At 41.1% G+C, this 72,089-nt stretch overlaps 1 protein-coding gene across 1 annotated transcript; it reads left to right on the top strand.

The window, feature by feature from the left end:
* The first annotated feature begins 15,283 nt into the window (after nt 1-15,283).
* On the top strand, nt 15,284-58,613 carry LOC119646972 (segmentation polarity homeobox protein engrailed). The gene is made up of 3 exons (XM_038047676.1): nt 15,284-16,845; nt 52,713-52,813; nt 57,341-58,613. Exons 1-3 carry the CDS (start codon nt 15,798-15,800, stop codon nt 57,584-57,586), a joined length of 1,395 nt encoding a protein of 464 aa, XP_037903604.1. The 5' UTR covers nt 15,284-15,797; the 3' UTR covers nt 57,587-58,613.
* Nucleotides 58,614-72,089: the final 13,476 nt, after the last annotated feature.

The following is a 72,089-nucleotide window of genomic DNA, read 5'->3' on the forward strand; positions in this document are numbered from 1 at the left end:
CGAACGAAAAACTTGGTCGGCGTTTCCGCCTTTTTTCCCGGCATTTTCCTTCTTATGTCAAAGTGTGGAGACGAATAGAGATTTTTTTCGACTTTATATTTCTAGTGCCATTTTTCGGGTGGAGGAGGAGTTTTTACGCCGGCCTCGGGCTTTTTCCCCAAGGATTCTGCATATATTAGGTGCAGGAAAAAGTTTTTATACGTTACATTAGGGTCAATTCATCAATAAATAGTGAAAATATTTCATAACAATCCATGAAGTGTTGACATGATATCCCGTAAAGAAGATGTAATTTTAGATTTTTTGAAAAAAACTCTTCCAGAGTTAGATTCTTTGACCAAACATTGACTTTTAACGCCGAAACCAAGGAGTCGGACAGGAAAGTATTTAGACCAGACCATTCGTAATATATAGAGGAGAAGGTCTAAATGTGGCCCCCCCTTTTGTTTTTCGAGCATGAAAAGAAAAATGAAGATCGGCATGTCAAGTTTCATGTGCTATGCATTTCAATATTCTCCTGGTCATTGATTCGTAAGGAAAAAACATGATAAAATTCCATATATTTTTAACAAAATCGTATATTTCGACGTATCCAAAATTTTGGTTTTGATGTAAAGTGTGGGTAATATGGCACCCAGGGGGCCATATTGGAAGTATGAAAAATTCTTTAAAAAATGTTCTCCAAAACTTAACAATTAAGTAAAAAATAAACAATAAATTATCTTCTTTTCTTAAAATTAAGTAAATCCATTAATAAAAAAATAATAATGAACATAATAAGAACGAAATCAAGATAAAATACATATAAAATAAAGTTATCGGCAAAAATCGCAAATATAATAATCTCCTTCGTTTCCCGCACAAACGCAATGAGCCCATAAATTGCATCCCTGGCATTGAATCCACTCCTCCCCTTGTTGGTCATTTGAATACCTTGCATCACAAAATAAGCATTCTGCATCTAAGCACGTTGGTATTTTATCATTTAAAGGTCCTTCGTCGAAGCTGTCGGATTGTGTGTCTAAATGATTTTCATCTGAGACAGTGGTTTTCCCTCCACGGCTACGACTTTGGATATTGTCAGGATTCTAATTTCCATCTGAAGCACTTGATGTACCTGCCAGGTGTGTTCTATATGCAGAAGAAGTGAGTACTTTTGGTGTGGTACGTTTTCGCCCTCGATTCGAAGTTTTATTTTTAGGTTTTGGTATTGGTTGAATAATTTCTGGTGAAACTATGATGTTTAACTGATGATGCAACAACTCATCTCTTTGCGATGCAGTCAAATTTTCCTGTGTGTTGCTCCCTGAGCGGTTTTCGGAAGTGTTTTCATCGTTATAAACTTGAACTTCTGCTAAAAAATCTGCGTCAGAAAAAATCTGCGGATTAAAGGGGTAGATTCCGGTGACGCGAAATCCATTTGCAGCGATTTCTCCTGTTGAGCTTCGTAGATAGGCTCGACCAAACAATTCGGCGATATCGTAGGGTTTAAGCAACCGATCGGAATGCAACAAGAAATTTCGGATTTCTTCACTACAATAGGTTTTTAGTGCCCCCATAAAGGTTTTATCCAGGGGCTGCAATTTATGCGTGGTGTGAGGTGGAAGAGTAACTATTGTTACATAGTTCTCATGAGCTAACTCCAGAAGTTCAATGTTACGAGTGTGGCTGTAATGCCCGTCGAGTATTAACAGTACAGGCGACTCCTTAGTTGGATTTATTTTAGAAAGAAAATGACGAAACCAATCGATGAATAAATTCGTTTGAATCCAGCCGGATGGGTGGACTTTGCCGATAGCACCATGCGGAGCTCCTTTCATAAGTATATCGGAATAATTTTTTCTGGGGAAAATCATCATGGGTGGTATAAAAAACCCGGAAACATTCATACAGCAAACCACGGTCATCAATGATCCTCGTTCCGCAGCAGTTAAAGCACCTATTTGTTTTTTGCCTTTCTTCCCAATTATTTGAGGAACTTTAGATTGAACGATTGTCAGCCCGGTCTCGTCAACGTTGAAAATGCGATCAGGAGGGTATCGAATTTTTTCCATTTCCGCCTTCAAAATCTCAAAAAATTCATTTACTGCCTCACGGTTAAAGCCTTGATCACGGGCAAAAGATGTTCCTAATGGTTTCCTTAAAGAAAGTTCGTGTTTGTGTCTTCGTAGAAAAAGGTCTAACCACGAACGCCCTGCTATTTCCTTTGTAAAATTGTTGGGTATGTTATTTTTCAAAGCTAACTGATAGGCCATTCGCCGAACATCTATTCGTGTTAGACCATAGTATTTCGCTTCCATTAGAAGAATATACTCCACGAGTTTCTTTTCTATATTAGGTGGAAGTACAGTTTTCCTGCCTAGCGGTTTTTCAACAATTTTTTCAGACTCTCCTAGATCGTGCACCAACCTTCTTAATGTAGTCCTCGGTACGCCAAACATTTTTACGGCTTTTTTGTAACCCATCGTCTTACTCCTGACTGCATCTATAGCTTTTTTCATTTGTTCCGGGTCCCATGTTTTCCTCTTTTTGGCTACGGTTAACATAGTGCTGTTCCGGGGCATCTATAGGAAACAATACAGCAATCTTTAATACTTTTGTGTTTCAAACATCGATTATGGCCCCCGGAGGCCATAATCGAAACCGAACGGGGGGCCATATTAGACTTATGCAATCACAGAAAAAAAAAGCAAAAAATAAAACGAAAAGTAAGCCGTGCTTCAGCATTACCTTGATATGTAATACTGCTGAACCTGTAAAAACTTTTTAGCACAAAACACCATTTAAACATGCCACATTTACAGGAATACCGACAACAAATATCTTCTTGGAAGAAAGTTAGAAGAACACAAAGAACAGAAACTAGAATTTGTCTCTACCATTTGTCATTTAAATGACATATGGATACATGAAACAAGTCGGGAAACCGGAAGCTAGACGCTTCAGGTATGAAAGGTTTTGTTTATTTCTTTTATAAAGAGATTTGGGTGTGAATTTGTTCCATTAGCATGTAGCACGTAAAATATGCATATATTATTTGAAAATAGCCACTTTCAAGTGATATTGACATTCATAGTCTCGAATTTGCAGAGAAGCGACAGCTTTGACTTAGTATTACTTTGTTAGTAATACTGCGATTTTCACCAAATTTGGCAGGATCATGCTCTATGCTGTAGCCTATATTGTTGCAAAATTTTGTGATTCTAGAGTGAACTTAAGGGGGGTTTTCCTGCCAATTACTAAAAATTATAGTAATGCACTATTATTAACTTTATTTGAACAGGTATCGGTATGGAGGGTATTTCGGAGCCTAGGCACCATATAGTGACAGCCCCCTGATTTTTTTCAGATTTTTCGGTTGAGTAGTTTCTGAGAATGGGTTCGTTAAAAAATGACCACTTTCAACCCCCCGCACCCCCCACCTTTTCAACAAATGTCAAAACTAAGACTAGCTTCGAAAAGTACTAATCGAGACCTTTAATTTGATATCCCACATGACTATATTTGATGAAAAAAAAATTTACACCCTCCCTTTGCATGTATGGGGACCCCCCCTTAAATTCGACGTAAAAGGATGTAACTCACTATATGCGTGAGCGTTCACAGTTCCCACCTTTCTACCAAATTTGGTGCCAATCGCTACAGCCGTCTCCGAGAAAAATGCGTGTGACGGACAGACAGACAGACAGACAGACAGACAGACAGACAGACGGACAGACAGACAGACAGTAAACCGATTTTAATAAGGTTTTGTTTTACAAACAAAACCTTAAAAACAGCTGTTTAGATTGTGGTTGTTGCACAGTGGCGTTTTTATCTGTGGCTGTTTTGTGTCGCGTAGAATCGTAGGGGGCCAGAATACCAGCAGGGGCCAAATTTAGACCTTCTCCTCTATCATTTTGATTATGAGAGCCATATATTCTTCTTCTTTTCAGTACTTTTAACTAACTATATTATTTATTATAATTATAAAATTCGTTTGCAATAGAATAAAATATTTAATAATTAAAATTTTTTAAAAAAACCAATTTTTATTGGAACATATTACTGTTTACCCTTAATTTTTTTTTTTTGTCAATTTCGTTGGAGAGAAATTTTTATAGTACTATAAATAAAAATTTTTGTTTATCATTTTCATACTTGTTGTTGATCGGTTTTAGTAATAATGATCGATTAAAGTCATCTGCGGCTGTTCAAAGTAATTGATAGTCTCATTGAACATCTATGATTAAGGGGAGTGAGCAGCAAAAATTGAAAAAAAAGGTCAAAAATTTTTTATTAACTTAAAAAATTCTTCACACTGTTCTGAATCTAATGATAAGTCTAAAAATTAAAACCGACAATTAGAAGTACTTGAAAAAAATGATTGAATTTAATTGATATGCCCTGTGAGCTAGCGGACCATGGAATTAGTCAGAACCAAACTATTTCATATTAAGAGATGACATGTGATGAAACAATATGATATCTATGATGATATATTACATTATATGAAGAGAGGTATAAAAAGAAACCAAAATTCATAGATCAATTTTTTTCAATTAATTCACAACTTTCGATACATCAGAATTTTTTCTTATAGGAAGTGCCACCTTCCTCTTCCAAATATGTTTCTTCCAATTTCCTTTTGGCATTTCTCGTTCTCTGCCTCGCGTTTTGTGACGTCTCCACATTCTTTCTTTCCGCCCTCTGAATTCCTTCGATGTCAGATTTCTTGAGAGCTTCACAACAGAACTTCCCTGGTTCAATACCAAGCTGATCGGGCTATATTTCCGTCATTGAAGATAGATATCGCATCATAAACCCCAAACTCAAGAGTTTCCCTTGTTACAAAGGTGGTCTTTGGAACGCAAGCCCAAATGACATTATTGAAACTTTCGTTCGGGTTTTGGGTTCGGCCATGCTAGACACACTGCAAGAATAAACTTAGATCATCTCATAGTGTCCGCTTAGTTACACTCAACAATTCCATAAGAAATTGTGTCAGGTGCGAGTTGCATGTTGTCACCAGGTTTCTTCCCGAAGGCGAAGGTGCTACAAGCGAATGGTGCAAAAAATGTGAAAATGATTGACATAAAATACGATAATTTTTCTACTCTGCATACCTTTCTCTTACACGAAAGTATTGAAGAAATGCTGATATCTCAGAAAACTGCGCATAAAAAAGGTTCCAAAACAGCTGACAGCACGGCCTTAACTTAATGAGGTTACTAGAACTCGTCAGTTATTTAAGAGATTTTAATTGGAAGCTGAGGATTTCCTAAGCACGATTCTAACTGGGGATGACACCTGGGTAGCTCATCCTACTTCCGTCAAAAAATCCAAAACTTCAATTTCGAGGAATCATAGCCATTAGGTTTTGGGACCAAAAAGTGAACATTTTGATCGAATTTCTGTCAAATCGTAAAAAATCCCAAAAGAACAATCGGAGTGGAATATTGATGAAGGCCCTCGTTACCAACGTCTCTATTCGGTTGAACTGGGAATAGAAAATAAAGTTTCAAAGGACAAAGAGGTGAAATCATGTTTAAACCAATTGATCTGAAATTGTGTTCCTTTTTCACATGGAAAAACTATCTAGTCCAAATATTTTTCGTTTTTTTTCTCTCAATGTATTATTGCGTTTAAAATGACATGTCTAACTTAAATTCTCACTTCAGTTGCACTGAGCACTGTAGGAACCGTCGATGTCATTATTGTGAGGGGGAGGGGAGCAGACATAGGGCGACAATATAGTAGGAACAAAATCAAGCACTCAACACGGAGGATCACAATCTAGCAATTCCCCAGACTTTAGAGTTTAGAAATTTAGAGATCGCTGGCCTATAAATGCCCATCCATTTAAGTTAGAACCAAACCAAAATTCCATTATGGAAAGTTGGACTATTCCTTTCTGCATTTATGAATTGATTATTGAAAGCAGCGGGTGATTTGTCTGCTAATTAGTATTAGACGATATTAAGGCGGTAGCGGGTTCGGTTTCGCTAGTCAAATAAATTATCTAAAATACATCTATCCATGCAACTTTAAAAGTATCTTAGCTGTTCAAGGTTAAGTGCTGCACTATTACCATTAATAATCGCAAAACATTGCCACTTAAACGTTTTTTTCATTTGCTTCCTTTGAAGTATTATGGGGGTACTCCAATTTTATAAAATGAATTAAGTAAAAGATAAGAGAGGGAGAAAGAGAGAGAGCAGATCGGTTATGCAAAAAAAAGATGATATTTCCATTACGATGCTTCGAATTTCATTTTCCCAGTTAAGCCAAGAAATAAACGAAAAATCATTTGATGCGTAGCTGTGAGCCTTCTTGGAGAGCAAATGTTTCCAACACCTGACAAGCTAAAAGAAAAGTCCGAAATATGGAATGAAAATGTCCTCATAAGAATTTCCACCGATTTTGTTTCAAAATAGTCTTAAATTTAAGATGAAGTTCTAATGTAACTAAACAGTTCTAGATAGTTTTCTTGTGTATGCTTCCCCATATTATGTATAACATAAATGACACTAATACCAGAATAAATACGCAAAATTTTTCACGCACAAGTGATTGAATAACGTCGAACATGTGCAATACTTTTCGCAAACCATACGAATTCAAGCAATGCGCCGGGACGTGAATTTCTTGTATTAATCGGTTTAAAAATAGTGATGTGATTTCCAACAACTCAAGATCTGTAAGAAATTTTATAAATACAACCAATGCTATCTCTGGTATAATTTAATATCTTGGCTTATTGAAGGTTAAGTGCATTATGGTGTTTGATGTTTGACAGTAGTAGGCACAATATAGAGTCCTACGGGAAACACGCGAAAACAATATACTCAATTATCTCCAGTAGGTGGACTAAAAATACGAGTACCAATCGTGCTAGAGATCTTCCGATATTTTTCGAATTGGCTGAATTTGATGCGTTTCTCGTATTCAGGCATGTTTAGCTTCTGAACGGTACAAAGGTTGAAAAGGAAGAGGTAGCCGTAAGGTTTTTAAGTGATCCAATCATAGTCCCTTATTTGAATCTCTTCAAATATTTCCATTACTTTGCTGCACAGCTAAAGATTTTTAACCTTAACCAGTTTTACCTACTTTAAGTCTATAAAGTTCATTATTCTTGCTCATCCATTGGCTCATCCAAAATTTTGAGGCTTAAAAGCTGCCTCTTTAGTTAAAATGTATGGAAAGTTTTGTGACAGCGATAAGTGGAGATAATCCTGTCATATCCAACTACGCGGGTCATTGTTAGCTCTTCCTCGAGTTTTTGCTGGTCACCACTAGGCAACGGAGTGCAGTCTTCGATAGCAAGTTGTCCAACCAAAATAGGACTTGGAGGGCTATATAAATTGTCCCCGTATGTGACCTTTATCTTAGTAGAAACATTAGTCTAGTCTATGACCCATACATTACTGCAAAGTTTCCAACACGGTTCACTTCGGGAGTCGTTCAAGTGCCCATTGTTCAGAGGGTTAACCCGAAGATAAAGATATCTTCGAATCACTTTCTATAATGTTATGAATAAATTTTGGAGAGGAAAAGAGAATTTCCTCCGTGATTCAAGCTCCCGGATATTCACCCAAGTAAAGTATACAAGTATAAACATTTCTGGTGGGAGTGGAAGTTTCAATAAATGAACATGGATTTTAGCTTTATCACGAAAAACCCATCAAACTCCACAAAAGAAATCTCAAATGTAATCCTTTTGATGTTAAGTAAGATGTACCTGAAGCAATGGCCCCTTCCACTGTGCCGCCATAAAAGTGAATCAATTAAAATAGGAAAAAATATAGACCTCTCCTACAACATAATTCAACTCCGTCTATGCGATATCAATTAAGACTACAACCGAGATCTTGGATAGCTTCTAAAAGTATCTATTTCATCGTCTACCTTCAAGTTTTTGCTCATCAACATTCCAGGCATATTGTTGCCTAGAACCTGTGAGTAGAACTCAATCTATTCGTGGCGCAATCGGTTTAGGTAATCGCCTTCTGGCTCAAACGAGTAAATTCCAAAACCTCACGAATTCGATAACATACTCGGTAGGAACAGCAACATTTCAGGTGAAGGCTTCGTACTAATGAACCAACCTAATTAACACAAAATAACTATCTGTAAATTCCATTTCAATCTAATCCCAGGCTTTGAGCTTTTCAGAGTATTAAAACGACGACGAGGAGACAATCATTTGTGAGCATCCATTTTCATCTCCGGCAGTCAGGTCTACACCTCTCCCTCAGAAATCTTTTATATAATGTGGTGAAGTGGCTTATATTTAGTTGGCATATAAGTGCAGGCATGGGCGTCCGGAAAATTTTCAGGAAAATGTATGGAATTATTGCACCAAAAGTAGAGGATGCTCTTGGGTATCTGGTTATTGTTGAATAGAGAGGTTTGAATCTCTCTTCTTGCCCGGGTGTATTTGGACTATCTGCAAACCTTTTATCGTTAGCTGAAGATAGTCTGCGTTAATTGTTAACTATTTCAAAGTGATAGAGGGCGGAATTATACCACAATCAGGATCGAATCAGTCATAAGCCGTGGAGAAACAGTCAGAGCTGTCATGGCCTCCGCAACAGGGAAACAAGGGACCTAGCTAAGCCAGTTAAAAGAGCAGATGATGTGCCGAATTTTGTGACTCCAGTGGAACTGACTCTTAGATTGAACCTGTGGAACTTAGTTGAAATGCATACTGTGCTGAGGTTGCCCTGGTATCATACCTAGGTGGTCTAATGCCTTCGTGGCCACGAACAGGAAGAACATGTGTATTTTACTCATTCATTATTGCTACCGTTAAAGGTTGATGGTTATGGTTCATAAAATATTTTACTCCTTAGGTCTAAGTAGGTTCCGAGTATACCTAAGAACTAACAGCAATTCGAACCAATTAATTACCCTACGAGAGTCCCGACGTTATACCTTCTACCAGGTTAGATATGTTAAAGTGTACCCAGAAATATAATCTGGAGCTGTCAAATTCTATCCTTTGCTCTATATGGTGACGGTTGAGTACAGTCAACTGGAGGTAAAAGAGGAACAGTGATAATGGATGCTATATTCCACGAGTAAAACTTCGTCGAACGAGTCCTTAAGGTTCGGGGTTGGTCGCTATTACGGAACCAGAAAAAAAGACTCGAACCGAAAGGATTTAACGGCATTGGAAAATGGTTATTTATTTGGAACTTCAGACGCTTGACTCTTGTATAAAGCCACCGCTATTAGATAACTTCTCAATAATGTTTGAGGATGAAGGTCCAAACGCAAAATCAGCAACATAAGTTTGCTCACTGTGCTCACGAGCAAATGATGGATTCAGAAGCGGAGAATTTTGGAAGCATTTAAACGGAGACTGGAACAGTCATTGGAAAGAAGTAGAGTAACTCTAAGAAGTAAAAAGAGGAACGCATAACCCGCAGTGCGCATAATAGGTTGTTCGACGGACCAATTTCTTGTGAAATAGCCGTTGAAATGGACCCACAGAAAAAAGAACAATGGTTGAACTGAATTTTTGCTCTAGAGGCGACTATATCTAGGGTAAGTGGTATACCTCCCTTACCACCGGTAATACCATTAAATTGCTAAATCCTTTTCTAGCGACAGTCTCATGGAAGTTTTGCGCAGTAGGTTGGCCTGAAGAGAGGGACAAACCAAAAATCGTTGCTTCTACTGTTTTGGTGTGGACAGTTGTTTTATAAATGCAACTCGATTCGATACGAAAATGTAGAATGAAGATGCTCCCGCATGCAGCCAATTAAGGATGTTTTTCGAATCTGTCCAGAAAAGAATTGCTCCGTTGAATATACTTAGATCGTCCATCAGCAAGCTTGGTCGCACAACGCTCTAATTGGGGCATAAGTCCTGAAGTGGCGAACAAGTGACCAATGTTTCCTAGTATAGTCCGAGAATGTAACCACAGCATATGAGCTAATTCCTACTTCAATTTCAAACCTCTTCAGGTCATTATATTGGAGGATGTCGCTTGTGCAATAAGAGCTTTTCGGGGTTAGTGAAGCAAAGGGAAGAATGCTTCACTAACCCTGAAAAGCTCTTATTGCACAAGCGACATCCTCCAATATAATGACCTGAAGAGGTCAGGCAGAGCGGGAACCTCAGAGGACGCGCCTCGCAAAACATCTGAAACAGGGGAAACAAAGATCGAGGATGTGATCCGTCGTGGATCCTCCTTTTCGATCGCGGCACTCGGGTCCGAAATTTTATGGCTCTACGCGCGCGGTCGAGCAGCTTTCCTTTTTGTATTTCGCGTCCAGATTTAGCTCGCGGTTTGTTCATTTCGATAGGTGTACGCGAATCCCCATGTTTGTGTATTTTTCAGGATCCGGAGCAGGCTCACGCACCGGAAAAGACAGGTGAATTTTTGTGAATACACGTGAGGGATCGAAGTATTCAAAGGACTCCCTACATTCCCGAGCCTGGTGTGCAAGCATATGTCGCCGGAGCACTTCGATTCCAAATTTGCGAGCGGGCCTTCACGGTCAATTTCACCATATTTTTCTTAGTCGTCTCCAGCCACTCAGGATGGTCTTTTGGCCATTCAATCATTACAAAGCTTGCGTCCTTAATAAGTTTTTTTTTAAAGTTGAAGAACGCATTTTGTTCCGATGTCCTTGGACGCTGTAAATGATTCAAGCTTTTACCGGAATGACACGATGACAAGCTTTTTGATAATTTGTTTAGCATATTTTCTTTCTTGCTGGGACAATGTGGAAGCGCCTCCTGGTTCGACCAGTAGTCGGCTAATTGAATATCCTTCGGCAGGCTTCAAGGGTTACTATCCATTTTTAGTGGTGATTATACTGAGATTATTTATGGCAACATAATACCGTCTAATTTTCTTGTGGAGGCTGTTCTTCACTTTGACGAGGGCAGTTCCCGTATGCCTGTTTAATGAACAAGGGGTAGCTTACTCCTTTATTAGTACAAAGCTTCCTAGTAGTAAGTCGCTTCCGAAATATATATTTAAATTTAAAACCAAAAATTGTAGTTTGTAGTTTGTCTATTAATTGTAGGCTAGACCACAAGTAGGAGACGAAAATCAAATCTCTGTTTAAAGGTCTCCGACGCGTTTTTTCCGATTTTAAAGCAAAACTTCACAGCGTAACGTTGCTCAAGGTTCCGCTCCATACTGGCGCGACGATACTACAAAAATTACATGTGACAAAAATCCACCTTGTGTCTCCAAGCGTGCCCGCAGGCGACTGAACTAAAGGGCGCGTAAGTAGTGGGGGATTCCTCTACCGAGTCGACCGGCCGGATCCACCGCTCCATTGATACTTATTGAATGGACTCTGCAGAATCTTTTATGAGCTTTCCTTATTCAGACGGATCTTCGGCAACCAGATGCGACCGACTGATCTTCTGGGAATCTCATCGCTTTACGGCCTCCCAGGCGTCGTTGATCTTAGCGACGCACGAATCGAGGAAGTCCCTGCAGGATTGGCCCTCGCAAGCTATAACGTGGAACACACGCACCACCTGGGAGGAATGAAAGCAGGGGGTCGGATAAATGACCATCTCTGACAGCCTAGTCCAACGCTGGCCCACACCTCCGGCGCTAGTTGACCGCTAGCGGAATTACCATCCACCAGCATTACACATAAGTGGTTCCTGAAGGGTCTCGCAGTTTGTGGCTCGTCGGATGGCTGTTGTTGCTTAACGTCGACCTCGTCTTGAAATCGAGCCTGGTGGGCTTCGCCTTCTATACGTCTGTCAGTCATTTGCTGTTATATTCCTTAACAACCGCCCGGTATTTAACGAGGTTCTTTTCATTCCGCTTGTTGACAATACCGGCTTCTTTATAATTAGCAATCTTGCTGAGAATATGCATGGCCTTTTGGAATTGTCTCTTGAGCAGGATTCCAGTGGACCTTCGCTTCTTGACAGATTTCCGGTGGCCGACGTACTTGTCGTCTTTGTCTTTGGGGGATGCCCCGGCGTCGCTGGTTTTGAGTTAGGAGTACTATGTCTGGTACTCGCTACGCGCAGCTTGACGGCAGTGTATTCCAAGCTGGAAACCATTAGTCCGTCTGGATGTCCGTAGCTCGTCCTCCGATGATGCGCCTGGCATCACCACCTCTCCCGGTATGGTTTGCCTACATGGGGTTCTATTCTCAGGTTCGGACCATAAATCATTATGAAGTCTTCTGGTAGTGATTCTCAGAATACTTCGCAGATTCAAGGGGCGTCCCAAAGCAGCGGCCACTTTGCGTCCCGCCGGAATTCCATGCTAGAGAGTCTGAAATGTGCTTTTACATACGACGGGACCAGTGAATTCTTCAAGCGTGTTGTCGTTTGTGGTAAGCATTTGGTTTACTGAGGAGAAAAACTAAAGGTGGCGTGAGATTGAGATGGATGGGACGCGGGGTAGTGCCGTTGATCGTGTCTTAGAATGCAAGAATCGATTTGACTTGTGTCTTCCCCTAATTCTGGTTCGGCTGTGCAGTGTCCCAATTCCGGGACAAAGTAAAGTTGTGCCGGCTGAAAAGGATTTTTCTTGGGTGCGAGGTGGCGTACGTGTGAACAGTTCTTCTTTGAAAAGTTAGGTACTCATTCACAGCTGAGTTGACTGGTATCCGACGTCAAATCACAATACAAATCCCACTGCCTCCAGTGAGATTTGAACCGCGACTTTCGGTACAACAGCCTTGTGCCCTAACTATTCAGCTATCCCGAATAGATTAAGAAGCCATAAAAGCCTCAAAACTAATATAATTAAATGAAATCCTTAAAAAAAAAAGAAAAAAGAAGGCCCAAATCATAAAGAAGACAAAAATATCAGGAACAATTAAATGCGATAGTACTTAAGTTTCCGCTTGCAAACAAGAATAAAGCATGAACAACGGGTTCAATTAAATTCAGAGGATGAGACCGTTTACCATTCATCACATTGAATTGGTACATATTATAATTTAACGACCCCCCCCCCCCAATCCGTTTGAAGCAGCAGGGGGTGGACGTTCTGGTTACAGTGGGCCTCCGCAGGGCCATAATGTCACCTGGTCCCTAATGAAGAGGAAAGGAAGATGGGGGCTGCCCGTCGCGTAGATGGAAGGGTCCACTGAGAGCTAATCTTTCTCCGTCCATCACGCGCGCATTAAATTTCTTTTTTATGATTGTGTCCCCATCCTTATTAGGCCGTTAGGCAGTGTAACTCCTTCTGAATTGAAATTTTCGGTGGTATCAATCCGCCTCGAGACTTCACGTCTTTGTTAGAGTAGTTTACCCCGGATGGGTTTAATTTTGTTGACCATTGAGTTAAGGCACATGATAAAATGTTTGTGTCTTGACAGGGAGGTAATATTTGAGAACTAAGAACCTCGGCAGTCATCTCGCCGAACTGCTAGCATTCGGATTAGCTCTAGCACGTGCCGGTTCCTCATATTATCTCGCACAGTCGGTGTTCATGACTGGCTAGCTAACCTGTTAGGGGAGGCTGGTTGGTTGATTGGTTGCCTTGGTCACCATGTTGGTACCGAGGTGATACAACGCTATATTCTCATCGTAGCAGTCACCAGGGTAAAGAAGGCACGAAGGTGCCCAAGGAATTCATCGTTCGCATACTAATAATCCAGCTACCTATTGGCCATGCAGCCCTCCACTTCCACTTCGGCTTGGAGTCCTGTGAGTACCTTTTCCAGTGTAGGGAGAAAGATCCCCGGGCTGTCTCTTTGGCTTATCCCCCCGCCAGATGCACTTGCCCCTAACACATGACCAGCAGGCAAACAGAAACCCGTCAGGTGGATGAGTCTACCCCCAGCCCGGCCCTACAAACTCTTGGCCCGTCCAAATACGGTTTCTAACGCGAGAAGGTAGTGTGAGGACTTGCCGAATTATGTAACTTTAACCTGAAACATAATCAGACCAGACCGGCGCATATTCCGATATTTCGGGAACCACTTGTTCTCTTCATTGGTTTTAGACGTCAAGACGTATAGCACTAATGAAGGTAGAAGTGCTTCCCGAAATATCGATATTTGCGAATAAAATAAATAATAATAGCGAAAAAGCAAAAAATATCGAATTATTTCAAATAAAATTCTAAACTTAGAATCAGTTATTTCACTTTCAGAGCAGCATACATATGTAAATGAATTGTTTGCTCTAATTTCCAAGTTTTCTAATTTCTGAAAGTTCTAGCTTTCGAGCGACTACTGTATATGGATTCCAGTAGATTCAAAAACAAATTATCAAATCAATCTAATTAGTTTAGCGTTATCTTTTTATGTGAGTTGTATTAAAATTACTCGAACAAGGTAGGTTAAGATATAGAGAAAATATATATTATCCATTTTTTGACAATCCCCCGGTCTCCAGGAATCTAAAAAAACGTTTTCTTTCTCTCCCAGAATCATATTATTTATTCAAAATGTTGAAACTATTGGGAGCACATATTGTACGCTCCGTACTAATCCTTTCAAATTTTCTAATTGTGCAAACCATAACATAAATTTCATATTTTTCCGTTAAAGATAAAAGTATCTACCATAATTAGATACAACTTATCTTAACCCCTTCACCTGGACGCCCGTGACTCCTACCCAAAGCTTAAGCTTGCAATCTTCAAAGAAATAAAGTTGTCGTGAGTGAGACTCTGATTCCCATAACGAGCTGCCGTCACCTCAGATAAACGAAGAACGCTTCACTTTGCCCGGTTTCTGGTCGATTTCCAGCTCCATTCGTTTTCATCCAGTGCCTCAAATCGTAGCTCCACAAACGCATCTTTACATAACGCACACACATACACCCTACCCACCCACACTTTCACTGCGTGGAGGGCTCGGCTCGGCCGACGGGAACTGAACAAAACAATCCGAGATAGAGGCAAACAAACAAGATACAAGTCAATAGAACTCAAGAATAAATCTGAGCGGGAAAAGATTCGCTCTGATTCCTCCGAGCGGGAGAGAGATGGGTGCCTGGAATTAATCTAAAACCAGTTCCTAAACAAACATTCCACCAGCCCTCCGCCTCCCAGCCGGTTTTAATTGAGTTGTGTATCTTACTCCCTAATCCAGAGCGTGTACGAGGCGTTCCCGACCCAAGCCACGCCCCCGCACTACATTGTGTGGGTGCTGCCCCGTGCACCGGTTCTCTATGTATAGCTTAATCTCGGTATGACTACGCCTGGAAGTAGGGCTAATAGAGATACAACGGATACGGTGTCAGGTTGGTTGAGTACGCGGCCGACCGCCTGCAAGAGATTGGGTCGCCATCCGGTTTAGGACTGGGAGGTGCGTGCCGACATGTGTGGCCTGGGCCTGGGCATGATCTGGGCCGACCCATCGTCCACGTCGGATTGCTCAAATCCAGTCGTTCTCGTCGAGTTCTCACTCAAACGTCTGTCAGATTTCAGATGACATCTGACTGTGTCACACAGTGTAGATAGATAAGTGCGGTTTTTTCTTGAGACGGGATTAGATTTCCTCCAAGACGAGGAATTGAGATTTAAATTTAGTCATTTCGGATTATTGAGGTGTCAGTGCCACACGTCTGGTGTCGTCCGTCCAGCTCTTGTCTTAATTATAAATTGTCCACTGCTATGAGATGGAGTGAAGTGTTGGAAAGTGGTGAAAAGCTGTCCTGAAAGATAGATTAATAAGAAAACTCTAAAATCGACCTCTATCTCTCTCTGGAGTGATTGCTAAGGATATTTTTCGAATTTTAACGAGTCAAACCGAACACAGTGGATTCGAATGTGACTTTGTTCAAGACAGTGTCCTGTTGTGAAAATAAAGGAACGGTTGAGACAGAGTGGGTCACGTGTTGATAGTGCGCTTCGAATTATGGCTCTTGAAGATCGTGTTAGTCCACAAAGTGCCCCAAGTCCTCCAGGAGTCCCGCATTCCCCGCAAAGCACAGCATCACCTTCGATCCTCGATATGAGCCTTCATTCGCAATGTTTGCATAGTCCTCATCATATGGCGCACACCATATCAGAGGGTCATACTCATCTGATTCCCGCCTTCAGTCAAAAGATGTCGCCTCCAGTGCATAGTGAAGATCGTTTCTCGCCAGATAACAACGATGATGAAGATGAAGAAATTGTGATCAAAGAAGAGGAGGAGAATGACTCAGTGATAATGGACGAACAGGATCAACAAGAACAAATATCCGCGGGGATACAACCTCCACAGCTTCCTTGTATAAGTTTTTCGATTACGAATATTTTGAGTGATCGGTTTGGAAAGAGAAAAATCTGTGTTCCTGAGAAGAAGACAAATGGCACAATATTTCGTCCTTTTGAGATTTCAAGGCGAAGTCCTTCACCGCAACCTATTGTCGAGAAGTCAGCTTTCACACGACTTATTCCTGAAGTGATCGACTACAGTCGTCCTCCTCCTCCATCAGCTGTCCTTCCCAATCCTTTGATGATTGAGCGTGCCAACTTCCTAAATTGCTTTAATCCTGCCACATATCCGCGTATCCACGAGGAGATATTGAACAGTCGTCGCAATGGATGTCGCCCGAATGATATTAAAATGCCACCTTTGGGGAGTCTATGCAAAACGGTGTCACAAATCGGCCAAACTCCTTCGCTTCCACAACAATCCCACTGCCTTGCTAGTCCACCACCGTCTTCGTCGATCTCGTCGTCATCTGTATCCTCGACTTCCGCTTCTCCTGCTTCAGGATGTCGGGTTTCATCCGCGAATTCTGCTTTGAGTCCGCAACCTATGTCAGGAGGAACCCAATCGCTGAATGGACGCGATTCTGGTATGGAATCTTCAGATGATACTAGATCGGAGTCGGGAAGCACCAAAGATGATAATGGACAACAGTTGTGGCCTGCATGGGTGTATTGTACACGATATAGTGATCGGCCGAGTTCAGGTTAGTAAACTTGAAAATTTTTAGATTTTAGTTTGGAGTTTTTGGTAGTTCTACCAGAGAAGTAAACTGGGATTAGGTTTTGGTCAAGCGCCAATAAGTTGACGACAATTTTCTTCCTTGCTGGACAGATGTTGATTTTTTTGGTAGCTGAATATGTGTTAGGACGATTTTTAGTTTTAAGATCAGTTGAATGAAAGAGAGAGTTGTTTTGACAGTAGGGAATCCAAAATTTATGAGTGGAAACGAGGAAGTTTAGGAACGTTTTCGGGATAAAAATGAACCTTATGATTTCACGTCTAGAAAGGCAAGACTTCATACTCAGTTGGTTTTAAGGGCATGGACTGGGACGTGTACCAAATTGGGGAATTGAAATATCCCCGAGATAAGTGGCTGAAGTAACCGCTTTAGGCGTTTTCAAAAATTGAACTTAAAAAACGTTTACCATTTTTGGATTGATTTGGCAGCTAATATTAAAAGCAGAAAAAATACGGTTCCTCCCTTTTTGGTTATAATTTAGTTCATTTGAACAAATACCGTGTTTCGGGAATCAGTTGCTCCGTTCTTTGTTGCTTAGGCAGAAGTAAATACGAAGAGAAAACCAACTGATTCTCTAGACACAGCATTTGGATAAACTAAAGTGTAGTGAAAAATGGAAGAACCTACTTTTTAGAAGGACATGAACACAAAAGAATGGAAAATCTGTCTTTTTATAAGGAGAAAGATACCGAAGAAGGGAACAACTGATTCCCGAAATACCCTACGAGTTTGAATAAATTAAATTGTTGCCAAGAAAGGAAGAACCGCAGTTTTCACTTGGTTGTAGTATTTGCATAAACTAAAGTGTAGTGGAAAATGGAAGACCCTTCTTTTTTAGAACACAGAATCTTCTTTTAGAACAACAACAACCACCTTCTTTTGAGAACACAGAACAAGGGAAAATCTGTCTTTTTATAAAGAAAAAGATACCGAAGAAGGGAACAACTGATTCCCGAAATGCGCTACTTGTTTGAATCAATCAAATAGTGGCTAAAAAAGGAAGAACCACCCTTTTCACCAGGTTGTACCTCTGTTGACGACATGTTAAATTATTTTCCTTTTTACAATTTGAATATTACATTTTTGTAACGAAAAGATCCGAGAAATTGGCGAAAGATGGCTTGGACCCTAACACAAATTGCGCCTTTGTTATTTATATCTCATAAAATCAATGTCACAGTTTTTCTAAAAAGTTAAAAAAAAGTGTTCAATATGGCGAAGGCCATTTTTCGTGTTAGGGATGATCCGTTCTGAAATAATTTATAGGAATCTCTTCTTTTCCTCGATGTCATTTTTCCTTGTATTTGCCTGGCATTCACAGGAGATTGCGTTGATTTAACTTTTGAAACTTTGCTCACTACACGCTGTCTCATCTTTGCCCTGGAGATATTTCTTGTGTAAGATACAAGGATGCCTCGATTTAGGTCACTATATAATTAGTTCCTTAAAAACAAGGCCAACCGGCCCGAATTAAATGGTGGTTTTTCGGGCGCTATTTATCCTATTTGGGCTAGATATCTATATACAGTCATCCACATTCGTATAAGCGCAATTTAGTTTTTTTTTCGATAAAAGTTAAAATGAAATTTTTTTAGATGAAACAATTTTTTATTTTGAATTGTATCTTTTATGTACATAATCCAATTTAATTTTTGTATTTTTTATAATATATTTTTTTTTTAAATAAAGGCTCTAACGTCAAAAGTACATACATTTCATACACACTTTTTTTAAAGCTAACGTTTAGTGTGGCTTTCTCGATTTTCTATAACAGAAAAAATTGGGTCAGGCATTGAATTTACCATATTTTTTGGCAAATTTGTTTCGATGTTTGCTCACTGCACCTCTATGGCGTTTCTGAGGTCACTCACCGAGCCAAACTAATGACCTTCGTCAAGAACCTTGCTTGCAAGTATTCTCCACAAAATTTTCGGTAGTTTCGGTGTTTATCCTAAACCAATCTATGGTCGGTACCTTTGAGGTGTCAATTAAGGCATTGTCTTGTTGAAAAATATACTTTTTGCCACAATTTTCATTTAAAAATGGAATGAGATTTTCCTTCAAAAGTCGCACGTATTTCAAGCGAGTTTACTTTTGTTGAAATCACTGCGAGCTATAGAGTATCCTCATAAGAGAATCAACCTCAGACGATGACACTACCGACTCCCAAGTTTCGCTTGGATCATACCATGCTATGTTGACTTAAATCGTACCAGTAACAATCAGGACTATCAAAGTTGAACTTTTTTTCGTCTGAGAATATGACATCGCGATATGACATTAGCGAAGTTCAGTCGTGCCTGTTTGCGTTGCCCAGTTTATTGGGGTTTAGTTTTGGTTTCGGCCCACTTTATGTTCAACGAAGCATTCAGTACTCTGGCAACATGGCGTACAGACTCTGACAGATCCAATTTTTCTTTAATTTGCCTAAAACTAAGCTTGTTTTTGGTTGCTTCGTAACGAATTTGGCCTTTCTGGCACACCGACAGTTTGGTGTTATCCCTAGTGGGAGTCTTAATATCATACTAATCGCCTTTCCGTAACTGGTTCCTTCTGAACCACTCACCTCGGTTGATGTTCGCAGCGAATAGCCCTCTTCTTTAAACAAATCCTCTTTAGGCTGCTCGTCCCTTTGGTATTTCTAAAAAATCCTGTTTTTATATAATAATTTTAAGCAATACCAAGTGCTTTTTTTTTTTATTCAAAAATTTTGAAACGAACCTTTTTTAACAAAACTCACTTAATTTCCAATATTTCTATGAAATGGATAGAACAGTCGCCAAATTGCCTATTTCTGCGGAAAATGTACCGTTATTAATCGTCAAATGCACTTCACCCAGCATAAAAGGTCCTAAGGCTACCAGCTATATACGAAATTCTACGCTTTTGATGAAAACAAAAGAGGCATAATGCGCTTATATGAATGTCTATGACTGTATTAATTTAAATTAAAAAAAATCACCGAAAAATAAACAATAATTGTCAACTTGTCAAAAAATTTTGGAAACTTTTGGTTGTCAATCACCTAATTCTTAGCGAATTTTGACATGTGACGCTGAAGAACGAACCGTGTGTGTCCGGTGATAACCTAAGTTCTGCTGGACGAGCGCAGAGCACTATTGGGTGTGTAGGTTACGTCTGGTATTTCTTTGTGGAGAGGGGATGAGAGGCGTCAGCGCTTGATGGTAGATCCGCTGAAGACGCTCCCTGTCCAATCTAATGTCGATCGGCCATGTGCCCTATGGAAATGTTGGGCACAGCTCCGGTCGGCTCCGACTCCACCTCCTCATCTTCTTCCGCCTGTAGGCATGCAGAGACTTCTTAAAAGCTATGACGAAATAGGATAATTTGATTTCGAGATAAGGAATACAACGAAAAAATTAACTGTAACAGTTTGCGGTGTTCATGCTCCTTCCCGACACCCAGGAAACATCAGTCCACATAAAAAGATTCTCCCATGAAGAAGAAAGCCGACGGCCACCCGCCGATCAAGTAGACCAATCAACCCAAAACTCTGCATTTTGTGAGGAATCTGATCGGAATCGCAGACCTAAATCCCTTTCAGACTAAGGATGTGGGTGACGGCACGGTCATCCTCCCAACTTCAACTAGTCTGGTTGAAGTTCAAAGCCACGATCCAAACTAGATACCCAAAAAGTCAACAAAACGCGACAATGATGAGTCAATGATTTGAGCTAACTCCTCGGCAAACGTTCAAAAGTTGGCTTCCGTTGGACAAGCGAATGGAAAACGTCCATTCTACTTCTTTCTACATCCTCCTCTCCTGCACTTTGAATATAATTTCAGCCGACTATGTAGAGGAATCCGCTGAAGAGCAGTGCTTTGAGCGTCAAATTCGAACTGACAAGAGGGTCCTCCCAAATTCGTTTGGGCATCAGAGTATTCGCAGGCGAAGGAAGCTCTGATTCTAATACTTACAAGCTCGGCGGGTGTAAACCCCAAAAGATAGAGGAAATTTCACGTCTTGGGACCCACGTTGGGCGCTAGCTTTGTTACCTATGCAACAATTATGGCCCCACGTGGGGTTGCTTCATTATTTCTAATTGGTCCATGGGATTTTTTCTGGGTCCAACTAAACCAAGAATATATCTTATTCTATCAGTTCCAAACAGATTAAATTTTCTTTCGTGGCTTCATCGAATAGGGCCCTCATTAACCAATTTTAATGGCTTTCTCTAAATTTTAAACTACCCTTTTACATTTTTTTACGAAAATTCAAGATTTTCTGAGGGTTTTCATCGATTTTACTATTTTTATTAAAATTTATTTTATCTTATCAGGCAATATTACCAAAAAATCAATAGCTTTATTACCGTGAAAGGGCGCTTAGCAGTCGATGTTGCTATTTGGTCTTTGTAAAATTCTGTAGCGGCTCTTTGAAATTCAGCACTATATTTCCAGGGTTTCTCGCACAGTGCTTAACAAGGATTTGTGCATTATTTTTGTTAATTTTGATGGACGTTGATGGCCTTCCTATTGGATGGTCTACTGCACCCTATCCTTCAATTTTTTATGAAATCTCATCTAAAGGAGTTTCTTTTGAATTAATTTTGAGAAACTTTACAATTTCTTGAGAAAATTACAATAATACCTCGACTTAGGATAATATAATAATTGCTTCTATGAAAACGCATCTTAAGTGGAAAGGGTCGTAAACTGGAGCATATCAAATACAATAATGGTCAAAACTTTCAAAACTACTATGCAAAGTAAGTAAAATGCTTGTTTTTTATTTCGGTGGCTTCTTTTATCCCGTTTTAAAGAGATAATTTCGATTAAAAAAAAAACAACTTTTCAATATTAAATTGTCAACTTTTTGACCCGTCAAAAAAATGTCAACTTTTAACCCGTCAAAAAAATGTAAACCTTTTGACGCGTCAAAAAAATTGTTATCTTTTTGACCGGTCAAAAAAATTGGATACTTTTTACATCTATTGAAATTACTAATCGTTCTTTTTGGAGAGTTTTGTTGTTTTGGCAAAATTTTGGAATCGATTTTTTGGGTCTAATTCTTCCCAAATATGTTCAATGTGATGATAAAGTTGGGATTTTGAGATGGCGATGCTATTTTTATAGCTTGGTTGCAAGTCAATCAATTCTGAGTTTTGATTTTGACATGTGTTTAGGGTCTTTATTCCGTTGTAAAATGCAGCCTTTTGACACATTTTTTAAGTACGCGAAAAGATGTGCTTTTCCAAAATATCACATTACATTTAAGATTTTGTAACACTTTTGACTTGGATCAATGGACCGAGACTACCACAAGATGAACATTGTATAATGAAATCCCGTTAGTTTTAAAAAAAAAGTATCATCATCATCAGTACTATATTTCCAGGGTTTCCTCTTACAATGTTAACCGACCATCTGCAGATTAATTTTGAGAAATTTGGTGAGGGGTTCATCTCCTTTTAACCTTCTTTATCGATTTTTTTTTTGAATTTTGGATACTGCAGAATTTTTGGCATCAAAAAGCGTTTCGACTAGAACAAAGGTGCTACCATCGTTGACGGCGGTCACCATTAGTTCTTTTATATCTTTTGAAACTGCTGTAGTTCGAGGCATTTCTTTAAAAAGCTGAAATATTCCACGTTTAGAAAAAAGACCGCCAAATTTTGACGAGTTGACAACTTTAGGAATGTATTTTTTCTTAATTTTGTTTTGGCAATTTTTTGGCTTAAAACTGAAAAAGTCCCAAATATACGAAAAAATAAAAATTTTAGAAGCATTTCATTCTCTTCCCTTTTTACCACTACTGCATGTATAGAATATGAAGGAACAGGATTCTTGGTTAATTGTACAAACAATATTATTTAAGAGACCTCACATATGAGCTCGTGCCCTGGGTTCGAATCCGGGCCACGGTCATGAACGATGGTGATCGTCTAAAGGGTATATAATTAATATCATGAAATCAAAGTGCCCAAAGTCCAGGTATGCTTGCAATGGAATTGATTCACTTTAACTAGTCTGATTAGAATATTCATCTGGACCATCTTTTCACAAAACTTCGGTAAGGAATTAGCATGACCAAAGCCCATTCATAAGGAAACCAAAAAGGTTTATTCATCACAACTTTGTAGTATCAATCGCCTTTAAAATGCGGTTTTCAACCTATGAAAATATTAAAATAAAATCGTCTTCAATTTACGTAGTAATCACCTCTTTTTACTTCATCAGATACCTTATTCACATGCCAAATCAGCATAGTTTTGAAAGCTCTAATCCGCAACTAACGGATAATATCCGCTTTTTGATGAGAAAATCATAGTCGAACGTAAGCAATTCAACGTTGAATGAATAAAAACAAAAAACAAAAATTATGCAAAAAGTTGATTAAGACCCCAAGTCAATAACTTAAACGATTGGGAATGAGAGATTCATTTGAGTTATCTATTTTTCAAGTTATCTACAAATGTTGGTTTAGATAACAAATCATTTTTTTTGTTAAATGTAAAGATGAGCATGAAAGTTGAATTTTCCAATATTAATGCTTTTCCGTTCCTAAAATACATGTGTTAAAATCTGTATTTTTTCCAGTAATTATATTCCCCAAAAATTTTTATTTTAATTATTCAGTGGAATTTTTTATAAACGGACACCGGGATAACATTTTTGTCCGGTTAAGAGAAGTATTCTTTTAATAGAGAAGATATGAATCACAACAATCAAAGAACCGATAAGGGAACAACAAGATTTACCTGTTTAAATATTTAGAATATTTAATATTAAAAAGATTAATTAATTAATTAATTTAATTTAAAAAAAAAAAATCTGTAATTTTTGTTGAAGTTTTGAAAGTGACTTTTGCAGCTTCCTATAAAAAGTAGTAGCGCATTAGCAAATTATGTGCATATGGGAGCACATACTCTTCATTTCACTTCTTCCTTGTATTTGCCTGTCTAATCTGTTGTATCTGAAGCGTCGTACCTTCTTCTGTAACTAAACTGTTGTCAATGGTCAGATAAACTTTTCAGCAATTTCGATCACTGCACAGCTAGGAGAGCCATAGCTTCATCGCTGATATCGTCGGCACATTGGATTCAAGATCTATTTTTCAAACACGATTCCTTACTGTTTCTCCTTTTATCTTTTTATTTGTTGTTTTTGTTCATTGAATGACATCTAATGCCGATATCTACTTTGGCAGATCGCTGGCTGACCTTTCGTTTTCAATATTGGCAAGAGGGTGTCTTAACATGTGTGAAACAGCATCCGAATCTTCCACTTTACTGGTCAAATAATCGACAACGTTCGTGTCTATAGGAGTTCCTTCTCTACTTCTGCCTTTGTATTTTAGATAACGTCTTAGCCAAAACTTATCTAGCCAATTAGCAGATGCTTTAAAATTAGTTTGGCCTTTCCAAATTAATGGTCCAAGAATAAGGATCTGGACGCCTGTTCACAATAAAACGACTCATAAGTTCAAGTGTCTATTTCAAGTCACTCTGGCTTCAAAATTGCCTTTCTCGAACTTTAATTTCCGTCATTGGTCAATATATCCAGCTACGTGTTTTTTTTTGTTTTTAAATATTACACTGCAAAACTGTTCGCCTAATAAACCCTTTTAGAAATGATATTCTGTGAACCTGTAAAATCTTCAAAAAAAATTGCATGGACTAAACTTTTAATAGTCCTTGATCCACTCTCTTTTTCTTTTTGTTGAATTCCACCCCTTTCCCATTCAACAGCAGCTCATTAACGGCCTGTCATTTTTTTTTTCTGGACGAGCAAGGGTTTGACATTAATCAAGCGTTTTTGTATTTTCTGTTCCTTTGAAACGGCTATGTTGGTTGATAGTTTAGTTGGACGTCCAACTCATCGATGTTCTGGTTGTTCAACAGTTCATCAAAATACTCAATCCATCGCTCCAATATGCACACTCTGTCGGAAATTAGATATCCCTCTTTGTCCCGGCAGGATGGGCTGCCTGCTGATCCTGCTGACTTGTTGGTGAAACTTCCGTCCCTGTTGTGGTTGCTCCGTGTACTTTTCGAGTTGACAGACCTGTTGGTTCTACGATTAGTACCTTGTCAAATTTTGACATTTGCTTTGTAGTAGGACAGTAACAGGTCAACGAATATCAGCTTGAAATATACTCCCGTCATGCATAAATTTCCATAGACAGAATTTTTGCTTAAGAGTTCAATCCTTTTCAATTAACTTATTTTCTTACACGCTCAACAGTACCAAAAAGGTGTTTTAATTGCAAATTAAAGTTTCAATTCTAGTATTCTTTCTGAAAATCATTCTCTTACCTCCAAAACTCTTTGTAGTTTGCTCGAAATACAGCAAACTGTCCGAATCAAGTGGTCCTAGCTGGGTACTCTCAGAAAATGACACTTATTTTTTCGGATGCAACCGTCCGACGATCACCATATGACAAGTTTGAGTCATGTAGGCAACTAGGTAGGCAGAAAAAAATATACTGCGGAATTTAGTGTTGTCAGCCAAGCTACCAGTGTCACAAACACTTTTCTGCAGAATTTCAAAGTTATCAATTGTGATCTTCTTCAAACTCTGCCAATCTTTAAACTTCAATGAACTCATCAAAATAGCAAAAAAAAAAAAATTAGCAATTGACCCGCACTACAATTGCCAAATAGTCAGTCATTTTAACGACGAATAAAGTCAAGGAATCGAACCATCGGTTGCACGGCTGGAAATTCACGTCCCATAAGTTTTCAATCAGCCATTCACCTTATAACTCTGCAACTTCATCATTCATTCATCTTATAACTGTCTCTCTCTCTCTCTACTTTAACGTATTATATATTGACAACACCATAAAATACAAGCTCAAAACTTTTCACAATTAAAAAAATATTTACCTTCTCAACTATAAACTAATAGCTTTGGAATAATCACATATTGCCTTTTTGGCATTGGATTGAAAATTTCGGCTCACACAAGGCGCTGCACTTTTGAATGCAAGTAGTGCAATTTCTCCAATGCATAAACAGAATCACTTGACCGTTATGCACTTAATTGTGTTCTAACACGGGCATGTACGTAGTATTGTACTACTTTTGAATATAAAGAATGAATATATCGAAAACATTAATATTCAAAATTGTTGAGTTGGGTTGGAATACAAGCAATTTGAAAGTAGATGATGAATGTAATAAAAGGTTTCGAAATGGAAAGAATCTTCCTTTCCGTAAATCAATAAAAATGCAATGATGATTCGTAATTCGTAAAATCATGGGATACTACTGCCTGTTGTAAAATCTTAATCAAAGTGTATTACCATATTTTCTAAATTTCTTGAAAATACTCTTAGGAGTACAAAGTTCTATAGCAATGTAATGTCTTGACAGTTTGGTGCAAACCTTACTATAAATAACAAAGTTACAGAATTCAGGTGCAAATTTGTGCTTTCATCGAATGTAGTCTGTAAGGTATCAAACGGAAGGTATCGTTTAGTACTTCCCGAATCTGATATCAGTCTTAACATGAATTGTAAAGTGCGTGAGTAAGGAGTTCAAATGAACATTCCTAAAAAAAGACCGGACTCATTTTCGAAGACTACCCAATCCAAAAGTCCGAGAAAGTGCGCTTATATAAAAACCTAGGCCTCAAAATGTGTCCCATTCCTATATCTGCTCAAATTAAATTACTAATAGTATATTACCAGCTTTTAGAAATTGACCGAACCCCCCCTTAAGTTCATCCTAGGAATACCAAATTTGCATAGAGCGAAAATATGCATGCCAAGCAGTTCAAACTTATCAATTTTACGTAAATTTACTGCATCATAAGTCATGCAAATAAGATGCTGACATCATAGTTAACGAGAATAATTGACATTCGAGTGAAATATTAAAAATCTATTCTATCTATCATATCTATCTATTCTATTTCAAATACTTTATAAAAAATTCAAATTAATGGTGATTTTATTTTTTATTAAATCAGTATCTAAGCTATTGATTCTATCTATTTTCGTAATCCATTTGGTTTATTTTACTTCAATGTTGATCTTAAAACTAAAGCTTCCAATCCAGTAAACATTATAAAAGTCCTAAGCGCTCCAAAATTATCAAAAGATACTTTCAATTTCATTTCAAAATTATCAAAAGATACTTTTAATTATTAAAAGATACTTTCAATTTTAAGTAAAAAAAAAATCTTTAATTTTTCTAATTTCCTTTCACCAAGATCCAACAATTACAATTTATGAGGGTGCCGAAAACTCAACCTATTGAATTTCAATAAATCGATCGTCGTATTCTTAAAAAGCCATAAAGGGTTTTAAATTGGGACCATCGGTTTTTTTTAAATACGAGGGAGACCAAAAAAAAAAATCTTATCTAAAATGTGGGCTTCCGAGATGCTTGTCTATTTGGTAAATTCAAAATGTGAACGTTAAAAATAGATGCTCGGTTGGTAACATGTGTGTCAGGCACAATTAGTTCTTTTATAGGGTGATAGTGGTTATCCTGGTGAGTTTTATGGCGCTCCGATGAAAGATGAGACACTTAAGTGAAAGCGCCGATAGAAGAGAAGTTTGTTTCTGTTTTGTTTAGATATCAATAACAACGGGTTTTATACAAGATTTTGAGCGCAGATGATGATTATGTTGATGTGGGGGTTTGCAGGGTGGATTTTGGAAATGATTTATGTTTTGATGGAAATTTTGTTTATTTGATGGAATTTTTAGTAGATTAAAGGGAAATCTGCAGAAAGGTGATCAACTTTCTCGATTATTTGTTCAGATCCTAGATAGGTCCTAAAATAAAAGTTTAATGTGATTTTTGGAGGAGAGTGGTCAAACATTTCAAACCGTAATTCGTCGATTTTCGTCATGTCAACCACAGGGGTGTCAGAGGGCGCATTATATTGGTGAAACAGAATTTTTTTTCTTCAAATGTGGCCGTTTTTCCGCAATTTCTGCCTTTAGCTTGGCGAATAATAATACGAAGTATGCTTCTGCAATGGTTTTTCCTGTCCCAAAAAATAGTTGCCTTCACTCTCCCAGCTGAACAAACAGTTTTTGCTTTTTTGGGAGCCGACTCCCCCTTCACAGTCCACTGTTTTGACTGTGTTTTTGTTTCGTGGGTATAATGGTGTATCCAAGTTTCATCCATAGTAATTAATCTTCACCAAAACTCTGATTTATTGCGCCTAAATTTCGCTTCGTGTTCGCTCTAACCTGAGCAAACGTGACACCCATTGTGCGGACAACTTTCTCATGCCCAAATTTGTGGCAAACACGTCATTTTGACATATCCATAGCCTCTTCTATCTTTCTCACTTTAATTCGACGGTCATTTAGCACCATTTGGTGAACTTTAGCGATGTTATCGTCGATGGTTGCAGTTTTAGGACGTCCCGAACGTTCATCATCTCCTAAGCTTGTACGGCCACGTTTTTTTTCCGGAAGTGGAAATCTTCCAAAGACACTGGTACACATGTTCCAGCGTGTGGGATTTATTTACCCACTAAAATCAACCCCTAGCTCCTGTCATCTTCAACGCAGAACCGCCGCAAAGTATTATATTTCGTTGCGAAGTGGACCTGGCTCTAGCCTCTCGCTTTGTCCGTCGATTGCATTCGCAACCGTGCCTTCCTCGCCCACTCTGTCTCTCTCAACCTGCACTGGGTCCGCCCTACCATGTCGTCCACTGCATTCCAGCTCTCCTGGCGTGCAAGCCTTTTCCCAATTATATTTTCCAGTGCTGCTGTTCCTCCCAATGTTTCTTCTAGACTCTTCTTTTCCTCTGCGAATCTAGGACAGTCGAAGAAAACATGCTCCGGGTCCTCCGGAATTCCGTCACAGCTGGTTAAGCTGGGTGAACTCTAATGTTTAAACCAATAGAGGTATTTAGCATAACCGTCATGCCCTGTGAGAAACTGCGTGAGATCATAGTTTATCTCCCCATGCGTTGTCTGCGTCCACACTGGGAATCAATCTGTGGGTCCATCGACCCTTTCTCGCCCGTTTCAAACGTTGCTGCCACCTGGTTAACGACTCTTCTTTTTCCTCGTTTCTCATTTGCTGATCAGAGGAAGAATCGGGTCCATCATAGATACGTGTTATCTTATCGGCCAAAATGTCGCATGGTATCACTCCGGCTACTTCATAGGCGCTTCGTCCGATATGGTTCTATAACCATAGCACACTCTTAGGGAGGTATTTCTATACACCGCGCTCATCTTTTGAGCATTGCCTGCGGTATGCAATGCAGTCGTCCAAATTGGCGCTGCATAAAGCTGTATAGAGCTCACCACTCTAGCTATAAGCAGTCTATGAGTGCATCGCGGACCCCCAATATTTGGCATCATCCTTGCCAGCGCCATGCTAATATTCGACGCTTCGGTAGGTGCTGCTTGAAATTCAGCCTCGCATCTATCATCACTCCAAGGAATTTAATTGCTGGCTTTGAAGTGAGATGATATGCTTCCCTATTCTGATAAAAGCAATGGTTTCCTTCTGCCGCTTCATAATAAGCACCGCCTCTGTTTTATCCTCTGTGAGTGCAGACAGATGTCAGCCACTTCTTTATAACAGTGATTCCTTCGGATGAATATTATTCCACATCCGCCACATCTTCTGCAGTAACAACTATCGCTATGTCATCTGCGTAACCCACTATTGTGGCTTCGATAGCAACTGCGTCGTTACATGATATTCTATAGCGGTCCCATCACAGAGCCCTGTAGAACACCTGCGGAGACAATGAATTCTTTGGTGTTATTGCCTGTGTCGTACCAGAACCTTCTATCTGTTAGGTAGCTCTCGACTAGTGCAGTTAAGTAACCGGGTACACCAACCGCCGCTAATGACCTCCTAATAAGGTTCCAACTGACAGAGTTGAACGCACTTTGCACGTCAAGGGTAAACACAGCACAATACTTGCTAGTGCCACCGCTTCCGTGCATCGTATGAAACCAGGTTGATGGCGTCGACCGTTGATCTGGCCATACATAAGCCGAATTGTCGGTCTGATAAGTCTCTCAGACTTTCTACAGCGGGAGGCAATCTGTTATAGATTATTCGCTCCAAAATTTTCCCTGTAGTGTCCAATAGACATATAGACCTGTAGGAAGATGGTTCACCAGGAGGCTCACCAGGTTTAGACAACAACACTAACATTTGTTTTTTCCATGTCTTAGGAAAGATCCTATCCGCCAAGTTTCAAACAACTCTAAGGATATGTGTAGCCTCGACCTAACAGCCAGCTTAAGGGCTTTGTTTGGTATGTCGTGCTCTAATAAGGGAACAAACCCTGAACAATTTTCAGGAGGAGATCGGGACATGTAATTTTCGGAGCTGCCTGACCTCTAAATCTCCCCATCATAAGCCTGTAGTCGCTTGTAGCAGTCTTCTTGCTTCGGTGTATAGCCAGCTTCAGATTTCATCGAGCTTCCTTGAATGCTCGCTGTTTCACCACCTGGTCAATCCTACCCATTGCTCTCTAAACCACTCGTCTGGTCCGATGGCATACCGACCGAAGATCTGACAATTTACTACTCCACCAGCAGTTGGGCCTTCTACTTGAGAAAGCGTGATGTCTCGGCATCGATAAGTCGCATGCCTCCGCGATAGATTCCGTGATATGGAGGGCTCTTTTCTTCCTTGTATATTGTCTTTGTTCGACAACATATCTATGAATGTTTGCTCGTCAATTGCCAATATGATATTTAACTGCGCGAAAGCCTCCAAGACATCAGGCTTGGAGGAGCATGGTAGCTGTAGACGTATATGCCGTCTATTTTTGCCCATACGAACCCACTTGTTGACTGCCTCATGCATTGCTATGTGGCTTGGTCCAAGGCTACCCATACATTATTTTTAGGGTTTCTATAGGGTTCCTTTATTATATTTCTTTCACCTCTGATTTGGATCATCCTTATTTTCTCGCAGCATTTAACGTCTTTTCGAACTCGGGACACTTGCTGCTTACGGCAGTATGCCCGCTGTCCAGGCCCTCGTTTTTGTCACACAACATGCATTTGACATGTTTCACCACAACGTCTGCATCAGTCAGACTGATCAACCTCATTTGTGCACACTTTCGCTGGATGTCCCAACGAGAGACACTTGAAGTACCCCTTCAATGAGATTATCTCTCTAAGGCAACGAACTACCGATTCAATACGGATCTTCCCGACATCCAGCAGTTTGCGCCCTGCTTCTGCTGGCAGCCAAAACGTCGTCGTCTGTGTACCTCTATACGCCTTTCTGCGGCTTACAATGATGCCTTCTGCAAGTCGGGCAGCTTGAACTGCTCCGCTAAGGAAATTCAGATTTCCACCTTAAAAGTGACCTCATCTAGGTCCTTGTAATGTATAGCGATCTCAGGGTTTTGAGCACGTACGGCAGCATTATCCCCAAGCAAATTTTTGACTTGACTGCGGAAGCTTTCGGTTAGTTCTCTTCGGACCTTTCCAGTTCCAGTATGAGATTCCCTTTTGATTCCTCTGGATCCTGCTTACACCCCCTCCCCCCCTTTCCCCAGTCTTCGAGATCAAGGTCGGCTTTCACTCTTCTTAGTATGTCTGCACCCTTGCTTGAAGTGATGATCATCTCGGGACGGATCCTTATTCTCTTCTTCTTCTTTTTTGGTTTCTTTGATCCAATCTTAGTCCAACCGTCGTATACCTTTTGAAACATGAGTCTTAGTGTTTTAGGTACTATTTTCCTTCCTACCGAGATTTTGGTTCCCTTCTTCAAAGCGGATGATAAGCTGTTTTGCTTTTTAGGAACTTGCTGATTTCCTGGATGCTTGTCTTCCTTTTCCCGAACCCTCTTTTTCCTCTGCCCATCCGCGAATATACGGTTGGGCGTCACCTGGGTTGACTGCGTCACCGTTGAAGGAGAAATTTTAGGGCTCTCCTTGAAATCTTTCTAATTTTCCCGTGGTTGCTCTCACCATATCCTTGATTAAGTGTTGCACATTGTGTTTGTCTCTGGTGAATTGCGACAACTCAACAATTTTCGCCCCAACCAAAATGAAGGATGACTTTTCTAGGTCGGACTTTTGTTCCAAAGCCTCTATTCTTCTTTCCGCACATTTTCTGACGTTAACAGGATGCCTGTGGCCCAGGTCCTTTTTCGGTTTGGATATTGGAGGAGATATCATAATCATTGAGCTTCTCCTAAAAGGATCTGGCTGTCGATACTGATGAGCCTCCCATAATTTTTTTACATTCAGATGTCGTTTGTGTCACTGTGGCTTTTAACGTCCTTGTCTGAGCTGCTTGTAGCGTTAGAGGCCACGGTGGCCAAGCTGTCCGCCACCGAAGCACTGGAGTCGGTAGATATCGATGACCGGGAGCCTGTTTGCCACTCCCAAAAGCTGCAAGTACTGGGATTCTGAGACCCTGCACCATAAGTACATATTCCTACGTATCCGTCGAGTTTTCCCTTATCAGCACGAAGGGACGCCCTTGATGGGAGATTTGGCAACTCCTCACAGGTCCGTCCGTCTGTCTGTCTGTCACACGCATTTTTTTCGAAGACGGTTGTAGCGATGTACACCGAATTTTGTGGAAAGGTGGGAACTGTGAACGCTCACGCATAAAATGAATTACATCATGCTTCGTCGAATTTAAAGGAGACAAAGGGGAGGGGGTGTAAATTTTTTTTCGACCGAATATAGTCATATGGGGTATCAAATGAAAGGTCTCGGTTAGTAGTTTTCGAAGCCGTTTTGACATTTTTTGGAAGGTGGGGAGTGTTTAATAGTCAAAAGTTTTTTCACAGAAATCACACCATAATTAGCTAACGATAACCCAAAATCTCCTCAAGTCCTCAAGAATCAATAAAACTTCAATTGAAGCCAATTGAGTTCCACCACCTTCGCGTAGATGTCCCGCAAACCCCTGAACTTCCACCTTATGAGCTTAGTGCATTAAATCCTGGAGACGCATAGCAAGGAAACCTTCTGGAAGACCAGGAAATTACCACAGCACGCAATTTTTTTGCACGCCAACATCATGTATAATTGAGTAATATTAGGGTGGAATTTTCGTATTCTCATTTTCCTTTTCCTTTAGATCCGGATTTTCTACGGCCTGAACTTCAAAACAGGAATGAAAAGCCAATTCAGCCTTATTACTCGTTATGCCTAGCCACCCCCTGCGCCCTAAACATCCTTAACGCTGTGGCCCTTTTAACCCCGAGCCCGGGGTGGTCGCATGAACTACCCCCGCGCCATTGCCATCCCAATGCAATTGCTAGTCTGTAATTATTATTAGCTTGCGGATAGTTGAGGTGAGTCCTGGTGAGAACCAAAGCATAAATATAATTAAATATTGAAAGTAATAATCGGTCGGTGGTGGCCGTTACATGTTCGTTACGTTGCAGAATGTTGGGTATTCGTTCGGCGGTAAAGAAAACGTTAACGTTCTGTGGCAATTGAGTAATTTATGGCCATGATGTGGAACTCTATTTGGCCCATACAACTTGTAGTTAGTTTACTTACTTAATGCCTTATGCTTTTCGTTGTTATAGATACAACTGTGTATGCATTGTCGGCGTTATGTGGTCGCTCAATTAGTCTCGTTCGATATTATTTCAGATTCAATTGAAAATTATCGGCAATTTTTACTATTCACAGTTTGAATTGTTTTCAATTGTGAATCAATTTTAAAAAATTTAATATGCGAGAGGGTATTTTACTCTTATTCCAATCTATTTCTTCCATGATGTATCTGAAACCAATTTGGATGGTTCAGGGCTGAATGCCTATCTTTTTTTTTGCGAATCGGAAATTCTTGGAATTCGCGAAAATATGTTCAATGCATTGTTAGCAATTAGCTTCGTTTGATTTCAAGATATTGCAACGGTCAAGATACATTCGATATACTACCATTGTTGAAGCTTCCTTACAACTGTAAGTTTTGCATAATCCATGAATATGGAAAGAAGCGTAAGACGAGCCGTTAATATTCCTATTTTGAATCTGGCTCGAAGCAATCGTTCCACTTCATTGCAACTTTTACACATTCCTCGTTCACTTTGCGCTAATTGAAGCATTAACAAACGTGTATCTCATTAAGTATGTCCTTCTGTGGCACTTTAGATATTTTTTTCAATCGAATCGATAATGACTATTGCCTAATAAGTAGCACGACTTCTTAATTTGTCTGTATCTGAATTATTGACTTACAGAATTAGTATTGAGTAGTTAACCCCTATCCATATTGGGGTCGAATGGAAAACTGTTTCTTCAGTTTCAACTTTTTCACCTTTAATAATTTTAATTTCATTCTGATATAGTTTGCTAATTATGTAAAATTAGTAGACCCTATTTTGCCATTGGTATTTTCAAAAGAAAATGAAGAAATTCCTTTGACTTCTAACTGACACTAATTTGCTTTATTAGAATACACATTTATTCGGAGCAGGGGACAGGAGATGGGTAGAGTATTCCGGAGCCTGTCTGGGGGGCTTTCTTATATTCACTGATATGGAAATCTCGTTATACCAGTCGTCAAATTGAAGTCAACTTAAAAGAATTTCCTTTCTGGAAGTAGTCGATAATTGTTGGGTTCCAACTAAAACAGGTATTCTGCATGTTGATGCAATTTCAAGTCTAATTTGCTTGAAAAGATACATCCAAGATGGACGGAGGGAATTCAATTTAGCATAAACTTGTTGAAACATACAAGTCTAATTTTTTGAATAAAAGTTCCATGAATCCCTAATGTAATTTACACTGTTAAATGGCCACTTATAGTTTCCTAATTTGGCAATTGCATTTTTAGTGAATTTTGCGAGGTAGCCTTTGAGCCAGCTTAAGAGTAAATGCTTCATAATATTTCATTATTACCTTAACTAGTGACTCATTTTAATATGCCAACCTTCTTTTAAGTTAGTGGCCGGTATTTCCCAGGAAAACCCCTAGCCGTGCATGAGAAATTGAATAGATATCCTCAGCGAAGTTGGAGCTTCAGAAATGTTGAGAAATGCCCACCAGATCCCTGGTCAGTTTTTAAATTCTACCGAAACTTGTACCAGTGATGAACTTAACCGAAGATAACTCAGAATCCGTGGTCAAGATCTAAGAAGAGTTGATCCACAGCTTCAGGACAAACTCGGGTTTGTAGCAAGAAGACCGTATACTGGAGGACCAAATCCAGCGGCAAAGGAGCACAGACTGTCATTTTATATCTTTCGGGTACGTGGTCCATGTGGTCAACGTATTAGTATGTTGATGTCGCCTAGAAGATTTTCTTGTGTGTGACCCATGTGACAAGCCACAAACAGTTGTGCCACGTGGGCGCACATCAATGCGTTGCGTCCCATACACAGCACCAGATTTTATGCGCGGAATGATCCCGCAATTACCGTCGATGGTCGAAGATGTGCAATGATTTTTCTTCACCATAAAATTTCGAAGAATTCACTGAGAGTTGAGTCTTTTGCATATAGTTTTCTTGCTTTGCAGTATGCCATCCGAAGAGTCTTCACGGATAGTACTAGTAAAATCAACCCAGCTAGTTGTCTGTGCTCAATATCCGAAGCGAAAGCAATTTTTTTCTAGATCAGAGTTTACAGTAAAAGAAGTTGGATTAAGAGTCAATGAGACCAAAGCAAAATTTATAACCCAAATAAGGAAAACATGACATAACAAAAGCGGGAATTCAATCTCGAAAGTATTGTCTGTTTCATATATCTTGAAGGGCACCTGAGAAAAAAGGCCAAGGAAGACGACAAAATTCAGAGGCAAAAGAGCCTAGGTTTTTACTTGGTTCTCCAAATTCCATATATATACTGGAACATATTCAGACCTCTGTTATTTTACCTGTGAAACTTTAACTGTGGTAAAAGCATCTGAAAATGCGGTTAAGATCCTTGAGCTCCGAATCCTTAGACATATACTTGGTTCGATATTGGAGGGATCAGACTCAAGAATCAATTACAATTTGGTGTTCTTCGAAATCTTTGACGAGCCAATTATGTTCATTCTAGCCAAATTCGGTGAGTTGCAGTTGGAAGTGTGTATGGAATGTACGGACGATGGAAGAATTCCCAAACGCACTCTGAATGGTGAAACTCGAGAAACAAGATCAAAAATTGAACCAAGAAAAAGGTGGGAGTACACCATATACGATTACAGCAGGTCGTTGTTAGGATTTGGTAATTGTAGATTTTTAGAGCCAATGAATTTTGGAGGTCCAAGGCGAATTTGGGCTGTTACGGCATGAACACTGCTGAAGTCTGAAATCACCTAGACACGGATCCTTTTTTTTGTGGAATTTGATTCAATTGTTGGGTCACCTGTCCTTCACTAGATCCTCGTTTCTCATTCAGTAAAGGTTACTCAACAGTTGAGCCAAACTGTTGAGTCGCCTTCACTTAATGGGTTAATGACGAGTAGGTAACTAGATGAAACTTCTCTTCTGAGTATTTGTAGGTTTTCCTGTTTTTTAATGATTTGGTCACTCCTTTCTACCACCCTTCCGGTCTAGTTAGAATCATAAATTCCTCGTTGTATGGAAGGGGAAATGATAGATTTAGTGAAAGTGTTACAGTGTTTTCGAATAGTTCAGTTTAGTGGGAAGATCATCCTGTAGGTGGACCAATATTGAAGAAAGAGGTCCTCCTTGAATTCGCAAAAAGCTTATATTATTCTGCCTTCAGAGTCTACGACAGTTAGCCACAACTGCTTCAGCAACAGACATCGGATCCATGAAAAAATGATATCTGGGTAAAGTGTAGAAATTCAGAAGCGGTGCGTTGCTGGCTTAAAGGACTTTCTTTAATAATGTTCTATAATTCGATTGCTGAGTCTCATTTAAAATTGCTTACCAAGCGGCACTTTATTGCTAAAAGGAAATAAAGGCTTCAACAGAAAGTAGAACCGAAAATAATTGTTAATTAAAGCGCCAGGGAAAAGTCGAAATTGATGCTCAGAGTCGCCGAGAGAAAATTTGGGTTAGGGGTATAAATTGCGCCAGTACTGGCTCGTTTCATGAATCTTGAACTCAACCCAATCATAGGAATCGTGCCTTCATTTCGGAAAATTTAATACAAAATGGTTTTCCAAATTCAACTCCACTTTTAAAATTGTCAAAAAATACTTTCACTGTTGAGTTATGATGCTAAAATTTGGACGGAATGTCGGCAATAGGTGTCACACAGTAGTGATTCCGTGAGCTCTGTGTCACTATATATCAATCTCCTTTTGCAGTCGAAAAGAGATTAGAGGGATTGCTACTGAAAGGAACTGCCCAATTTTGCATAAAAAACCACCTCAGTTCACATGCAAGAGAGTGATTGCCGTCTCCTGTTTACTAGGTCAAACTGAATTTATGTGTTTCGTGGTAGGTGCTTTTATTCGGTGATCCAGTTCAGTTACTAGGCTGGTTTGTGAACATATCAACAGAATCCGTATCAACCATGGTTGCACTTAAGTCCAGGGATCATCATCTGCTAGTATAAGAGGCGCCAAAGAAGCCCAAATCGAAACCAATTCGTCCACCAATACTCGCGATGGTTAATGCCGTTATCAGTGACTTCGAAATAGGGGAAGGCTCATTACTTTGAAAATATTTGGGTTCGAGTTACAACGACAAGAAAGAAAGTGGTGCGAACCCTGAATCAGCTAAATCCTCTAAACCACCGCTAAAACACCGGGGAGAAGAAAGCGACCAAGCCTGACATGACTGTAAGGGAGACAGTCAGTTGCCGAAGCTACAAAGAAGGTTGGAAGTGCAGAGCCGGAGGTACTAACGAAAAACTAGGAAGGCTCGAAAACACGAAAGCACAGGCCTGATGTTACTGCACATCGTCCCCTAAGGGCGAAGAGTTAATCCGTCTGTACACGAACTAATCGCATATCTTCAGATCCAGGAGTTTAGGGGAAGGCTCCCTCAAACTTGATATGTGGACAATGTGCAAAAATTCACTGCTGGAATGTTTCCATTTACCCTGGATGGTGAATACATACGACACAGAAAATCGTGTATAAGGTGTCGGATGTCTTTCCGATGTATTTAGCCAAAATTGAACCCCCGCAATTCTAGGGCTCCAGCTGGCTAAACAACCATAAAGGTCAGATTGTTTCATTCGCCATTTCAGTGGTATATAATCTGTCATTACTTTGAACTTCGTAACATTGGCATACGTCCGAAATTTCTCTGCTGTCTTCACCACTTCTTCTTCATTTTCTAATCCCTTATCGTCACCCATGGCCCCTTCTTCCACGCCTTATACTTTAACTCTTTTATTTATCTGGAACGATGATCCTCCTAACAACAAACCGAACTTTTCATTTACTGGTTAACAAACACCTCAAAGTAATTCCGGATTCCAATCCTTCAGAGGTTACTTGAAGTTAGTTTTTACTAAGGAAGTTGTCACAAAAATAATTGTGAATTTTTTCCTAATGGTCTTCCCGACTATATATTGGAAAGGGCTGACAGTTGCCGAAATTAGGGTATTTTTATAGAGAATACATGTAGGGATTAACAAGACTGGCTGAAACAATGATATTTGCTACCAAGTCGTAGTCGAGCACGAAATCCTGAATCCAAGCGCTTGTACTCAGACTTTCGAAAAAAAGAAGAAAAACTGTCTCGACTGGAATTGTATTTAGGAATTAGTCAGGACCTAAATTTTTCATGAAGTTTACTACGAGATTGAAGTGCGGCGTTCAACCAATACGACCTCTGCATATGATCGCCATTATCTTCTAAACAGGGCATAATGCCTCAACCACAACTACACGGCATCATTGTTGATTCATGGAAATGTGGTTAAGTTTCTTCCGGGTTCTTCGGAAAAAAGCTTATACTTCTCTTTTACCGTTCTGCATTGAAAATAAAAACCATACAAATTTGCCAATTTACTAAATTTTCTAGCTTAACGTTGCCTAGGCCTCACTAGCTCAGCTTTTCAAAATAATGCTCTTACTGGCAAAGTGATCAATGCGCAAAAATTCTTGAGACCCTAAGATATACCTACATTTGTATTACGGGACACGACCATGTGCTAGCCTGAATTTTGTAAAAAGGATCAATATCTGTCGATGAACTAATACGCTTGATGATGATTTAAGAAACTTTGGCTCAATTCGAATTAAACGTACAACTGAGGGAAGTGGTGCACCCGTATCAGACGTGCCGACTTCGTTACCCAATGGATCAAAGCTGAAGGGAATGACTCCCGGTACCCCTAAAACTCAGTGAACGTCAATAATAGGAGTGGTTTCGAAAGGTATTTTGGATTAGATTTCTGTATATTACCCTACGTAGATCGTGAAGAGTGCAGGGCATCCATTTATTGTGCCTTTTTCTCCTATCTGATTTCCAATAAGACCATCCTACATTTTCATTACACGCGGTGCAAGTGATAAGCCTGCATCACCAAGCTGCGTTTAGGGGTTGAGAAATTCCCCATATCCTTAATATCGGACGGGACCAAATGAAAACCAACTTACTCCCATTTTTTTTAGGTTCACGGACTCCTTTTTCTTCGGCTTAACATCTAAGAAGACGGCTTATGGTTTCGTACCAGAGCAGGGGCAACTCATAATACGTTGTCTAAACAAAAATTGTCAATTCCGGCCAAGCTTTGGTCTGAAGTGTGGGCGGATTTAAGTTCGATATAATTCGTACCCATGTTGTTTTTTGCCCTGCGGTCACGCTGATCCCAGGGCAGAGGTTAGGTAGCATCTGATGAGTTGTATTGCGTCGAATAGTTTCCAAACAATCGTGAGATCTCATGACGACTGCATAGTGTCTGGTTCACAGACAGTTTTACAAACAAACTTTAAATTGACATTTGTACAGTTTTATGCAATAAAATATTCGAATGTGTAAATGGAAACGCTTCGAATGCAAGAATCTGATATTCAAGCTTGTATGCATCAAGTCACCCCATTTATCCGCCGAGGGCGATGGAATACCATCAGAGACAATTGCGTTAACCGCACTACTGCATCTTGAGGTACAATTTAATTTGCCGCTCGTGAATTAATTAACAACTATGACCCGACCAATTAAGATGACAACGATGCAGACGCGATGATTGGTGAGCGGCAGGTACAGGCGAGAACACCTGGTGGCTACCTTCTTGCCTACCCTCTCCATAGTTTGTGCTTCATCAACGATCATGGTTGACGCAATGACGCACATGGCTTTCATTTGTGCTCATTACCCCGAACGAGCCTACTATGCAACTACTGACCATCCGTTCTACAATCTGCCTTCCCGTCTGGTCATGAGCTCCGTCCGTACGCATATTTTGTCACGATTTCTTCATTGGATTTGACAACTTTCTCAGCTCTTTCTTGAGAATTCACGGAGCTAGAATTAATTATGGGATGAGTTTTATTGCTTGTTGGTACATGGGACGAGTGCTATGAGTAGAAGTGAGTAAAGGTCAGTCGACAGGTGAAAATAAGATAGAATTCCAGACATTCCAGCTATTTTCATGTTGTGGCCGGCGAACCTTAATTAACTCTCTTTACAGATGCAAATGGGTCATCCACAGGTCCCAAAAGATGCAAATGAATTGTTCAGATAAAAAAATTGAGACTGCGTTGAAGATTCCTGGTTTTTTCTATTTCCGGGAATTGAAAAATGAACATGTAAGGTAAAAGCGAATTCTAAGGCTCCAGGTGTCATACCCCCTCTCAAAAATATAAAATCTTTTTGCTTATCCCATAGTAATAGAACAGATCTGAAATCTATCTGAGCTGTTTCAACTTCATTAAAATCAATACCAAAAGATGTTTTTCGAATGTAGAATGGAAAGTTTTTGTTATCAGTCAAAAGCTAATTTATCGATGGCTTAAGAATACAGGCAGTGACATAACTAACAATTTACCCCGATTCTTCTCAAACCATCTCACATTGGATGCTGCAATATTTGGTACAGTTTTAGATATGACTCAAATTTCGTTTCAATCCATTTCATCTCAATAAACAGACCGAAAAATTAAAAACGATAAAATATCGCCAGAAGATACTATCCATATGGTAAGCATCTTTTTTTCAGTTCACAGATATCTTTTTTGCTTTCTCGATTCGTATTTCTCTCTCCTTGGGATATTCTTGCCTTTGGCTTGGATTTTTTTTCTCCAATAACAATCTCAAAAGTTATTGACATTATCCTGTCATGTTGTTTATTAATCGAATAATCATTTTCGCCACTTTAAAAGATTGGCCGTTAAAGTTGTCCATAAACGACGTAATTTACAACCTGATCGATACTGGTTGGTCGTTGATGCTGGACCGGCAAACGTCCGGGGCCACACACAGAAATCGCGGATCAACAAGTAAATCTGCAGCTACCGGGTTCGCGGCTAACCGAGGGCAAAAAACAGCATCCAAACTTGCCTCAGTTAGGAGATCATAGAGCTCCTCCGACGGCGTCTCAGAAGACATTAGAATTTCCAATTTTCAATTTAAATATTTCCACAATACAAATTTATCTGAATTCCCAGTCTATAAAAATCCACTTGCTCTAGTTAATCACATGCAAATGACATTCTGAAATTTTTCTTGAGATTTTCAAAATCTTTGCTGAAGATCATCTCATAACTCCTTGAGATTTTCAATCTTCAATCAAAAGCGTGACGTTCGCTACGTTGGTGGTCTAATGTTTTTAGAATTTTTTCGATGGCATATTTTGACGAGCCAAATACGGTACGGAACCGTGTGGATGGCCGGCGTCACGATAGATTGGATAGAGTAACTTAGCCATTGGGAGAGAATAAGATGGTAAAGGTGTTAAGTGCCTGTCCAAGAACTTTATTAATGGGCTAGCGGGGTTACCGATCAGATAGTTTTAGGGAGTGATATTTTGGCTTAAGCACTTTTTCCTTGCGGAGAAATCAAGGTTTCGAAGGGGATGGTTTTCAGTAATATAAGATTTTTCAGCTTATTTGTTAGTTTAAAGGACACAAAATATGTGCGTTCCAGTGTTAATCGATTGGAGACCACCTAGTCCTAAACTCAACTTTTTGACTGGGCGTAGAATTTCCCACCAATTATCTGACTCATTTTCAGCATTACTTCGAGCGTTCAACTACCATTGATTGACGGATTCTTATCTTACTAAATTTGGTTCATTTTTCTGCAATGAAAATGGAAGGTAAATGCCAAAAACGTCCACTAATATTTTGCGGATTAAGCCCCTCATTAATGACCGGAAGATATTGAGAATTCGAGTGCTTTCCAGAGTTTATAGCCACTTGTAACACGGGACACATCGAAAAAATCAAAAATTTGACTGACGGTTTCGTCCAGGGCAGAGGCAACTCATCAGACGCTGCCTCACCTCTGCCCTGGGAGCACACACTACAACGACTGGCGTTTTAAGTCAAATATAACTCGCAACCCTGTCGTGTTTTTGCGATGATAAAAAGGAGCGTCTTTCCACCTGTTGGCACTTTCGGTCACGCTGCTCCTAGGGCAGAGGTGAGGCAGCGTCTGATGAGTTGCCTCTGCCCTGGACGAAACCGTCAGTCAAATTTTTGATTTTTTCGATTCTTAATGCTTGGGGTGCTACGCTCCAAACTAGGGCTCCATGGACTAAAAAACGAGGGAGTAAGTTGCTCCTCATTTAGTCCGGTCCACCATTAAGTGGATGGGGACTTAGGATCCAGCAGATCCTAAACAACAACGGGACACATCCTTGCTATAAATTGCTTCGCTAAGAGGTGTGATAGCACCTGATGAGTATACGTGTGACGCCGAAAGAAATGACTGTGTGAGGCATTTTCTTCATTTCAATCCTTTTGAAAGGATAAATGATAAAGGAATATCCCCAGTACAGAACAACACGGTTTGCCCTAATTCAAACAACCTTTCCTGAACGGCCTGAACATTGTCAAATCTTGGACTGTGCAAATAATACTCCAACGGTCTCAACACTTGGGAACAAATCCAGTAGAGAGGAAGGATGATTAAACTGTTCTTATACCATATTATACAGCTTGGTTTATTCATAATACTTGCCACTATTCACTGTTTGTCCAAAATAGTTAATGTGTCTAAAGACTGGCCCATACTAGCGTATGCTATAGATAATCTGGCCAAGAAGTTCGATCTGGTCTTTGCCCGAATAGTAGCCGTTGATTGTTCCGGTGTAATTTGGCAGGGACACGTATTTTTTGACAGCTGTAACGACATCATTCAAAAACCTGTGGCGTCAAGTGGTCAATTTGCACTTTGTTTCCTAGAATTTCCAAGATACTGCAGGAAAATCGCTGAACAATGTGCTACTTTGGATCAAAATGAGCCGCTTCAATCGTAGTCGCCAAATTTGTTAAGCCAATGAACACAGTTTTCTCTGGCCTACTTTTACCGAATTCCATTTGTGTACCCCATGATATTCTTAAAAAATTCAAAATTTGGCTCAGCCCTTCTAGAGAAACCACCATAAACTAAAACAAATAAGATAAATACGATCAATGTTGCGTCAAACAATTCATAGAAACAAAAAGTTTCCCATTTTTGAATTTAGTTTATAATCTTGGTTTACAATCTAATGTTCCTCATCCATCTAACCCCTTCAGTCAGTCAGGTTTCGTTCCTAAAATAGAATCTTCTCCCACCATTGTCCCAGCCAGGCCGTAACTAGATTCACCTAGGCGTTCCTAGAAAAATTTAGCCAAGTAGGTCATGGGCCGTTTTACACATTCTACGCTGGTACTAACTAATCATCAGTTTCGCGCCGAGGTCCACCAATTCGATATCCCCAAAAGCTGTCTGGCGTCCTAGCCTACTAGTACTAACTAATGACGAGCTTAAACGTGTTAAACTTAGCTGGGCGAGGGCATCAATTTTAGCTGTAGCTATTCAACGGAGCTTGTGCCTGCAAAAATCCCAAGAAAATGAGCATCCTTAAGATGAAGCTAGGTCACTCAGCAGAGCGAAAAAGAGCATACACGCAATAGAGAAACTAAAAAAAATAGATTCCTAACTATGTAATCAACAAATCTAACGAACGCTTCAGTCAGGAGCAGCTACCTCTACTCAACAAAAGGCTACACTATACCATAAAATACCCCAATTTTCCTACAGGAGAGGATTTTGCGCTGAGGTCCACCAATTTCTAGGATAGTAATTTCGAAATCAATGATCAAAACGTCTGTTATCTACTTTGGGTCAAAATTAATCGGAATAGTTAAATACAGTTTTATCAAATAGTCTTCCTTAGCTTTGGGTTGGCACCGTATTACCAAAGTCAGGTTGTGCATCGCGTGACGTTCATAAAGAACCAAATTTTCAGCAATAACTTTTAAAACCGACCGACATAAAAATATGGTATTCCAGAAAACACTATCGAGGTCGACAGTGCCGCTATAGAAGTAATTATGGACCAAGCTAACAGACTTCATCTAGGATATTCTAGAGAACCGCAATAAAGAGTCAATTCCAGTCAGGAAGGTGCTAACGCAATCTAAACTTTCCTATATTATGACAGATCTAACAAAAGTCACGATAGGACCAAGCTAGCTAGCTAGGGTAGGTATCAGTGACCGCACTGAGGACTCCACACTTTCGCAAATAATATTCTGGTCAAAATTGAGTTGAGACGATCGAATTTATGTCTTTATCAGCAACTGATACCCACTCCATATAGTGAACCATACCATAAACCCATACCCATGGCCCCATAGCGTTTTGAAGTAATAATAAGCGACTGTCATCACATCCTTACATCTCTTCTTCTTCGCCATCTTTATAACATTTTATTTCTTTTTAAAGCGGAATCGACTCCTCTGAATCGTGTTCCCCACTTCCGCCGGTCATAAATTTCATCAGGGCGAAGTCGAAAGGTTTTGAAACCACAAGCTAACATATAAGGCCATTCCTGCTCCAAAAATCTTTAGGAGTAACATCATCGCTGGTATCACTAAGTAGAATTCCCATTATTGGTCTCTAGATTCAAAGCAAATTCTCCAAAGGTTGTCAAACCAATAATTTATATGTTGACCCCATCCCTTTAAATATCCCTGATTTGACTGTGTTCTCCTATCAGCTAAACAGGGTCTATTCCGAAAGCAATAGGACTGTGCGGTTTTTTTCCGGGGGAAAGGACAGACGAGTGGCGATCCGCCCGCCAGGATCGGTGGAGGAGTATATTAGGAACCCTGGGAAAAATCAGCAGTTTACAGATCGCTTGTACTGTAAACCCCTGTCGAAATATATGTCGAAGATGCGATAAAATTTCGTATAGGGTTTGGTAGAACGGGAAAAGAGACCCACGAGAAGAGGAGCCGTACTGAGGTGCTGTTATGGATAAATTGGGTGTTTTTGGTGGCACAAGATGTTCCAAGAGGATAGAGAAAGAGTGGAAGACGACGACCCCTCCGAAAGCCCTTCGAGCAAAACCGACAAAAATGAGCCGCAAGTGAAAAATTTGCTGAACAGTGATCGTAGGATATATCAGAATGACTGCTGCTGACATGAACATCCTTAAAATCCAAGCTTTTAAGATTGTGGCAGAAAATTTTGAAATCAGGAAAGTATGCGGAAAATTGGTGACTCAAGTATTATCAGAGGAACAAAAGGCCATTCGAAAAGCAATCTGCCAGCATTTTCTTAATCATGCGACGGAGGACTCCGACTTTTTGGAAGCATCACGGCTTGCTGGAAGCAATGTCAAAGGGGCTAAATAGTATTCCGGGCTTGGCGTTCTTTTAGCCGTTTATTGAAGCATGCACATGCCTAAGGGTGCTACTTTGAAAAATTCATTGCCATCGAAAAAGTTGGCTCCTTAAGCGTGCGAAGTGGCTCAAAATAGGTCGCGCTAGGATATTTCTCCGCGTTTGTGTTCTTAATCTTATTATCATTGCCCTCCTCTTTTGCCCAGCGCATTTATTCATGGAGTATCTTTATAAGTTACCTCAAAGTTCAGGTCGTAATATCTGGTTTACCAGCATATTTGACTATTACTGATCCATTACTATCCATAGATGCAGATTTTTTGGCCCCGTATACTAGTGTCAAATTAAAGACTGGAGGAAGTGGCAAGAGTATTGTCTTGCTTTAATCCTACTTCCCAATTGACAATAGCTTTAAATAGGATTTTGATTACTCGTTGTGACATTGACCGACCCAGTTTTAGTGGAACTCTCAATTCCAGCGATAGCTTATAAAACATAGAGCATTATGATGGCCGACTGGATCAACCCCGTTGATTTTCCTCTCCTTCTTTTTAGTCGAGGAGTCCTCTTCTGGTCCAGGATAACTTTTAAAAACGAAAGAAGTTCCAGTTTTGTTTAGGCCACTGCTTGTTCAGGGGGCCATTGACCAAAATCACTGGGAATTTTTCTATCAAATTGGTCCGGTCTGCCATGAAGTAGAATGCGGAGTCAGGACTCCTGTCATGGATGAATTCAAAGGAGTTAAACTAATACAAATATTAATTTTCAATGACTGAAACTACAACAATTTCCAGGAGTTTTCCAACCGACAACACTACTCATAATATCGATCACTCCATCACCAGATCGGTAGGAGTAGCTGTCGAAGTAGTTCATCACGATGCTTTCCAGAACGCTGACGTTCTGAATTCAGTCCAATTCGATCTGCATAATACGATCTGCAAAATGATAGGAAAACATGTCCGAATTAAGTTCTTATCGTAATTGACGGCCCAGACCACCCACGTTGTCCAACTATCTATCTATTTTATATGGTCATCTTGCGGATTTTCGGTTCACATATCGCGATCGTCATTAGCTCAAATATATACACGAGCCTCCATTTGAATGCATAAATATTGATCTGACAAGAGGCTAACATATCATATGAGTTAGGCACCGGTCGTTGATATATTGACTAGCGGTTTGAAGAACTCAATTAATCAAGTGGAGTGGCTTTAATACAGTTTTACATCATGTTTTTGGACACGGCTTGACTCAAAAAATCGACGGTCGAACTTGACGAAAGGAGGTGAACCAGGCCGGGGTGAAGTATTAGAAGACAACACTTAACTTTCCCATTTGCATAAGTCCAATGATCTTATTAAGCGCCTACATGAATTCAAAAGAATTACTTGGCTGGGTCTTATTAATTAGAGCTGGTTGAAGTGACGTTAAATATTTGCAAAATGTTGGAAGCAATAGGGACGACAGCGGGCTGAAACGAAGAGCCGGGGAAGACAATTAGTAACACAAATTAAGGATATTGTTGAACATAAAATAATAGAGTGGAATATTTGATGGAGTGGTTGAAAATGTTACTAATCAGGCGAGTCTTTCGAATTCCAGCATGACTTGCAATAGATGAAATAAAATTTTTAAGAATTCAGCTGGGTCAAATTCAGGTTTAATCTTCAACAAAAAAAAAACATAAGAAAACCTAAAAAAAAAACAAAAATATTTCAATAATTAATACTCATCATCAAGAAACTTATTCTTATAACTCTATTAATGACATTTGTCAAATGTAAGGATTTCTAAAATGATGTATGCATGTTTGGTCTTAGTCCGACCCTGGTCCTCTTCTGCTGAAGGTGCAGTTGACCTTCATAAACATGATACACATATCGCGCCCTGACTTTGAGAAAGTGGTGAAAACTAGGTGACTTACGGTTCCGTCTGGGGCAAAAGTAACTCATAAGACGCTAAGTCCAGTGAAGCAGAATTAAGTCCCTTTTTACGATTGAGAAGGTCCTTAGATTGCCATTTTATGGCGGAAATTAATTAAGAGAAATTATCTTGTAGGAAAAAGTCCAATTACTCCAACCTAAATTTAATAGAGGTGGAGGAGTGGCTTTCTCCAAAGTACAATTTTTTATTTTTCACGTATATATATATATATATACCACGTATATATATATATACCTGGCGTACCAGGTTTATCCTCACCTGAGTTGCAAACGCAGAGCTGCATGCGACCAGGCGGGTGTCATGGGTTGCGGATAATGACATGACCCACCGGGTCAGCTACGAATATCGCAAGTTAATCTTGTAAATAAGTAGCCGCGGACAAGCAGAACGTTTCCCTTTGTGTTCGTCCTCCCTTACCGATTCTTCCCGTTCAGGGGGAGTAAACCTCCTTAACAAATCCGTAATCCGGGGTGAAGGGATCGACGCGCCTATCGGATGAATTGCAGTGACGTTACACTGTATTTCAGCGGATCCCCTCCAAATACCTTCTCTACCTTTGGAGGTAACCATGGGGCATTGCAACATTGGGGCTCTGTTGCAGGGCTGACTGGTTCCCCATTACTCGTGGGAATAAAATTGGGGACTTTTGTTTAAATTCTTTAAATGGGACCCCAGGGATACGAAGACAGTACCCAACACGGTTAAGGGTCGTTCACCAACATCAGAGCGGCTCTTCGCCCTTGGATGTTATGGCGGTTATGCCGTCAACCACCAGGGACGGGAGACCTAGGCGTCGTATGGTTTGGACGAACCAACTTAACGAATTTATCGTCCGCGCCTATTACCGTGTCACGAATTTGGAACGGAATCCATCAGGGTACAGACATCGACTACATGACGCGTTCATAACCCGATTTCCGGAGCTAAGTCATGTTCCGGAACAGAACGTCGTCAACCAGTACTGGGTGATAGTGAATAACAACCGAGTTGCCTTACCAACTAGGCAACAAATATTCTAAGAGGTTTCACTTGAGCTCGGGCTGGAGTCATCAAATTAGCGGACTAGTCAAAGGAGTAACCCAAGTACTCCATCTGTAAGGCACTCCATGAATCCAGTAGTCAGGAGAAGCTTAGTAACTGGGAATGTCGACCCAATTTATAATGAGGCTTTGACCGCATTCCAGGTCGCATTCACAGAATATGCTGAGATTCTCCCAGACGCTAGGCCAAAGATCCCAAAACTGATGTTTACTTCGGCAACTACTAACATCATTGCTGCCGTTGACAGAATTTTGGCTGATCGTTTGGCTAGCGAGATTACTGCTACAGAGGTTCACAGCCTGATCTACGTTGCAGCTGCCACGGTTATTCGTCTCCATAATCAACATCTTAGAGCGAATAACAGAGGTATGCGCAGAAGGACTTTACCGTTCTGGGTGTTTCGACTCTACAAAAGAGTCGAAAAATTGAGAAAGGAGATTGGTCGTGTGACGCAAGCACTCCTTGGAAATCCATCACCAAGAGTGCACAGATGCGTTGCGAACATCATTGGAAACTACCATCTGTCCAATGATATGCCAATCGAAGAAATCATCGAGGTGCTGAAGCAGAAGCTTGCGGTATGCTCCAATCACAACCGTAGGTATCAAAAAAGCTTTCAGCGAAGGACAGACAACACCTTGTTCTTCCAGAACCAACGGGGATTCTACAAAAATCTCACCAACTCAAGTCGGGAAAGCAACCTCGATCTGGATCAGGCAGAAGACTTCTGGACAAGTGTTTGGAGCGAATCCAGCCGCTGCAATTTAGAAGCAGCGTGGTTCCCACACCTTATGCATTTATGCGAGGCTCTCCCCGAAATGACCATGCCTGACGTAACTGAAGTCGACAAAGGCAGGTAACTGGAAGGCGCCAGGAGTTGACAAGATTCACAACTTATGGCTGAAGCGGTTCAAGAGCCCTCACAGGATATTGGCAAATCAATTTAATCAGATGATTGCCGATCCTGATTTAGTTCCACCATTTTTCACCAAGGGGATAACTTTCCTCATCCCCAAGGAACAGGGTGTCTCTTGCCCTTCGAAATGTCGACCAATTACCGTTCGTTCTTCTCCTGAGAGCAGTAATGAAGAATTGGAGCACGAAGCTATCGGTATCTTCGCAAACATCAGGAGAGATACCAATCAGACGTGGCATTTTCCAAGGCGACTCTCTAAGCCCACTGTGGTTTTGTTTGGCTTTGAATCCGTTATCCCATCTTTTGCATGAAAGCAAATACACGTTTCAAGTCAAGCATGGCATATTGTCGAAATGTACATTAAGCCATTTGATGTACATTGACAACATCAAATTGTATGCCAAAGACGAGAACCAACTTCGCTCCTTGCTGGACATCACCATCCAGTTCAGCAGGGATATCGGCAGCAGGAGAAATGTCGCATAAAAACAATTGTTCGGGGAAAATACACCGACAACGAAGGATACAGCCAAAATCACATCCGAATTGAGGGTATGGATTCGGACGACGTCTACAAATACCTCGGCATATTGCAAGCAACAACACCTGCTGTGGCAATAATCAAATCTAAGTTGCTGGGGGAATTTGAACGGCGTCTGGATCTTGTCCTTAAAACTGAGCTGTTCGGGAAAAATAAGATCATGGCAGTCAACACCTTCGCCATTCCCGTCCTTCTATACACTTTCGGTGTGATACAGTGGAGTAATACTTATTTAGAATCTGTCAATAGACGGGTAAGGGTAGTTCTTGCAAACAACAACATGCACAATAGAGCTGCCGAAAAATTGAGGATCACTATCACTAGGAAGGGGGGTACTTGATTTAAAAACGTTGCACTACAATCAAGTGCATTCTCTTCGTGAGTTTTTCTATGAGAAACAATCTTCTAGCCAAATACATCAGGCTACCGTCATGGCAGATAATAAATTATCTCCTTTGAACTTGAGAAGCAGAGAATGGGATCCCATGTCGAATGTTGCTTCAGTCCAACGGAAGATCGACATGTGGAAGGCCAAACCCATTCACGGAGGTCATATCAAAAATTTGTTGTTGTCAGGCATTGACATCGAAGCCTCCAACAAATGGTTGACTAATGGTGTACTGTTCTATGAGACCGAAGCATTTCTAACTTCAATTCAGGATGCTTCGCTCCCAACAAAAAATTATAAACGGTACATTCTTCACGACTCCTCAATCACCAACTCCAGTTGTAGGTTATGCAACTGTGAAGAGGAGACCATCCAGCATATAACATCTGCGTGCATAATGTTGAGCAGTACCGAGCACACCAATCGTCATAACTCCGTCTGCAACATTCTCCATCAAAACCTTGCGTTGAAGTATAACTTAGTGGCAACCTACCATCCTTATTATAAGTATACTCCGCAGAGAATCTTGGAAAATGATCGGGTCAAACTACTGTGGGATCACACTATTGCCACCGACCACAGTGTTAATCATAACAGACCCGATCTAGTTCTGCTTCTGAAGGAAGAACGAGCGTGCTTTATAATCGATGTTGCCGTACCGTTGGACCGGAACACTGTTCAAAAACAGCACGAAAAAATCCGGAACTACGGCCCCTTGGCAGACGATATGAAGCAGAACTGGAGACTACAAAAGATCGAAGTAGTCCCAGTGGTAATTTCAGCGACGGGATTAGTCCCGCAGAACTTACATAAAGCGCTGAAAACGCTCGATCTTAGGGCTGGACTATACATGGAGATGCAAAAAGCGGTTATCCTTGCAACATGTGCTATAGTCCGAAGAGTCCTGTCCGGTAACAATCTGACCTAATGGGTTTCAGTCTTGATCTGCACTGTCTTCGATATAAGATCCATGTCTCTGTAGTGTAGGACCTTCGCGTCATTGGCTGAAGTGTTTGCGACAATCGGGATGTAGTAATACATTTTCGCATTAAAACGCATCATCGCTGTGATGCGGGCCTTTGGATGTTGCCTTCAGCCCATCCTTAGGTTGGTCGCCCCTCGGTCCGGTTGGGCGGGAAGAGGGTCCGTGGGCTTTTTGAACTATATTTCGGGAGCATCATACCCCCTTTCTCGGTACAAAGCTACTTGTCTATTAATTTTATTTTTAAACATTATTCGATTACAATACATAAGTTTCCAAATATCCGAAAATGATCATTAGCTCTTTTTGTTATTGTTTTCCTTATAAATTGCATGTTATAACCATATACAGAGTGGGTACGCTATTTTCGGACAACTTGAGAGTGAAATCAATTAGCTTTTATTTTAAATAAAATTTAATGAAATTTCATATTGAAAAAATTCTGATTTGGAAATGGAAAAATCTGAATCTGATGTGGAAAATTTTGAAATTGACTTGGAAAAGTCTGAAATTAGTTTGAAAATTTCAGAATTGGTTTGAAAAATTCTAAATTTGACTTGCAAAACCTATATAGACAGTATTTCGGGAACCAACTGTGCTCTTTTTAAACAAGTGTATTGTTGTTTTCCGAAATGAAAATGAAAAGATATTTTGACCAATAATAGAACACGCTTTTTTACATGTTTACATAGATTGATTTAGGTAAAATTTAGATTAACTGCAGGATCCTCACTCCATTCTCGATACCCTTATAAAACTTTTTCCCCTGTTTTCATCAAGTTGGAAAAATTTTACTCTACGTAAAACCCAGATGATTCATGAAAGATACTTCACTTGTTGCAACAGTAATTCAATGGACATTTTTATCCTTTTTTTCAATCTCCCAAAACTAAATTCAGATGGTTTTTGATGATGGCAGTGATCACGATGGTGACTAATTAACATACAATAGTTATTTCTGTGACCATGATAAGCGATGAGACAGGCTGTGACAGCGTCTCTCACTGAAACTGTCACTTTAATCGAGGTGCGCTCACAATCCAAAACGGACCTGATGTGATGCCCATGCTACTGGAATCGTTGCAATTGCTGATGTTAGTGCGGCCTTGTGATGACTTCGAGTGTGAAATGTTGTTGACAGGTGGAAATTAAAATTCTATCAAATGATTAGTAAGCTGCGCTTGATTATCTTATTTTATATAGGAAAGTGTAGAAAGAATGGAATGCTGGAGATTATGATGTTAGATAGGGTTACTTGTGTTATTCAGTGACTTCTACCGGTAGATGAGGTCATGGCAGGTGTTACTTCTCTGATAGAGTGTCAAGTGGAGGTGCTAAATTATAGATATTATCATATTCAATGATCAATAGTAATTCAATTGTACTCACTTCGTGTTATTCTTATATTCCAGGACCTCGTTATCGAAGGCCCAAGCAGCCCAAGGATAAAGCCCAAAGTGATGAAAAGCGACCACGCACTGCCTTTTCAAGTGAACAATTGGCAAGACTGAAAGTAAGTTTACTTCAATAACTACCTTATTTTAAACTAAAAATTTGAAGCTTAGAAAATGAAGCAAGTTAGTGATGAAAAATAAGGTGACTGAAAGGATTAAACCTGGGTGGATGCTTGTTGGGCACATGTGGAAGGATATTGTTTGATGTTGACCTGGGATTTCGGCCCATCTAGCAAGCTTGGGATTAGTTTACAAAGGTGCCGATGGAAGTTGAGGATTTTTGAAAACCTAAAAACGGAGAGGACAGACTATCTTAGTTCTAGAAGGCCAGCTACGGTTGGAGTTTTTCAATTCATGTGGGAAGAATGTCCGCTTTAAGGACAACTTCGTACTTTACCGAGTGTTCAGGTTGATTGGAAAGTGAGCAATTGAGGTCACAGTCCACTCCAATAATACATTTAATGGTCCGCTCAAAGTTTTGGCCGGAGGAAGATAGAAGGGAAATAAGCCGGTAGCTGTTGAGGAAAGGGGGTTGGAAATCCTTGGAGTACATTTTTTTTTGGACACTGAATATGGGTTTACGGGGACTTACCGAGATATCACAAACGCCGCCGTGGAGATATTCGGTTTAGTAAAAAGGATGGGTGAGATGTACTCTCGGCGATCCAGAGAGGATTGGTGAAGCAGTTTTGGTATGAGTTGGGTGTGGCAAAAATATGGGAACGAATAGAATCGAAAAGTTGGCTTGAATGGCCGTGGATGGCCGTGAATGTCCAGAATGTCCTTCTGCTAACATGTTCATCTTCTCGGCAGGAAGATATTTTGAGGGAGGGTTGCTTTTTACCCTGGCGAAGGCCAGTTTGTGGAGGTAGTTGGTATATAGGAATTAACCTATTATGGTTGCGGTTTATTCAAGACCAAGGAGTGCCAAGAGTATATATTTCTAAATAGTTTCCACGGGAGGGGAATGAAATGAGATTATTGTTTGCACTCGCTAAAATGCTTCAATGTTCTAGTGAATTGTTCATTCAAGGCTGTCCTTGGAAATCATTTTAATAGATAGGAGCAGGAGTGGATCAAATCTAAACTCAAGGATCCGGTTTATAAGTTCGCTTTCAGCAAATCAGGGATTGAAAGTGGGGTGGGACGTCTGAAAACCTGGTGGTAATAGGACGGCTCGGTACTCGATTGGTTTGGATGGGCCTGGGACCGAAGCTAATTCAAGATTTTGAGCATTTTTCCTCACTACAACTTTAAAAAAAAAACGTGGGTGGTTCCTGTAGTTTGGAAAGTGGTCATTGCCCCTGCAATTGACACACTTTGGCGCCTGCTCTTACATTTTAAAGCATTCGCCTGGACAATGAACTTGGGTACATTTGACGTAGCGATAGGGCAAATGGTAGGTGGTTGCGCTTGCAGTTCTTGCATTGCAGTACAACAGTACAACCGTCTACTGGTGGCTTTTAAAATTTTAATATGTTCTTCGGAAAACAGCTAAAGGTCCAGTCGAATATTCACCAATTTCGTCCAAGTCATGACGAAGGCACTTGACGCTCCCAGAGCGTTCACTTTTTTAGTGATTTCTTGAAGTGAGAAGAAGAGATCCAGGCTTCTGAGGATAATATTGGCTGTTCTTTCGGAGTGAGGGTTGTAGGGGAAGAACTTATTGTAGTTCTTCATAAGGATTTCCTTGGCATGGGGTAATCTTCTGCCAATTTACTTACAATTTGATGAAAATTATCAAATTTTTTTATTTGGTCCCGAGGTCCCGAAAAAGTTTTGCCTAATTTGTTTGAAATCGTTAACAGGTTCTACTACAACCAGTGGTGGAATTCTTCAACTTACTTCTTTGGTTTTACTCACTGCCGGTTGTGATACCGACTACCATGTCGTTGCCTGTTCTAGTGTCTTCGTTTGGCTCGTGAATGGATTTGATAGTACTGGTGCTGGTCTTTTAGGGGCTGTTGGTTTTACTGGAGTCTCCGCACAGTGCTCCATAATTTCAGGTTGCTGTTACTACTACTACTACTACGAGTAGTTAGCTCACCATCAATGTGGGCACCAGCACTCAGTACCATAAAGGATCGTGAGTTCAAGCAGGGAAATATGAGAGATGATGACACGTATGTAATTGCAGAGCAGTATCTGCAAATATCCTAGCCAATGAGGCGAACCACTTATAGGAGAAGCAACAAGTAAATAAAAATGCTGAACCATTAAGGTCACCGGCTGCGTGGGAAACAGTATGAACGCGATGCCATTTGTGGACTATACATCGACATTTAACAGAACGACAGCCTTCCATTTGTTGCCATCTCCCTCGAGAACACCATGATGGAAACTCATGGTGGACAGCTCTCCCTAAAAAGTTATCTTCCATCGTGATGACCTTTGCGAAACTTAAATTTTTAAGACCATCTTCGAAAACTAAGGGGATAGAAGGAGCATTCAAAAGGTGAGTCTTTCTCTGGGCTATTTGCCTACCTCTTGTCAGAAGATTAGGGTAGTGTTCATGCCAAAGGCTAGTAAGGATGTCTATCCAAAGCCAAAGAATTTCGACAACTTAGCTTATCATCATTGTCAAAAAATATCTGGAGAGATTGGTTGAATGTCGCACGAACGTATGAGCTAGTTGAAAACCAAAATGCTTCCTCCCTTTCTTTGGTTTCCAAGATAGAAAATGAAAGTCTGAATGGCGAGTTCGCAATGCGGATGGGCATCGTGGGTATTAAATGGGCCACTTGGGAGGTATTCTAGATTGGCAGCTTGTTTGGTAGAGACATGTAGAAACAAATATGAAACGTGTTTTGACATACGGAGCCGTCAATCGACATGAGGACTTAGACCTCAAGTGGTAATGTATTGTCCTACTTTTAATCCAGCTGTAAATTCAACGAGCGGTGACTGTTTGATTGGAAAGTTTTATACAGGTTCTAACTTTCCAAATTATTTGTGGTAGATTCTGCTTAGATGCATGAAATGTTAACTTCCGGCTTACGTTGAAAAGCTGCTTCGGATGGCCAAAATAACATACAGTCTCGACATCAAGATTTTCAGCGTGGGCTGTGCAGGCCACCAAAAGATACGTCAATTTAGGAATACGCTTCTACCGTTTCTTCTGGCAAAATGCCTCCTACATTTTGCTACAACTGGTAGATGAAGAAGAAACGAGATACCTGCATGCGACAAGCTGGCTAAGAGAAGAAACTAGACAGGAGACCCAGACATTGATCAACCAGATCATAGAAATCTTGCAATCAGGTGGCGTTACTTTATGCATATGTCCAGTTCTTGACGCCAACCTATTGGGCGAAATCCCATGACTCTAAGCTAGGATCAACCATTGCAGCCTTGACCTGACGTAACCAAGTAACATTGCCCGGGTTAAAGCTTGTACATTACAACTGTGAGAGGTGGCCAGACGAGGTCCTATGGATCTAGATAGTCATGTTGCGAAGCGGCTTACTAAAGTCTGAAATCTTAACAAACACTCATCGACTTAGAAACATATCGCATCCGAAGATAATCCTACAGACTGCGCCTCAAGAGGTGTTACTCCTTGTGAATCAGGCGTTTTCTATGGTGGTAGAGTCTATGGCTTGAAAATTGGCAATGTCCCGATGATGCAGCTTGTTTTACCTGCTTATCTAACGAGTTCAGCAATTATTCAAGTTTTCTAGGCTCATGAAAACTATGGCACATGCGGCTCGTTTCCTAAGATTCACGGATCTATTTCAAAAATGTTTAAATTTTTACAACTACTACACAAGAAGACTACTCATAGAAGGTACGTCTCCCGGCGCATTGCTTAAATTTGTTGGGTAAAATCAAGGAGGCATATACAAGAGGAGCAACTTCAGCGGCAAAGGGGCATGAAATCTCATTGTGAACCTTTCGGGTAGTAACGAGGTAGGTAAATGGTGTTGATGTCGCCGCGGTTTCATGAATGTGTATCTGCATCCTATCCTAGCAGGAAATGGATGCACCCGAAAGATTGACCCTGGATTCATCTACGTATTTCCTCCTCATTTCCTAGATTTCCTATCTATTGCTGAGAATGTTGCACATGTTTGCTTCCACGAAGCTTCTTAAAGAGGGATTTTGAAGCATCATTCGCTCACTAATTCCATTAGGATCCATTGCCATTAATCCGAAATGAATTTTTAAGAAAGCTCGGCCTTTGGGTCCCGCTGGGGTGTGGTAAGCTATACAAAACTGTGCAATGCCTGCTATTATGACAGATGTTGCCACGTGCTGGGCACAGACCAATGCACTGCATCACATGTATAGCACTAACACCAGCCCTTATGGTGGAATTTTGCTCACGCAATTCCCGCCAAGGCCGAATCTGTGCAAGACTTTTTCGTCTCCATAAATTTTTCTCTCCTGTAGACTTATATGCGTTTTAAACAATATGCGAGAAATGTTAGAGCGAATCATCTACAGACCAGATAGAATTTTTCATATTGTTCTGAATAATAAATGTCCTTTTGTGGCGAATTCACGTTTTTTTTTCAAAATTAGCTAAAATTGTCCTGCTCAAACCTACAAATTCTCTAACCAACTATCTTGTTTGTCCATTTCAGCACGAATTCAACGAGAATCGATACCTAACTGAGCGACGTCGCCAGCAACTCAGCTCCGAATTAGGCTTAAACGAGGCCCAGATAAAGATCTGGTTCCAGAATAAGCGAGCGAAAATCAAGAAATCCAGTGGTACTAAAAATCCTTTAGCACTTCAACTGATGGCTCAAGGACTCTATAACCATTCCACTGTACCTCTGACTAAGGAGGAGGAGGAGCTAGAAATGCGAATGAACGGGCAGCTGTAATAGGCGAAAATTCCATTAAGAATCATCGTCGTTAAATGTAAATAAGATGTTTCTATTAAGGAAATTTGTACAAAAAAATCTGAAAGGAGGAATATCTTTAGTATTATTTTACATTCTATGGAACATTTCAAAACTTTCTCATGCTTCTGACGGACGATGGAATTCTGACGTTTCCGTTTCGCTTTGAATTTCTAGGGGGTCGAAAAATGTATTCCTTAATGTGAAATGATAGACTCGTATTTGACTAACAAATACGATAAAACCATTACAAATTCCGTCTAACAACAGTAATTTATCAAAAAGTGGGAGGTAACCGTCTGTGCGGAAGCAGTAATGTGCAATTTGTAGAGTTAATTTTATTATAATTAAAAAGTAATGCGATATGTAGTGCGAGTTTTGCTCCCCCCTGGTATCTTTGGTGTCTAACTTGTTCCTTTGGTATCTAAAGATGCAGCTCGGCAAACCTCCAGCTATTCACACTACCAAAGTTCGCACTTTAGAACATTCATACATGATAGACTAGAATTAAATCAATTGAATCGCAAGAACCATACAAATGTACATAAATATCTTTAATAACGAAGCTAAAGATTATGTTAAAACTAAGCTAACAAGAAACTCATTAAACAATAAAGAATGGCAAACAAAAACTGAAGTTTCACCCCAAGAGTCTATAGGTTAAGATGTATAAATTATTAACGAGCCAATTTAAGAAAATTCATGAGATTATGCATTGTAAAATTATATTCGTATATACACAAAAAAAAAGTATCTTTTGTTTCTATTTTTATTTGTAGAAATGTTTTAGTTGCTACTCGTAGGAACCGATGTATTATTGTAAACATTTTCATTAAGTTTTCAAAAGAACATGTGATAAATTATTTCAATAGTGGTAATGAATAATATATGTAGACGATTTTCATATTAATTAAGAGGAAAAAAAGGAAAAGTGTAAAGAGGAAAAATGTATGTTTATGGAAAAGATTAATGAAGTTCGAGATGAATATAAATAAGATGTTCAATTCAATTCAATTGTTGTTTTAATTGTTGCTGAAGTTTTACTGGTCCGTTCACCTTCGTAACATGCATGTGGAGGAAATGAAACCATAAAAAAAGTGAATAATGTTGTAATCAATCCAAGTCTTTGATTAATGAGCCAACCTTAAGAAGATTAGAAAAAGTATGTGCCAATCTAAGTACTTTGTTTTTCGCCTGCACTTTATGCTGCTTCCAGATTTTCCAGTTGGGTAGTTTCTAAGAATGGGACCATTGAAGAAGTGATCATTTTCCCGCCCCGCATTCCCTGCTTTTCCAACAAATGTCAAAACTAAGAATTCCTTCGGAAAGTACTAACCGAGACCTTTCATTTGATACCCAACATGACTATATTCTGTAGAAGAATTTTAAACTCTCTCTTTGCATGAATGAGCCCCTCTCCCCTTAAACTCAACCTAGAAAGACGTAACTAATTGCATGTATGGACATCCACAATTCCTCCCTTCCTACCAAATTTCGTGACTTCCAGTGCAGTCACTTCTGAGAAAAATGCGTGTGGATATCTTATGTAGCGAATAAGTGTGTTCTGCCTCACGGATCGTCTCAGATGATACGGCGCTCGCCATCTCACGAATGACATTTCGGCAGATGAGATAACGAATATATATCGTAGTGGTTTTAGTGGGCGAAAATCCCATGCTCTGGGGTGTCCAAGCCAGTGTCTTTTGAAGATTTCTACCACCCTAAAGAAAGGACAGGCAGGCAGAGAAACAGGGAGATAGACCGACAGACAAAAGAGGGGCACTGAAGCCTGTGAGGCGCGACCCCAGGTGGTGGGTAGGGGCATATCTATTGATGTGTAAATATGTACTTATTCATTTATCTTGTCTCGCTGTGCATGGACTTGTATTTGCTCACCTCTGGTGCTTGGACCAAAGTGGCTATGGGAAAGATACTCAAAAAATAAAACCAACATGGACGAATTGAGAAGGAGTAAAGTTACGGTGTAGGGGCTGGGAAATCAAGTACCAGCGACTTTTGACAGTGAGCAAACGGGCTCCCAGCCGTGATATCTCTCCAACGAGCTCATGGGAGTTTAGCAATTGAAAAAGGTGAAGGAATCTATAAAAAGAATAATCTGGCTAAGAGAATCTCGCGATTCATTCCCAAAAACATGAGATTTATATACGGCGCAAGAATCGGGATGAAATAACATCCAGAGAAGAGATCTACGCTATCCTGAAGTAACAATTCAAGTTGGAAGAATTCAGGGAATAATCTATCATGAGCCTAAGAAAAGCTTATGGCAATGTTGGCCGTGGGGAAGTTTCGGTTTGGATGGATTGTTAGCCGACTAAGGGAACATATCTCTCTAAAGAAGTGCATCAAATGCTTAACGTTTGGACAATTCACGAAGGCATGCACCAGCGGCATCGATCGCTCTGATCACTTACGAATGCGCGATAGAGATTGCTATCCTCAGAGAACCGTATAGAAACCTTGACGGTAGTGCATGCGTTGCAGATTCGACTGGTGCAGCGGCGATTGTCAAGCCATACAATATAGCATGGATCAGGCGGCTAGCGGCTTTGTCTGTGCAAAAATAAGCGGTATATTCACATACAGTTGCTACGCCCCACCGAGCCTCACACTGCCTGAGTTAGACGTTAGACGATCTTGTCCATGACATAAGGGGGGTCCAAAGATAATAGCCGGTGACTTTAATGCGTGGGCCATCGAGTAGGGCAGCCAAGAAACTAACGGAAGGAGGCGGTGCTTATTAGAAGCATTCGCCCAGTCGGATATAGTTCTGATCAACGAAGGTGACGTAAACACTTATCGGAAAGAGTGATCCGCTTCAATTGTAGATTTGACTTTTGTCACCCCTGCGTTGGCACGTGATATTTTCTGACAAGTTAGCGATGACTTCACGTACAGCAACCACCCCAGAAGCCAAAATCCAAAAGAACACCAGAATGGTCTGCAAAAGCGATCGATGAAAAAAACATTCATGAGGGTGTAGTTAGACCTGCCTCGCAAAGCAGGCACCTCCACGGATAGAACTCTCTATGACACACAAAGCATCTCTAAAACATGTGACGCGTCGATGCCCAGAAGACACTCATTCCCCACTAGAAGACCCAATTATTGATGAAATAGTGAACTTGCCAGCCTTCGATCGATTTGTTGCAGAGCCAGACGAACGGCTCAGAGGGCAGTAGGTAGGATCGATCAAGGGGAAAAGAAGCATGTCTATAGAGAAGCCCGCAACAACCTGAAGCTCGCCATCGTGCGGAGTAAGAGGGAATGTTTTAAGGAGCTCAGCTCGGAAGTGGGTATAAATCCGTGGGGTAGCGCCAATAAAATCGTGAGAGGACGATTCGTAGATTACGTGCCCTGTGCTCTTGTTGAAAATAATTCAGGGTTTATTTCACCCAGCAAGAGGGGGTACTGACAACTTCAGCGCCCTCTGAATATGACACCGATTCGGCCAGTCACTGGAGATCTGCATTCGAATAGGCGACAACAAAGCCCCGGGTCTGGATGGCATACCTCAAACTTGCTGTCAAATGTGGACCGGATATGTTCGCTGAATTGCTCGAGGTACGTATGTCCGAGGATATCTTTCCTGCACAATGGAAGCGACAGAAGCTGGTGCTGATGCCTAAGGCTAGCGAAGCTCGAGGACAACCGCCCTCCTATAGATCCATGTGTCTTATAGACACTATGGGGAAAATGTTGCAGCGGATAATTTATAATAGATTACTTCGTGTGGCCAAGTTCACAGACTTGTTGGTTCTCCCAGACTTCCTTTTTTCGTCTGTCGCGTCTCCGCTCGAAGGAGTTCGTGATAAGTCTTTGCGCGTGCCCGCATTCTTTCAGAATGTAACATTACTCGGTATGCAGCATTCTTCCGTTCCTTTGCTATTCATTGCCTAACCAGCCGTTTCGACTCTTTTTGCGGCTGGAGCCAAGTATATTTGTGGCCGCATTAATGACAGCGTCTTTGAGGTGATTGTGAAGATCATTTGATGATGCTTCATCTTCACTATCTCTGTTGACTGCGGTTATTGCGGCATTCATTTCCCGTTATAGGCATATAGTGTCGTAGGCTGTGTTGTGGATTACTTTATTGTTAACACTGAACTGATTGTCAGAGGGGATTGTAGGTAGTGTTGTTATTCGAGCCCGGAGCATCATACCAGCAAGATAGCGATCCGAGTTTACATTGCCCCCCTCGCCTCCTCTATGTTCTGACATTCGTCAAGGCTGAGAGGCGGCGGCGTTTAATCAACGCGAGGTCAATTTGGTTGAAAATGGTTCCGTCTGGAGAGGCCCACGTATGTTTGTGGACCGCTTTCCGCGCAAACCAGGTACTTCCAACAACCATTTCGTACGATACTGGTAAATGAATAATCCGCAGTCTGTTATTATTTGTATTTGGATGTAAGCTATGAGAGCCGACGTATCGCCTGAATACGTGCTCCGTCCCTACTTAACTGTTGAAATCTGATATCAAAATCATACTTGGCACAGGCTTCGAGGGTCCGCCCAACTGCCTCGTAGAAGGTATCCTTCTCCGATTCTGCAGTCTCCTCTGTACAGGTGTGAACGTTTTATGGGGCTTATATTTCTAAATTTGCCTTGCAAACGTAGAGTGCATAGTTGTTTCAAAGCCGATAACAGCAGGTTTCATTTTTTGGCTGACTAAGAAACCTTCTCCGAGCACATGTTTTACTGGATGGCCACTATAATATATGGTGTAGTGGCTCTTCTTCAGGAAATCGGTACTTGTCCAACGCATCTCTTGCAGTGCTGTTATATCAGCCTTATATTGGGACAGGGTATTGGCCTAGCAGCTTCATCTCTACACAGGGAGCGCACGTTCCATGAAAAAATGCGCAAATCGTTATTCCGTTGTCGTTGCCGATTTCGTTGTTGTATCGTCAGTCCAGACCGAGGCTTCTGGTATGGCTTCGTAAAATCGGTTTTCCATGTAGGGTTGCTACAACCCCCAACCTGGAGGATCAGTTGGTACAATTTGTCCGGTTTTTAGGGTTTTTAGGCACGGGAGACTCGCCTTCATCTTTCTCCATCTGCAGTTTTTCATTAAGAATGAGCTCCCAGCGGCCACCACGTGGAAGTGGAGATAGGTAGTAGAGCTGTTGGTGTTGGTTCAGCAGGCGTTTCCTAGGTTTTATGCTCCGTCGTCGGTACCAATCCATGTTTCGCCCTGGGACCTGTACACAATGCTCTCTTCGAGTTGCCTAGGATAGCGACTAAAAAGAATCTAAACTAACACCGAGGAATAGCGACACAACGAGGAGTGGAAAAATTCGTCAAAAGGTATAGGAGAAACATTTTTATACTAACTGATAACCAGGCGACCATCAAGACAGAGAGTATTTTGAGGCCTGGGTAGATTTTTCGGTTAGGCAGCTTCTAAGAATAAGTCCGTTAAAGAAATGATCACTTTCCAGCCCTCGCACTCCCCGCGTTTTCAACGTATGACGAAACTGAAAATTCATTAGGAAACTATTAACCGAAACCTTTCATTTGATACCCAACATGACTATATTCGGCGAAAAAGAATTTTACTCCACCCCTTTGCATGTATGGCCTTGAACTCAACATAGAAAAATGTAATTCACTGCATGTGCGGGCGCTCTCACCTTCCCACCAAATTTCGTCACTTCTGAGAAAAGTGCATGTGGCAGACAGACAAATGATCCGGAAGAGAAATTCCGCTCGCATTAAAATTGGGAGTCATATTATCAGCGTTTGCCGTCTCTGGAATGGTGCCGATTGACATCTGGCAGATGAGATGACGAACATATATAACATCAAGTCCATCTCACCTTTATCGAAAGCGAAGAGAGCCGTAAGGGAGAAATCTATAATTAGATGACATCAGCAATGGGACCACCCAAACAGGGTCAATCCCTAACATCAGGGAATGGTTGGGAGATTAATTATAATCTCATCCAGTTTCTCTCCGGCCATGGTAGGAATTGTCAACAGCTGTAAAGACTTAATTTGGACACCTCACCTGATTGTCCAAACGGCGATGGGATCCCGGAGAATCCAGCGCGAACCCAGGAGGAACTTAAAGCAAACTCTAGGTGAAATGCTATTATCAGAAAATTCTGTGTGGAGAATGGTTACTTGCCAGGAGGATTAGGATGCGATCAACTCAATGATCGCAACGATGCAAAGTAAATTGCATCGCGGAAGAACTGAGGAAGGCGTGGTTACGGCCGCCGCGGATAGACGGAAAGAGTCCTGGCGAAAGTAAGCCAATTGCGCCCAGTGATGTAATACCTAAAAGTGGATTCATCTGGTTGGGGCGTTTGGTAGTCGCGGGAAGCTTTAGAGGTATCAACACCCCACAAGGTCAAAAGGGAAACATTGACCTTGCATATAAACTTGTCCAGGTTACATATTACTCGATTAAGGCCCAACGTTTTGCTTCTGGTTCAGGTTTCTAGTCACCTGTATTTTGCATGAAGGATTAGCGGGATCGGGACCGGCTGATAGATGGACCGCTGATCAGCTGGATCGGGGAGTTCATTGGGTGGCGTGGAGAGAGTTTTAAGTTTGCAGCTTTGGTATCGCAAATTGTCCAGGTCTGCAAAGCGTGTTTAATTCCGGTGTTGCTTAAGGACGAAAAGCAGACGTGTGGAGGCATTAAGCTTCCTGGAGAACATGCGTGAAAATATCTTTTGCGTAAAATTTGATTTTTGTTTTACGGTTCGCCCAAGAAAAGAAATCATCTTAGTCATCAATATACTTAAAAGGAGTAAAGCTACGCTTAACCCTGACAGTTTCCCCAACAGAATTATTCATCGCTGTGCCTTCAGTTTCTGAATATCTGCTACTTCCCCTTATACGTTGCCTGTATCATCAGGGTGATACTATTTCGGAAAAGGTCGTGGTTGCCGCGCTATTCCACACCAAGTGTGAATGTTCACTTGTATCAGGACCACGGTGGTTCTCAGTACACTGCCAACGTAAGCCGAAAAGCAATGCTCTAATATTGGCCCATCATTCTTCGCTCAGCTTAGAAGGAAGAAAATAAATTGTCCGAATTCGTTAAGAACCAATACAATACATACCAAGCCGCAAAAAAACATGGCCAAAGCCATTAGGATGCAACACAATAGTTTCAGGGACGGTAAAATGCCTCAGACCAAGTGGACGTCACATAGCAACACAAGTAATGCCTTTTCAAAACTCAAAGAGCAGTAGATCCCGAAGGAGGAGTAGAGAGGGAGCGAACATTTTTTTTCGGACCCGCGCAAGACCCTAAAAACCAAAAAGGCCTTTTCTCAGAGAAACGACAACCGAACAAAATAACCAAAGTCGTGCAAGCAGCAACTTCAAATGCAAAAGAGGTAAACTGGCAAAATAGGAATCCAAGATGGAAGATGTACTGATGAAGAGATACTTAAAAGGGGCTGTTGGCAGAATAAGCTAAAGACAGGAAATCTCTGTTGAGTGCAAGGACATTGAAAAAGTTGCGGCGAGTTCGAAGCCCTAGAAAAACAATGCCTTCCGCTCATATTGCACGAGCCTGCAACTAAAAAATTAGGGAGGCTGAGGTACTAAGGACGATGTCTATCAGTTTTTTGGCTGTACCAGTCTTGAAATTACTGGCAGTCAGTAATGCGAAAATAGGTGGAGTCGTTTACCGACTCAGAGAACAGTTGATCCTCAAGCGCTGTGTTAGATGCTTAAATTTGGCCATACCGCAGCAATTTTCACAGGTGATTGGATAGTGCAGAAAGTGCAGAAAATATGGAGGCAAGGCCACATAATCTAACCTTGATCATGGGTTTTGCAGACGGCAACAGAAGCTGAGTATTTAGGAAAACCTTGGATCCAATGAATAAATGTGTTTGACATGGATCAGTCGCAACCATTTCGAGGTAGTGCAGGATCGTTTCTTGTTGGATTTTTTCAAGGCCACTAAGGCATAAAGTGTCCAAAACAATGAGAATTTTTCATTGGATTGGAGGCTGGGGAGAGGGTATGGCCAAGATTACGATCCGGGCTGATCAGAGCTAGTCATAGAAGCAGAAATATCCCAAAATTGGGCGAGTGGCAAGTGACTCAGGTTGTACCCAGTACAAATACTACATGCCGGCGGGGAAAACCTAGGAAATGTACGCTGAAATACCATCGGACAAGGCTTCAGCAGCAAACAGGAGAAGATGCACTGCGAGTAATCCTCACGGCAAAAATTAAATATGAGGTCATTCAAAATAGGAAACCAAAAAACCTTGCAGGAAGCGAAGTACCTCTGATCCGGTGCTCGCTAGAGTTCGCCCCTTCATTCAGTTAAGGATGGGTACTGTATCTTCCCGAGATCTTCAAAATGGCAACCTTATGGACAATTTAGATCGTCTTTGCAAACGTGTCAATAAAGTAGTCACGCAGGCAGCCATAAAGTCCATAAATTCATTAGGGCTCCGATTTTCGTTTTTATAAATTGCTCTTGCGATTCTCAACATAACTTTTCAATAACACTTGTCTGACTCCCACAATTAATTATGGTCTATCGCGACAGATATTTCAACGCGTAAAGTTTCGCCATTTGACAAATGATTCACTGCGAGCAAGAAATCCAGAATGGACGGTGATTTCGCCCAGCACGGAGGAAATCCAAAGAGATGAATGAAAGGACCCGGACAGTTTGACTTGGAATTTTGTATGTTCTCAGCAAGTGAGTAGTTTCAAGGACGTAACTAGCAAACCCCATTATATAAAAGATACTTGCACCCCTGCCGATTCCAATGAAATGCCAATGGATTGTATCTTTAATAAAGAAAATGTTGCTATTTATCCACTTGAGCCACACGCCTGAAATCTGAAATCTGTAATCTTGGCTTACTGAGCATTTTGTGTTTTTTAAAGACAAAACCACAAATTCCATTTGCATTATCTTCCATTGCGCTGGGAGAGCATCCGCAATCTATCATTTTGTCTGGAAGAAGTTGGCGCAGAAAGTGCAAGTTTTGCACGGTAGCCGCGGATGCAAATCTGCTGGCTTCCAAGGAACAAGTTTTCTTCGGACAACCAACCGAACGGTGGGAAAGTTGCGGAGGGAATTATCATAAGCAGAGGATTGGTCTGCGTGGGATGTGATTTATGCTTGGCCATAAAGGAGGACACATTACCGGACAATTACAATATTTAAGTAGGCACCGCCATATCGCCGGCGAACAAAGTGTGGGAATTTTTTAACTGGAAGATGTTGACTTCATCAATTCTGATTATGTTCATTTTCAAGTTGCTTTTAAGATAAAATAGTTTTGTGCGAATGGTAAAAAAGGAAACTGGAGATAGGAATAATTCAAAGTGACGCATGGATAGATAGGTGGATTATTCAGTTGCAAAACAAATTTATTTAAACGGTCGAAATGACTTTCGTCCGGTTTTTTTATCTTACCTGTATGTATGACCTTTAGATGGGGTGCGTAATGGAAGTATGTATCTGGCTATTAACGGCAATAAGATAAATAGTGCTATGATGAGTTGATCAAAGGTGTGTTCTTAAATTGCTTTCTGAGACTTCCCCCCTACTTGAATTTCTAACTTATAGTTGAGCTTTCTCACATGAAAGTCCTGGGGGGGTTTAACGTGAGTACCTGCCGTGAAGGCATAATCCCACGGTCCTCTTCGGACAAGGATTGATTTTGGGACCACAATTAGAGCCCCGCCATGCAAGCACAGCGGTCCTGGTTTATACTGAGTGCAGGCTCAGCATTCATACCAGTGGATGCGAGGCCTATCTAACACCTCTGCCGCAACTAAGGGATACGGCACCCGAATTGTCCAGCGCAACTCCACGCTTGAGCTCCGAGAAGCTCTGCCCGCGATGTAGGCATAACCACAACCACCATGAAACTTCCACTAGGGCGCTTTAATAACCGGGCCGAGAACACATCCGCCAGGAATTCTCCTGGAGCATATGCTCTCAGAGGGCCATCCCGGTTCCCATGGTACCAGATAACCTCCGGTGAGGCTTCGTGACAGAGCCACTTCAGATGAGTCTCTTGCCGACTCATTGGGGTCTGATCACCCTCCTCGAGTACGTGGGGAGCCTTTTCACAGTTGAATTTGCAGTTAGTGCCCAGGGGGCTGTCTTCCAAGAAGGAGATTATGAAAACTTCCATAATGAGGCAAACTGAGGCTGCGGCCAGTCTGTTCATGGTACTATTACATAAACCGCCCAGAAAATTGAAAAGAGATTCGACAGAAGAAAAGTTCAGCCATAATGGAGAGCGGACTACACTACCCCACCCCCAGCTGATACTGGGTTTCAGCGATAAACCCGACTCCTGGCCCGCCAACTTTAGGAGAACAGATCGAATCTCACGCGCCGTGCACCCTTTCTCCATGAAACCTCAGCCACGGAGACAAAAAACTTTAACCTAGACGTGGAGACGTTCTTAGGCCTGCCGTCGACGTCAAGCCTAACGAAAGTTCTCCCTTCTGCTCAACACGTCATGGTGGTTGTGAGGACTTCCGCGAAGCATCCACGCTAACCAAGACGTGTGTGCAGACATCCAGGTTATAATGAATATAAAAAAAATATGTAAGAACTCATTTCGTTGTGGTCTTGACGAATTGATATGTGATGATGACGTCATGCAGGTTGTAGAGTACACGAAATTGTCAAATAGTGAAATTGTGAAGTTTCACCCCCTATAACTTTGTTAATACCAGTTGGATTTTCTTCAAAATTGACCAAACTGTGCACTATGTTCTTCATTACACCCATGCCAAATTTTGTACTTCTGGGATGAACACAAGGGGGGTGCCGGGTAAAATTCTAAAATGTGGAAATATACTATTATTAATTTTATTTGTGCAGATATCGGAACCGGATATATTTTGAGGCCTAGATTTCGTAGGGATGCACCACTGTGATTTTTTTCAGATTTTTCGGTTGGATAGGTTCTGAGAACGAGACCTGTTACACTTTTTGATGGTCATATTTTGAGCCCTCACTCCCCTACGTTTCACCCAACATCAAATATTGAACCAGTTTCGAAAAGTACTAATTGAGACCTTTCATTTGGTATCCCACATGGCTACATTCTCCTGAAAAAAAATTTGCACCCTACATTCACATGTATGGGGAGCCCCCCTTAGACTTACACAGGATGGCGCCACTTACTGCATGTAAAGGGAACACCAGATTACATGCTCTCACCAATTTTCGTGATAATCGGTCTAAGCGTTTCCGAATAAATCGGGTGTGACAGACAGATAGACAGCGGAGCTAGATTTGGTGCTTGCCAACACGGGAAACGTTTCCACTTTTCGTGGGACAAGGTCGGGCTCAATAGTCGATCTGACATTCGTGAGTACCACATTGGGGAGGAGAATGACCTGGCTTGTCAGTGAGCATTATACTCACAGCGACCACCAGGCGATTTTCCTCCAGATCGAATATGGGCCATGCGTCGATGCGTGTTCCCGTGAGGCTGGAAACCGGGGCTGGTCCGTGAAAGGGCTTGAGGAGGATAAATTCATAGAGATGCTATTGGGAGGCCAAAGTCCCGGTGGTGCGGCTACGGAAAAGGTAGAGCAAATGATGGGACGCATAACGAGAGCATGCGACGTTGCTAGGCGCTCAAGCTATTGGTGGAATGAAGATATTGCGGTGTTACGGGATGCATGTTTTCGTGCTAGAAGGATCTGCCAACGATCTAGAGCAAGACCAAACTTCGACGAGAAACGGCTAGCATATGTGAACCTTCGAGGTAGGCTTAAGCAGGCTATACGGACCAGCAAGCGAGAATGCTTCAAGGAACTTTGCACAGAGGCAGACTAAAGCCCCTGGGGAACAGCGTACAGGATAGTTATGAAGAAGATGAGAGGGCGAACACCACAATTGACCTGCCCGCATCTTCTGCTCGATATCGTGACGGCGCTCTTCCCCCCGGATAAAGGAGAGCGCAAACAACACAAGCGAGCACTGGACGTCTACACCATACCCGCGGTAACTGAGGAGGAACTTACGCAAATTTGCCGGAGAATTGGTGATAACAAAGCACCCGGTCTGGATGCTGTTCCCAATAGAGCCCTTAAACTCGCTGTTAAGACCAGACCCGACTGGTTTATCAGCGTGTTTGAAACATACATGATAGAAGGAGTTTTCCCCGATCGGTGGAAGAGGCAAAAACTAGTTTTGCTTCCGAAGCCGAATAAGCACCCAGGACACCCATCATCATACCGACCGATTTGCCTTATCGACACGGCAGGAAAGATGCTCGAAAGGGTCATCTACAACAGACTGCTCCCTATTATCGAATCTAAGGATGGACTATCGGAGCGACAATTTGGATTTCGTCAAGCCCACTCAACGATCGACGCCGTAGACGTTATTTTGAAGCTGGCTCGAGACGCCATGTCGTCTAAAAAATGCTGTGCCGTAGTGACGTTGGACATGAAAAATGCGTTCAATTCCGCAAGCTGGGAGTGGATAAAAAGTTCACTGGTTAAAACGGGTGTCCCTAGTTACTTGACTAAGCTCCTCAACAGTTACCTTTCGGAGAGGACACCGTGGTACCACATGGATGAGGGATCCAAGCAGTACACCGTCACCGCAGGAGTACCACAGGGCTCAGTGTTGAGTCCTCTCCTGTGGAACGTCATGTACAATGGGGTCCTTGTCCTTCCCGTGCCAAAGGAGGCCACGATAATCGGTTTCGCAGATGATCTAGCTGTGGTTGTCGTCGCGAGAGAACCAGAAGACGTTGAAATGTACGCTAACGAAACCATTAGCGCCATAAAAGCGTGGCTGGAGATGGTTCAGCTTGACCTTGCGGAACAAAAGACGGAGGCGGTCTTGATTACCAATCGTAGGAAGAGGAATACGATTAATATTCGCGTTGGTGGTCACGTCATCACTTCGAAGCCGGTTATCAAATACCTAGGGGTGATGATTGACACTAAAATCAATTTCAGTGGACATCTGGACTATGCCTGTGAGAAAGCGGCAAATACCAGCGTATCATTAGCGCGGATGATGCCTAACATTGGAGGTCCAAGGTACAGTCGCAGATTACTTGTAGCCGGAGTGGTTCGCTCCACACTATTATACGCGGCACCAGTTTGGGAGGAAGCATTAGCGTGTGAGAGTAATCGTAGGAGAGTGAATATGACCTACCGCTTAGTGGTGCTAAGGGTGTGCAGCGACTTCAGAACAATATCAGGCGAGGCAGCGTGTGTTATTGCGGGAATGATCCCGATAAACATTCTGGCAAGTGAGACACTCTGCCTGTACGAGACAAAGAAAATGAATCCTCTTGAAAAGGATGCAGAATGCCGAAAGGCGGCGAGGCGAGAGTCGCTGGAGAAGTGGCAGAAACGGTGGGATGACTCGCAGAGGGGTCGCTGGACCCACACTTTGATTCCCCGTGTTGAGGAGTGGACCCAGCGACGACACGGTGAGATTAACTACCATCTGACGCAATTCCTGTCAGGACATGGCGGTTACAGGAAGTACCTGCACCAATTCAGGCTGGATGATTCTCCCTTGTGTCCTGAATGTGGTTGCACACCTGAGGGCCCGGAGCATGTTATGTTCCACTGTCCACGATTTCTCTCAGAAAGGAGGAGTCTGGAAGACTCCCTGAAAACCACCCTAAGCCCGCAGAACATCGTCGGGGAAATGTTGAAATCGGAGGGAAACTGGTGTGCGGTAAACACCGCAATCAAACGAATACAAGAGGAACTGGGAAGAGCGGAGGACGCGAAGAACGGAAGGCGTGGTCGCGTACAGCGCAGTCCATCCCGCGAAGTAATGCTTTACGGCGGTCCCGCGGGGAAGGAAAAAGGAGAAAGTGGGGGTGGTTTTAGTGGGTGAGAATCCCACACGCTGCTGCAACCTGGCGCGGCAGTGTCTTTCTAAGATTTCCACCTCCATCCATAAAAAAAAAAAAAAGACAGACAGACAGACAGTAAACCGATTTTAATCAGGTTTTGTGTTTACACGTTTTGCCCTGGGACCTATGTATACTACCAAAGGGTAGTCCCTTTGGTCGCCTTAGAAAATACTGTCAAAAACTGAAAGGGAAACAGAAACTTCAGGTTGTGCAGGGTCCTCAAACAAGAAGAACTGACCAAATTGGATTCTTTTAAAGCCCGAGTGGAACTTCCACGAACTCGAAATTCGGGTCAACGCACATATTCTCTTGGAAGCGCATCTCCCGGCGGAACAGAAACAGTTTTCTACGAAAATGCCTCAAGAGCCAGCAAGAACTGCTATATTATCTATTGGGCCACCCAAAGTATCGATGGCATATATATGGCGATACTAAGGGAGGGTATAGAACGTCTAAATAGAGTAGTACTCTGGACTAAATGGCCAGCTCTTGCCAAAATGTTAAAGTAAGCTTCATGCGAAAACCTGGGAAGAATTAATACCCTAAAAAATTCAGAAAAGTTAACTGGACATCAATATCGCTGGAACATCTGGATAAATTGCTCA

Source organism: Hermetia illucens, chromosome 1 (assembly GCF_905115235.1).
Source record: "Hermetia illucens chromosome 1, iHerIll2.2.curated.20191125, whole genome shotgun sequence".
NCBI classification, from domain to species: Eukaryota; Metazoa; Arthropoda; class Insecta; order Diptera; family Stratiomyidae; genus Hermetia; species Hermetia illucens.

Coding starts and splice junctions, on each gene's coding strand:
- LOC119646972 (XM_038047676.1), top strand. CDS start 15,798: ATGGCTCTTGAAGATCGTGTTAGTCCACAAAGTGCCCCAAGTCCTCCA. Junction 16,846..52,712: donor TAGTGATCGGCCGAGTTCAG/GTTAGTAAACTT, acceptor CTTATATTCCAG/GACCTCGTTATCGAAGGCCC. Junction 52,814..57,340: donor AACAATTGGCAAGACTGAAA/GTAAGTTTACTT, acceptor TGTCCATTTCAG/CACGAATTCAACGAGAATCG.